General features: G+C 42.4%; 1 protein-coding gene across 2 annotated transcripts; it reads right to left on the bottom strand.

Moving 5' to 3' along the window:
- Positions 1–328: 328 nt before the first annotated feature.
- LOC139574489 (short transient receptor potential channel 3-like) lies at positions 329–47,566 on the bottom strand. Of its 2 annotated transcripts, XM_071399130.1 has the most exons (13): positions 47,142–47,564; positions 37,783–38,557; positions 37,199–37,249; positions 34,529–34,714; positions 21,545–21,709; positions 19,150–19,366; positions 16,954–17,187; positions 13,710–13,974; positions 12,351–12,546; positions 11,208–11,417; positions 5,928–6,011; positions 5,752–5,827; positions 329–5,423 (listed from the first exon to the last, which is right to left on the bottom strand). In XM_071399130.1, the coding sequence occupies exons 1-13, from the start codon at positions 47,294–47,296 to the stop codon at positions 5,275–5,277; spliced, it is 2,763 nt and encodes a 920-aa protein (XP_071255231.1). In that variant the 5' UTR covers positions 47,297–47,564; the 3' UTR covers positions 329–5,274. The 2 variants fall into 2 exon arrangements, with proteins under 2 accessions (XP_071255231.1, XP_071255232.1); XM_071399131.1 differs by lacking the exon at positions 37,199–37,249 and having other exon boundaries at positions 47,142–47,566.
- Positions 47,567–69,258: the final 21,692 nt, after the last annotated feature.

The following is a 69,258-nucleotide window of genomic DNA, read 5'->3' on the forward strand; positions in this document are numbered from 1 at the left end:
GTGATGCTGTACTACCAGGTATATACTCTATATAATGGCTTTGCTGCCTGATATCTTAGTATTACATTTACTCATGACAAAACATGATCGTAATACATGTATTATGTTGGATTTATATTACACAATGTTTATTTTCTCATAATAACTTGCATTATGTGCCCAAAGAGGAGGAGAGTGTATTTTCACTCCTAAGGTTGTCCTTTTATATAGTGCTAATGTTCCCGAGAATCTCTGGAGTACTTGTCTGGTCCCAAATCTGGGGTTTTACCTTGGTCTTACATTTACTCAAAACATGATTGTTATACAACAAAATCAATCCAACTCTGCATTTTTCCAAAGGCATTTTATATAGAAAACAGGTTAAAAATATGCATCACCATATAGTTTCTAGATCATCTCATTGTACAATTATGTAATTATAGCCATCAAAATAAAATCATATATATGGGTATATGAAAATACATAGCTTAAATGTGAAGAATATCCTACTGTAACAAAAAATTTGATGTAAGCTTGTCCCCAAGAAATAGTTGGTACATCTATCCAAAATTAGTGGAGAGGTCTCTGATAATATTACATATTGTGTTATGAGATATATTGTATGAGGTTTTCCATTGCTTATCTCAAGCCTTTTTTATAACAGCAGCTATCGATTTTCATATGTTTACAAACATTCGCTTTCAACTATTTCTGTTCTACTCAAAAATAAAATCATTAAAAAGAGAAAATTCCACCATGAATGAAATGTTACAGTTATTGAGCTAGAATAAACTTTATTTACAGTGTCTAAGAACATCCTATGGAAAGACTTCCTATGAAATACAATATATAATCAAATGCATGTTTCTGTTCCCTAGTATAATTACAATATAGATATCAGACGAAAGGAATGGTATATCCTGCATAGATCATTAAGGAAATCTAAAGCTGTTTATTATACCAATAAATGCTTAAGTGTAAACCAAATCTGGTCCCGAAGAGGCAATTTTCCACTTTCTATCCACAATTTCACATCAGGGCTACACAGAGAAAATAGGTTTACCCACACAAGCACCTCTATCAATGAGTTGGCAATGTATTGGACATAGCCTTGTATGGTGCATTTGGCATAAATGCAGTATGAGTCACTTAAAAGGAATGATGAGAACCACAAAAGTATGTGTTATATCATAGAATATAAGAATGTGTTATATAGAATTCATCACATTTGACCTGAGAGGAATGCTTAACCAAGTCCCATCTAGGATGGAATGACAACTGCTGTATATCATAACTCTTTGATAACGTTACATGATCTTTGATAATGTCAGATGGCTATTACATGATCTTTGATAATGTTAGATTTACTTAGTTCTTAACGATCTATTACAAATGCTTACATTGAGTTCAGGTACATTGTTGTACTTTTTTGAAAGGGTATGCTCTCATTACACACCTAAAACAGTACCTAGTAGGGATAGTATGCAATGACAACACTGTGGTTGTTGCCATAAGCATTTCTGAATCTTAATGTACAGCTTATGAAAGTGTTGCAGGCTTTATGTTATGTCCAATGCCTCCATCTTGGCACTCCCCCACCATTGTAACAAATATTTTGAAGGTATAGAAATGTATTTATTAATGTCTACATTTGTTTTTGCCACGTTTATTCTTAATGCATGCTTTCAAATTATATGTGAGCTAAAAAATAAATATACAAATAAAAATATATTTTTTTAAAGTTTTAAATATTACTGTCCCCACTACAACAAAACAAGACTTAAATACATGTAATTTTGTCCTTGAAACACTTATTTGAAATACTGTAGCATTCCATTCATTCCTATGGAGGACTGCTTCTACTGGGGAGTACCAATATGACTGAACGGTGGCTTCAAAGTCTCTTATCAGCAATCCAGAGTTTATATACTGTGTATTCGGAAAGTTTTCAGATCTCGACTTTTTCCTCATTTTGTTACGTTACAGCCTTATTCTAAAATGGATGAAACAGTTCCCCTCATCAATCTACACACAATAATGACAAAGCAAAAACATGTTTTTAGAAATCTGAGCAAAAAAAATGAAATATAACATTTACATAAGTATTCAGACCCTTTGTTGAAGCACCTTTGGCAGTGATTACAGCCTCATGTCTTGTTTGGTACGACGCTACAAGCTTGGCACACCTATATTTGGGGAGTTTCTCCCATTATCCTCTGGAGATCATCTCAAGCTCTGTCAGGTTGGATGGGGCGCGTCGCTGAACAGCCGTTTTCAGGTCTCTCGAGATGTTCGATCGGGTTCAAGTTCCGGCTCTGGCTGGGCCACTCAAGAACATTCAGAGACCTGTCCTGAAGCCACTCCTGCGTTGTTTTGGCTGTGTGCTTAGGGTCATTGTCATTGTCTGAGATCCTGAGCACTCTGGAGCAGGTTTTCATCAAGGATCTCTCTGTACTTTGCTCCATTCATCTTTCCTTCGATCCTGACTAGTCTCCCAGTCCCTGCTGCTGAAAAACATCCCCACAGCATGATGCTGCCACCACCATGCTTCACCATAGGGATGGTGCCAGGTTTCCTCCAGACGTGACACTTGGCAGTCAGGCCAAAGTGCTCAATCTTGGTTTCATCAGGCCAGAGAATCTTGTTTCTCATGGTCTGAGTCTTTAGGTGCCTTTTGGCAAACACCAAGCAGGCTGTCAGGTGCCTTTTACTGAGGAGTGGATTCCGTCTGGCCACTCTACCATTAAGGCCTGATTGGTGGAGTGCTGCAGAAATGGTTGTCCTTCTAGAAGGTTCTCCCATCTCCACAGAGGAACCCATCGAGTTCTTGGTCATGCCCTTCTCCCCCGATTGCTCAGTTTGGCCCGGGAGCCAGCTCTAGGAAGCGCCCTAGTGGTTCCAAACTTATTTACAGACTATTCCTTCGACCTTCAACCTTTTTGCTCTGACATGCACTGTCAACTGTGGGACCTTATATAGACAGGTGTGTGCCTTTCCAGATCATGACCAATCAATTGAATTTACCACAGGTGGACTCCAATCAAGTTGTAGAAACATACCATGAATGCTCAATGGAAACAGGATGCACCTGAGCTCAATGTCGAGTCTCATAGCAAAGGGTGTGAATACTTACAGTACCAGTCAAAAGTTTGGACACACCTACTTATTCCAGCATTTTTCTTTTGTTACTATTTTCTACATTGTAGAATTATGGTGAAGACATCAAAACTATCAAATAACACATATGCAATCATGTAGGTACCAAAAAATTGTTGACAGCTTTTATTTTGTTGACAATATTTTATATTTGAGATTCTTCAAAAGTAGCCACCCTTTGCCTTGATGACATCTTTGCACACTCTTGGCATTCTCTCAACCAGCTTCATGATGTAGTCACCTGGAATGCATTTCAATTAACAGATGTACCTTGTAAAAAGTTAATTTGTGGAAATTCTTTCTTAATGCATTTGAGCCAATCAGTTGTGTTGTGAAAAGATAGGGGTGGTATACAGAAGATAGCCCTATTTGGTAAAAGACCAAGTCCTTAGCAAGAACAGCTCAAATAAGCAAAGAGAAATGGCAGTCCATCATTACTTTAAGACATGAAGGTAAGTTAATGCGGAAACTTTAAAGAACTTTGAAAGTTCAAGTGCAGTCGCAAAAACCATCAAGCACTATGATGAAACTGGCTCTCACGAGGACCGCCAGGAAACGAAGACCCGGAGTTACCTCTGCTGCAGAGGACAAATTAATTAGAGTTAACTGCACCTCCGATTGCAGCCCAAATAAATGCTTCAGAGTTCAAGTAACAGACACATCTCAACAACTGGTTTGCGCTTAGTGGGACTATCATTTGTTTTTCAACAGGACAATGGCCCAACACACCTCCAGAATGTGTAAGGGCTATTTGACCAAGAAGGAGCGTGATGGAGTCCTGCATCAGATGACCTGGCCTCCACATTCACCCAACCTCAACCCATTAGAGATGGTTTGGGATGAGTTAAACTGCAGGGTGAAGGAAAAGCAGACAAGTGCTCAGCATATGGGAACTCCTTCAAGACTGTTGGAAAAGCATTCCAGGTGAAGCTGGTTGAGAGAATGCCAAGTGTACTTTGAAGAATCTCAAATATAAAATATTGTTTACAACATGATTCCATATGTGTTATTTCATAGTTTTGATGTCTTCACTATTGTTCTACAATGTAGAACATAGTCAAAATGAAGAAAAACCCTTGAATGAGCAAGTTTGTCCATACTTTTAACTGGTACTGTATGTAAAAATAAATATATATTTTATATGTATAGTTTTTTTGCAAAAATCAAAAAACCTGTTTTTACTTTGTCATTATGTGGTATTGTTTGTAGATTGACGGGTTTTGTCAAACGATTTCAGCAATTTTAGAATAAGGCTGTAACGTAAGAAAATTTGGAAAAAGTCAAGGGGTCTGAATACTTTACAAATGTCCTGTAGATCATTGGTTATCCCCCTGTACTGTTTACTGTATTCTGATGTACACTCTCCAGGACCACGGCTGGACACAACTTTAAAACACGCAATGTAAGAACCCCAAAATAGCACTAGAGCAACAAGAACAGTGTTTACGTAGAAAATAAAAGGTGCTTTGCAACTAGGTGGATTTCAAGAACAAACATAATAATGACATTAATCAATGACTGATTATCTTATGAGAGAATTTGAGGAAATATTGTCAAATAATCCTACTGTTTGGTTATAAATCTATAACGAGAGAAAGAAACATGAAACCAGTACTAAACAACCATTGTCTAAAGTATGTCTTATGAAAGAGATTATGCCACCATTTTTTTGACTTAAAAGATGTTAATAAGTAATGATATATAAATATTTATAACAGTAACACCATTTTTGTCTTAATGTAAAATAGTGGCTCTGGGGTAAAGTTTCATTTGGGTACAGATCTAGGATGAGCTTCCCTTCTCGCAATCCTAATCTTAACCATTAGTGGGGAAATGCTTAATCAGTCTAAGGGCAACTTCTCCGTACACCAAAATAGTGAGGCAACAATATTTTTTGCTGTTGCCTTTACTTGTGCTGTTCTTGTCTGTTAACCAACAGGTTTGCATGAAGTTAGTTTTAAGGGCTTGTAAGTAAGCATTTCACTGTAAGGTTGTATTCGGCGCATGTGACAAATACACTTTGATTTGATTTGCAAAGAGAAGACTTTTACAAAACAACCTGGCCAGGGGGTGCTGTGGAGTATGTGGAGAAATGCTGGGACGTTGGCTGCTTGGTTGTACTGTGAGGTGGCGGTGGGGTCACTCGTAGAAGCGTGTTGTAGGGCCTAGCTTCAGTTTCTCACTCAGTTTCTGGATAAGAAAGGACAGCTCCTCTGTAGCCCGAGACTTGTCTTCCAGGAGTTCGTACCGTAAACTGGAGATGTCCTGCTTGATTTCTTTCAGCTCACCTGCAAAGTAATATGTAGAGAAATAATGTAATTTCTGTTCAAGTGGTTTGTATTGAAGAATTCAGTTTAAGTGTTCTCAAATGCAATATTCACTGCATGACAATGTTGAACTGATCTACTCTCCATAATCTTTTTAAGTGCACAATACAGTTAGCACGGTTTATTTGGCTTCAAACGCCAATGAGAACCCTGTGGAATTTGACCAGTATGCAGACCTCTTCCTACCCCTGAGAATGGTTTATTATTGGCATTGTGTAACACTGCAACAGATTCTCAAAGACAATTTCAGATGAGGTACTTCAGAGTAAAAGTTAAGATGCAAGATTACCTTCATTGACCTCGTCATTTTCTTTGTCCACTTGTGCTTTCAACACGTAGCGTTTTATGAGTCTTTTCATGATTTGCTGCAACAAGAAAGGAAAATGTCAAATGTAGGCCTATATGCTATTATGTTAATGTGACATTTTGGTTAAACATGATATTTTAGACTGACGGAGAGGTCACCTGATAGCGAGTGGGTTGGTTCAGGATGCTGTTAAAACTGTGGGACTCTGCAATGCGCAGGTTGGACTGGGTGAAGAGATTGAGCTGCAAACACAGACATGCACAAACACATTTGGATATTTTATCTGCATACTCAATCAACCGTTATGAAAATAATGACCAATGATTAACGTGAGTCTTTTTGTTTGATCAACTTTATATTTAGTTTTGTCAATTTTATTTTTCAGATGGGGGGTTAGAGGTACAAAAACAATAAAATAAATGCATATAAAGAACCCCGACCCATTCAAACCATTCCCCACTCAAACCCCATCCACCCGCCTGCAACCTCACTAGCTTTCTAGCCAGCCACCCAGATACCTAGGTGCGGGCAGCCAGATAACTAGGTCCAATATATTTGTCAAGGCCTCAATTGTTCCTTGACTAGCACCATTCATTCTCGCTGTTGATAAATCTACTGCTATAACTTATAATAGTAACTGTATCCACTGATTAAATGAGAGAGAGTGAGGTTGCCATCTTAGAGTTTACATTTTTATTGCAGCAGTACCCGCAAAACACCAGTCTCAACGTCAACAGTGAAGAGGCGACTCTGGGATGCGGAACTTCTAGGCAGAGTTCCTCTGTCCAGTGTCTGTGTTCTTTTGCCCATCTTTATATTTTTATAGGCCAGTCTGAGATATGGCTTTTTCTTTGCAACTCTGCCTAGAAGGCCAGCATCCCGGAGTCACCTCCTCACTGTTGACGTTGAGACTGTTTTGGGGGTGCTATTGATTGAAGCTGCCAGTTGAGGACTTGTGAGGCGTCTGTCTCAAACTAGACACTCATGTACTTGTCCTTTTGCTCAGTTATGCAACGGGGCCTCCCACTCCTCTTTCTATTCTGGTTAGAGCCAGTTTGCGCTGTTCTGTGAAGGAAGTAGTACACAGCTTTGTATGAGATCTTCAGTTTCTAGGCAATTTCTCGCATGGAATAGCCTTCATTTCTCAGAAAAATAAGACTGACGAGTTTGAGAAGAAAGTACTTTGTTTCTGGCCATTTTGAGCCTGTAATCGAACCAACAAATGCTGATGCTCCAGATACTCAACTAGTCTAAAGAAGGCCAGTTTTATTGCTTCTTTAAATCAGAACAGTTTTCAGCTGTGCTATCATTGCAAAAGGGTTTTCTAATGATCAATTAGCCTTTTAAATGATAAACTTGGATTAGCTAACACAACGTGCCATTGGAACACAGGAGTGATGGTTGCTGATAATGGGCCTCTGTACGCCTATAGATATTCCATAAAAAATCTGCCGTTTCCAGCTACAATAGCCATTTATAACTTTAACATTGTCTACACTGTATTTCGGATCAATTGTATGTTATTTTAATGGACAATTTTTTTTATTTTCTTTTAAAAACATGTATGTTGTGGTAAAGTTATTTTAAAAAATCTAACACAGCGGTTGCATTAAGAACCAGTGTATCTTTAATTTGCCATACAACAAGTATTTTTATGTAAAGTTTATGATGAGTTCTTTGGTCAGATTAGGTGAGTGTCCAAAATATCTCCGGACATTCTGGGGAAATGTTGCTACATATTCACAATGTATAACCACGATTTGCAGCTCTAAATATGCACATTTTCGAACAAAACATAAATGTATTGTATAACATGATGTTATAAGACTGTCATCTGATGAAGTTGTCCAAAGGTTAGTGATTAATTTTATATCTATTGTGTTCTATATTGTGTTTTCACTGTAAAACACTTAAATCGGAAATATTGGCTGGATTCACAAGATGTTTATCTTTCATTTGCTGTACACCATGTATTTTTCATAAATGTTTTATGATGAGTATTTATGCATTTCACGTTGCTCTCTGTAATTATTCTGGCTGCTTTGGTGCTATTTTTGATGGTGGCTGCAATGTAAAACTATGATTTATACCTCAAATATGCACATTTTCAAACAAAACATAAATGTATTGTATAACGTGTTATAAGACTGTCATCTGAAGTTGTTTCTTGGTTAGTGACTAATTTTATCTCTATTTTGTCGGTTTTGTGAAAGCTACCTATGCGGTGGAAACATGGTGAAAATATGCGGTTGTGTGTTTGGCTATTGTGGTTAGCTAATAGAAATACATATTGTGTTTTCGCTGTAAAACATTAAAAAAATCGGAAATGATGGCTGGATTCACAAGATGTTTATCTTTCATTTGCTGTATTGGACTTGTGATTTCATGAAAATTATATTATATGATATCCCTGTCCCATTAGGCTAAGCTATGCTAGTCAGCTTTTTTGATGAGGAGGATCCCGGATCCGGGAGGGTGATGAAGTAGTTAAACAACGAACAAAACAATAAACCGACAGAAAACGTAACAGTCCCGTATAGTGAACACAAACACAGGAACAGGAACAATCACCCACAACCCACAATGACAAAACAGGCTACCTAAATATGGCTCCCAATCAGAGACAACGACTAACACCTGCCTCTGATTGAGAACCATATCAGGCCAAACACATAGAAACAGACAAACTAGACATACAACATAGAATGCCCACTCATATCACACCCTGACCAAACAAAACATACAACGCAAACTAGGGTCAGGGCGTGACAGTAACCCCCCCCCCCCCCCAAGGTGCGGACTCCGGCCGCAAAACCTAAACCTAAAACCTAGGGGAGGGTCTGGGTGGGCATCTGTCCGTGGTGGAGGACGTGGACCCCACTCCACCATAGTCATTACCCGCTTCAGTGGCCTCTTAATCTGACCCCTCAGTTTCATTGGGTTACGGTTATGACCTGGCTGCCAGTTCCATTTCCAAGGCCTGAGTGCTGGTCTTGCAAACAAGCACAACAAACAATTGGGGAGGAAAACTAGACATTTTGGACTGGGAACCCTAATAAAGGGCCCCACTGGACTGAGGAGCGCCTCTGGACTGAAGGGCGGCTCAGGCGCCTCTGGACTGAAGGGCGGCTCAGGCGCCTCTGGACTGAAGGGCGGCTCAGGCGCCTCTGGACTGAAGGGCGGCTCAGGCGCCTCCGGACTGAAGGGCGGCTCAGGACAGACGGGCGGCTCAGGACAGACGGGCGGCTCAGGACAGATGGGCGGCTCAGGCAGCGCTAGACAGGAGGGCGGCTCAGGCCTGCCGAGGTGCACTGTAGGCCTGGTGCGTGGTGCCGGAACTGGTGGTACCGGGCTGGGAACACGCACCTCAGGGTGAGTGCGGGGAGGAGGAACAGGGCATACTGGACCCTGGAGGCCCACTGTAGGTCTCGTGCGTGGTGCTGGAACTGGAGGCCTGGTGCGTGGAGGCACCAGATAGACCGGACCGTGGAGGCGCACTGCAGGTCTCGAGCACCGAGCCTGCCCAACCCTACCTGGCTGAATGCTCCCCGTAGCTATGCCAGTGCGGCGAGGTGGAATAGGCCGCACTGGGCTGTGCTGGCGAACCGGGGACACCATGCGTAGGGCTGGTGCCATGTACCCCGGCCCGAGGAGACGCACTGGAGACCAGATGCGTAGAGCCGGCTTCATGGCACCTGGCTCGATGCCCACTCTAGCCCAGCCGATACGAGGCGCTGCTATGTACCGCACCGGGCTATGCACACGTACTGGAGACACCATGCGCATCTCCGCATAACACGGTGCCTGCCCGGACCCTCTCTCTCCACGGTAAGCAAGGGAAGTTGGCTCAGGTCTCCTACCTGACTTAGCCACACACCCCGTGTGCCCCTCCCAAGAAATTGTTGGGGCTGCCTCTCTGGCTTCCAGCCGCGCTTTCGTGCTGCTTTCTCATACCACCGCCTCTCAGCTTTAGCTGCCTCCAGCTCTTCACGAGGGCGGCGATATTCTCCAGCCTGTGCCCAGGGTCCCTTGCCATCCAGAATCTCCTCCCCGGTCCAGGAGTCCTGCGATTTCGGCCGCTGCTGCTGCCCGTTACCACGCTGCTTGGTCCTTTGGTGGTGGGTGATTCTGTAACGCTCGTCTTCCTCCTCTTCTGAGGAGGAATAGTAGGAAGGATCGGAGGACCAATGCGCAGCGTGGTGAGTATTCATTTTAATAAGAATACTTAAACAACGAACAAAACAATAAACCGACAAACGAACGAAAACGTAACAGTCCCGTATAGTAAACACAGGAACAATCACCCATAACCCACAATGACAAAACAGGCTACCTAAATATGGCTCCCAATCAGAGACAACGACTAACACCTGCCTCTGATTGAGAACCATATCAGGCCAAACACATAGAAACAGACAAACTAGACATACAACATAGAATGCCCACTCATATTACACCCTGACCAAACAAAACATAGAAACATACAACGCAAACTATGGTCAGGGCGTGACAGTGACATCACAGCAGCAACATGTGTGACCTGTTGTCACAAGATAAGGGCAACCAGTGAAGAACAAACACCATTGTAAATACAACCCATATTTATGTTTATTTATTTTCCCTTTTGTACTTTAATTATTTGCACACCCTTACAACACAGTATACAGTATAGCTATAATACGACATTTGAAATGTCTCTTCCTTTTTTACCTTTGAGTGTAATGTTTACTGTTCATTTTTAAAATTGTTTATTTCACTTTCATTTATGATCTATTTCACGTGCTTTGGCAATGTAAATATGTTTCCAGGCCAATAGAGCCCATTGAATTGAGAGCTTGAGAAAGAGAGAGACCCCAGCCACATATGAATCTTGATACTATTATTGTGTGCCATGGGGGGCCTGCTGATTGAACAGATGATATCCTCCAAGGATTATATTAGAGACAGGCATCAAACCTAAAAGGGGATTTCAACACTCCATACATATAAATTGGATGTTATTATCTTTTATGTAGGGCTTGAATAATATTCCATGTTCTCTTACTAGACTAGTACTCCAGACTCCAATGCATACAAGAGCCTTCTCTTTAGGTGGATAGCGTTCATATTTATTTGCAATTTAAATATGGCGAGCCACAGGCATAATGCAAAAGCCATTGATCCTCTCCAGGGTCATTAAGAGGTGAGTGCAAATGATGACCATCCAGAGTCAGTACTGAGAAATCATGCAAGAATATACATTACATAATGTACAAATCATAACCCCCATAAACAGAGATCTCCGCATAAAATGTTGTGTCCAGCTGGAGCGAACTTGTGTATTTTTATAATCAAAACAATGCAGAGAGAGAGAGATGAATGAATGGACAAATGAATCAATAGATGATTTGATGAATGAATGAATCCATCCACCCATAAATACACCTATCTATCCATACCCTGGACTTCGAACTGTCCATTCCCAGCTCTACGTCCTTCTTCAGGCTTCGTCGTCGGCAATGCAGCATGCCAACTATCCACCTGATGAGGTGGTAGAAGGACTTGGGAGTTGGAACGATGCTGAAGGGAGGAGGCAGCGTCTTGCCGTTGTCAAAGTAGGACAGCCACAGTTTGGAGCGCGCAAACTTCCACTCCACATCCGCGTCATCCTGAGAGATAAGTAGAGTTATTTCATTCTCTGAGTAAACACCCCCTGGAAGTCGAGAGATTGACATAGTGAGACTAGCTCAGTAATTGTTACAAACACCATTATCCGAAACCTGTTTGAACTAATGATAACCTGTTCACTTCTGTCTCGCTCATGGGATGTTATGAATTTATTGTAATGTTTTTAAAATTGTATAACTGCCTTAATTTTGCCGGAGGCCAGAAAGAGTAGCTGCTGGCTGGGGATCCATAATAAATACAAATCCAAATACTTCATTTGCTGTTGGCCTAATCTATGAGAGACAACACTATTAGCCTAATACTGCCATCAAAAAGTAACAAGCTATTGTTGTCTCTGATAGGAAATTACAGCAGAGGCCTCATGTCACTTCTTGTATCTTGTGTTGCGGATTACCAAAGGAAATTCCCACAATACATAACATGGATCATCCCCAAATAATTGATTAAAGCAATAATACATGAGGGGGTGTGATTCATTGTGGCTTTAGCACGGCTGTACTGCGGTCATATGAGGCAAGTAGGAAATAGCAAAAAATATTCCCATAACACATAACAAGGATAATCTTGAAATGATTGATTTCAGAGCTATTCATAGCAGAGCCCCTGATGTTTCACAATTAGAGACAGCAGAGCATAGTTGCTTAGGGCATACTGTGCTACATACAGCATTATATAAAAACCACAGCAACAACAAACAGATTACCCCAAAATACACTATCCCTATAATTATAACCAAATGAAATGGCGGGGTGTACAGATGCCACTGATTCCTCCCCAGGGTGAAGTTTTCCCCTGGGTATAGATCTGGGATCTGCTTCCCGTTCCCCAATCCTAACCATTATTGGGGGAAATGGTAAACTGACCCAAGATCAGTGTCTAGGCTGGGGTAACTTCACCCCACACAAGTAACTCACCTCGATCTCTTGATAGGAGCTGTTGATCATGGCGATCAGCATGTTGAGCAACACCACCACCATGGTCACGTTGTAGATTCCGTAGAGCACGTAGCCAATGTTCTCAATGAACTTGTGGTTGTATTTGAGCACCACGGAGGACACCTCTGACAGCCCAAATATAGACCAGAACAGAGTCTTGAAGCTCTCCTCCACCCTGTGATGACAAGGAAGGAAGGGGATTGTCACAGGACAGGCTGATTAGGTGTAGCGGTTTCTAGTTTGTGGCTGTGCCCTAGTGAGACCACAAACTACATTTGGCTTAGGCCCAAAGTGACAGGCGATAACAGAGTGCTACTTTTAAAAAAGTGATGTGATTAAGAAGTCACTTCCTGTGTAGCCTAACTTCTAAGGGCAGACATGTAGCTATATGATGTATGAGGAATGAACCAAATATCTTAGCATGTCTTGCTTAATACTATCCTGGTATATAGTCTTCTGGTTGTCAAAGTGACTTTGAAGAAAATTAACAACAAGATTGAAGGATAGCTTCATGGGAATTGTTGCATTGAAATTATTATTTTTCTTTTCAGGTGATGTCACTGTATTTGATATTTTGTGTTATATGAATTCCACAGATGTCCTTGGTAAGGGCAAAAATGACCATTGGGACTCTTGGCAATGTTACATGAGTGTGTGTGTGTTCCATTTGTAAGTGTGTGATCCATTTATGCCATGCCAGCTTGGCTAATAAAATACAATATGGACACCGAGACAATTGAGGAAAACAATAAACCATAACAATGGAAAGGATTTCATTTTCTCACATTGGAAAGAGTAACCTTGGAGGGAATCCAGTCCAGTGTGAAATGAGTTCTTTTTTCTGAGCTGCCACAATTCCGTTTTGAGGCACTCTTAGAAAGGGAGACCAAGATGGGCCCTTTTCTACTTCATACTGCACTACACTGACTGAGTCGATTGACTGAATGAGCTGGCGCTTCTTGATTGGACTCAATAGAGGAAGAAAAGAGCTCTCAACATGAATGGAGAGCGCATTTGTCGATGTTTAAATGTTTTATGAAGGTTCATGGCAGTAGATAGGTTCTTACTTGATAAATGTGTATCAAACTTATTCTCTAGTCTCATATTTTAGGAGTGTATTCATTTCAGGGCCTTTGGGGACAAAACAGTAAGGTTGAATGTTTACAAAGCCTCCCTACTAACTGTGTACGAAGCAGTTCCTGTCACTGACTCCAGAGCTCATCAATTAACGTTCTCTTACACAAGTTGACCGAGACTGTCCCCATAAGTGTCTCCCCATACGTCTGTTCAAGTAAGTGTCCTCATAAAGTGTTCACAGTGTCTGCTATAATCACTCACGTGGTGAATGCCGGGTTGACCTTGGCACCCAAGTAGTAAGAATAGAGGATAAACATGCCAATCATGAACGCCAGGAAGACCATGATGAACAGGACCATGAACTTGAAGATGTCTTTGACAGTGCGGCCCAGGGAGATTTGGAGCGGTCCGAAGCTCTCGTTAGCCGGCAGGATGTAAGCGATGCGTGTGAAGCTCAGCACCACGGCGATGGCGTATAGTCCTTCTGAGATCAGCTGGGGGTCTGACGGCAGCCATTTGTCCCTCGCTACGTGGAGGAAGGGGTAACAGTCAGTTGTTTTCTTATCACTCATAGCAACTTGTACAATGTGTTTAATGCATGGCGCAATAGGATTGTTCGACACAATGGTTGGGTTAGACTTTGTCTTACAGACTCACTAGGTCGTTGCAGGCTTTGAAATAACACAGCAAATGGTAATTACATAATAATTCCCCTAAAATGTGTATTTTGTTTCTTTGGGATGCATCAACACAAGCACCAATAAATCTAATTTCTCAGTAAATATCAGGTCAAACTAAATGAAATAGGACTATAAAATAAAGCGCTTGTCACACCCTGATCTGTTTCACCTGTCTTGTGCTTGTCTCCACCCCCACCAGGTGTCTCCCATTTTCTCCCCTTGATCCCCTGTGTATTTATACCTGCGTTTTCTGTTTGTCTGTTGCCAGTTCGTCTTGTCAAGTTGTGCCAGCGTCTTTCTCCAGTTACGACCTGTTTTGCCTGTCCTGACCCTGCCAGCCGTCTACTTCTGCCAACTGCTACCAGGATTACAAACCCCTGCCTGTCCTCGACCTGCCTTTGCCTGCCCCTGAGACTTGAACCATCTGCCTCACGTTTCTGCATCTGGGTCTCATCCTGAGTCATGATAGTACAAACTGGCCATGACTGACCCACCAGACTCGGACCAGCTCTGCAACACTGTTTCCTCACAAGGAGTCACCATTGGAAGACACGAGGAGTTACTACATAACCTTATGGAAGGATTCCATAACGAAAACCTCCCAGACTCTCAGTAACCCCGCTCCCCGGGGTGCATCTCCCCTGCCTACCCTGGCTTCCCGAGAACCCCACTTACCTCCTCCAGAGCGCTACACTGGGGATGCTCCCTCATTTTCGAGCTGCAGCCCTCTTTGTTTCCGTCGGACCGTTCAAAGATAGCGTCTCTTATAACGCTGAGATAGCGTTTGCTTAAGTCTGGAGGATTTCGTGGCGGAAGTAAGGAAGGTGTTCGATTCTCTGTCAGGTAGAGAGGCGGCTTCGAAGCTACTTCAACTGTGTCAAGACTCCCGTAGTGTGGCAGACTACGCAGTAGCTGCCGAGAGCTGCCGAGAGTGCCTGGAACCCGGAATCCCTGTTCGACACGTTCCTTCATGGATTTTCAGAGGGAATTAAGGATGAGCTCGCAGCCCGGGAGCTGCCCTTGGACCTCGACAATCTCATAGCCTTGACCATAAGGACATTACATATCCACCTGTCCAGTAAAAAGCCCAGGCTCATCAGTAGGTATGAGTACGCCGGTGGGCCATACAGGGAGTCGCCCATCTCCTATTACTCATACTCCTCTCCATGCTATCCTGTTGTGGGGTGACCGGTCTAAATCTCTCCGGGTGCTCGTGGACTCTGGGGCCGACGAAAGCTTTATGGACACTACCCTGGTGTCGGAGCTGGGTATCTCCACACAACTTCTCTCCGTTCCCATGGACGCCAGAGCATTGGCAGTGTCACTCACAGTACGATTCCTATCAACCTTTGTCAGGGAATCACAGTGAGTCCATGCAGTTCCTGCTCATTGAATCTCCTCATGCACCCATGGTAGTGGGATTGTCATGGAAAGGGGGGAATAGTTTTTTTTTGGATAGGTTTTCCAAAGCCACCCATTTCATCCCCCTTTCCCAAGTTACCCTCAGCCAAGGAGACGGCCCAACTCATAGTACAGTACATCTTCCGAATTCATGGACTTCCCGTCAACATAGTCTCTGATCGTGGTCTTCGGTTCTCATCCTGATTCTGGAAAGCGATCAGCACCCTCATTGGGTCGTCGGCCAGCCTGTCCTCCGGGTTTCATCCTCAATCTAACGGCCATTCGGATTGTGCCAATCAGGACCTGGAGATGACTCTTTGGTGGCTGGTCTCGGCCAAACCCACCACCTGGAGCCAGCAATTAGTGTGGGTGGAGTACGCCCGGAACACCCTTCCCTGCTCGGCCACTGGTCTCTTGCCCTTCGAGTGCTCCATGGGTGATCAGCCCCCGCTCTTTCCTGAGCAAGAGGTCAACATACCCTCGGCCCAGATGTTCTTCTGCCGCTGTCCGCTTGCCTGGAATAGAGCCCGGTTCCCCGTACCCCGGCTCCCCGCTATCGTCTCGGGCAGAGGATATTGCTGTCTACACGGGATCTGCCTCTCCGGATTGAGTCCCGCAAACTTTCCCCGTTTCATCGGCCCTTTCCCAATCTCTAAAATCCTTGGCCCCTCTGTTGTTCGTCTTCTGTTGCCCTGCACCCCCCGTATCCATCCTACGTTTCATGTGTCCAAGATAAAACATGTGTCTCACTGTCCTTTGTCTTCTGTTTACGTGTTTTTTCCTCGTTCTGGTTTTTGTTCTAGTCTCCCCGGTTACGACCTGAGCCTGCCTGCCATCTACGTCTGCAGACTATTAACAGGATTACGAACCCCTGTCTGTCCTCAACCTGCCTTTTTCCTGCTCCTGTCTATTCAATAAATCTTTCAGACTTGCCTCATGTGTCTGCATATGGGTCTCATCTAGAGTCATGATAATGCTACTACTATTTGCATAGGCCGCTTATGCTCTCAATGTCAAATTAAAAACAGGCTTTTATGTGATTTTAAATGCCGCCCTTTTGTTGACCTTTTGTTTACCAGGTTGATAATGTTGCACTTAAAGTAATTCTGTACTGTACGTGTGTGTCACCATGCACCACTAGACAATTACAGCTTAGTATGAATGGTGATAGTCCTGCGTTAATTCTCAAATGATTCTTGAGATTAGTGTGCCTGCAGTGTTGCCTTAAGTATAATCATCGATAACACCTAACATTATAAAATCACAGTTTATATGTCTTGCAGGGCATGTGGTTAGGTATTATGAGTGTGTGGTGGTATTTGTAGATGTGTGGAAGATGCCTACTTGTCTTAACTGTATCATGGGTGTATTCATTCTGCATCCTGACATGAGGAACAAAATTGATACAGAAGCTCTTCTCTCACCGTAGGTGAAGTATTTGACCTCTGGGGGTAGGGTCACTAGGGAGAGATCGGTAGCGTGGATCTTTTCGTTGACGTACTGCTGGGCTCTGGTGGCCTGGAGGAAGGCGAAGAACCGGGCAGTGAAAGCGGCGATGAAGATTGAGAGCATGCCGAAGTCCAGAACGTTCCACAGCTGCTGGATGTACTCCCTTGGCCCCTCAGTCCACAGTTCCTTACACTCAGACCACATCATCCCTGTGGAAGGCAACAAAGATGTGGAATGTGTTCATTAGGCACCAAACAGATTAAAATGTTCTGAAACTGAGTGAAACATCCCTGCAGAGGAAACAGCAACAAGAGGACATGGGTTGTGTTTGTTAGTTACGAAACTAAAGGCAAAGAGGGACTTGTACAATAAGAAACACACATTTTTGTTTTCTGTCGCAAAACATTTTACTATGTCGTGCCATAATGAACATGACCATAGTGTCTTTGAATCGGCTGGCAATAGTGAAACTGAAGTGTGTTGATTCAGTAACCATCTAATGTCTACCTAATGAAACCACCTTCAGGGCCCGAAAATTGGTTAGTTTGTTTATTAAATCAACTGTCTGAATCTAGCTGTACCTTTGAAGCCATTTATTGAATCACTACAGATTAAAACCTCTAACATAGCTTTTAAAAATTAATTCAGAAGATGGAACATAGTTATAGTCTCTGCATCGATTCGTTAACTCAATCTGTCAAAGAGGGAGAGAAAAAAGATGAAATGTTCCCTCCTGAGACCATTGATCCTGCATTTAGATGATTGGTGAATGAAGGTCAGAGGACCTCTTGGGTCTTGTCAAAAGGCCGGTAGTGACTCATTATAATCGCTTCTTGGTTTCTGCCCTATCCGACCAAATGGGATGCATCTGCAATGGCGTCAAACTTGAACAGGCTCGATATGACGGTCGTGTTCATTAGGGCACGCAATGGAAACCAATTTTAAAACATTTGTAGCAGAAAACATTCCTCTCTCAGTTTATTTTGTTCCATTTGATTCCAGGGTTGGGTTCATTTGATGCCAAATGAACTCAACCCTGGAAACCTACCTATCCTGAGAACAGAATGGAGACTGCTGTGTAGAGGAGGGGAAGGAGAGGGTCCATTTGCAGATGTGTCACCGTAATTGGTATTTCAATCTTGCGGGAGCCGCAGCGGGACTGAAGACTGCTCCTCACTAAAATCTCATCTGATTTCCCCCTTCCCAGAGAGTTACCCTATTCTCTCTCTCTCACAAGTACGCACTGTCAACTGCTCGTTCAAGTTTAGGTTTAATGCTAAACATTAAGTAAAACTGACCAGTGAAGCTATGGAAATTTAACTTAAACCTTTCACTTTTCATTAAAAAAAACTAATTACTGTCTGTAACTCTACAATATACTGTACATCAGTGTTTTAAATGTGAAAAGCACAAAATAGTCTCCTGACTATTGTGCCATACAGCTGCTGTGTTTTAAATGCTGTGTTCTTCAGAGCACATTGAAAAGAGATTACTGTTCTAAATAGAGCACAATACACAAAACAAGATATGTTTCATTTCATGTGAATCTAACCAGGACAGTCCACTCAGTGACACTTGAATCTAACCAGGACAGTCCACTCAGTGACACTTAAATCTAACCAGGACAGTCCACTCAGTGACACTTGAATCTAACCAGGACAGTCCACTCAGTGACACTTGAATCTAACCAGGACAGTCCACTCAGTGACACTTGAATCTAACCAGGACAGTCCACTCAGTGACACTTGAATCTAACCAGGACAGTCCACTCAGTGACACTTGAATCTAACCAGGACAGTCCACTCAGTGACACTTGAATCTAACCAGGACAGTCCACTCAGTGACACTTGAATCTAACCAGGACAGTCCACTCAGTGACACTTGAATCTAACCAGGACAGTCCACTTAGTGACACTTGAATCTAACCAGGACAGTCCACTCAGTGACACTTGAATCTAACCAGGACAGTCCACTCAGTGACACTTGAATCTAACCAGGACAGTCCACTTAGTGACACTTGAATCTAACCAGGACAGTCCACTCAGTGACACTTGAATCTAAGCAGGACATGAAACATGACTCTGATGCATGTCCACACCTTTCCAAGCCCTTCTGGTGCCGTCAATCCTCCACAGTACCATAACATGTTAAACAAATAAATCCTCTCTCACCTGTGACCCAGACCATGATGAGGATCTCAGTCCAGCTGAATTCAGTGGTCTTGACCCGGTAGATCTGCATGGGGTGGTCAGTGACTGTCACGTTTGGCATGATGCTGATGCCCTCGAAGCGGTCCGATGCGTTGAACAACAGCAGGCACAGGAAGATGATGAAGGAGGCGGCATGGGCCACAAACTTCATAAAGGGGCTGCGCAAAGCATTGCCCAGCTACAGAAATAAGAAGGATCACATTTGCACCTCAGTCATTTAGCAGATGCTCTCATCCATAGTGACTTACAATCAGTGCATTCAACTTAGGTAGGTAAAACAACCACATCATAGCAAGTAAAACCTTCAGGTGAGATCGGTGGGATGCACAGGGAGAATTCAGTCAATAAGAAGTCTCTGGAGTAACTATGCTGCAACCACCTCAACCTATACTACAAATCAGGATAGTTAGCCAGCTAATTTGCCTACACATCCTAAAATAATGTATCTTTTTCTTTTAAAGATAAGCTTGAAATGGGCTTGGTCTAATTTTCTCAACAACAAAAAACACATATGTACGTTTAGCTTTCTTAATGAACCAGACAATCAACAGTTATTTCTGTTTGTTTATCAAAGTTATCTGGCTAACTCCTTGAACCTGCGTTGTAATATACCTGTCAGATGAAATTAGTTGGTTGAAAAGTATGGAGAAAACTATGCTACAGCCACCTCAACCTGCTTGAAATTAGTTTGTTGTTAAGTCTGGAGAAACTTCACAACAAACACAAATCAATTCAGTTTAGGTGGTCGAATCAATTGATTTAAACTTTTTGGTTTCGGTCATGATCTATACAACTGAAAAGCTACTACTAGTCCTAATCCTAACCAATCAATTGGCCAAGGCATTCCTGAAAAACAAATCGAAGTGTTCTCAAGGTGCCACCTCTAAATAAACATGATGCCAGCAATAGTAATGATGCCAACAACCCAAACTGGCATCGTGCCCGCACCACTAACCCATTAACATGCCCAGCTGTTGCTCTGCTTCTCTCCATTCCTCTTATAGCCCTCAATGATTAAAACACACATTGTTAGTCTTGGCTTTATGAGAGGGTAAACAACGTCCCTAAAGATAGAAAATGTAACACTTACATTTAATTGGAGCGTTGCGAGAGACTCTCGTTATACTACTGAAACTTAAGACTTATCCATAAATGTAGTGCAGGGTAAGTGAATATATAAACAAACAAGCACACTACACCCTATTTATTTACCCTCACACTCCTATACTATTTATTTACCTTCACACTCCTAGACTATTTATTTACCCTCACATTCCTAGACTTTTTATTTACCCTCACACCACTAGACTACTTACCCTTACACACCTAGACTTATTTACCCTCACACTCCTATACTTATTTACTTTAATCACAGGTGGCTGTAAATGTCTGTTTTACTTTTCAATGGGAAGTTTGGGTAATGGAACCATATATATGTAATTCTATGGGCTAGAAACAATACTCTTCATATACTCTGGTTTGAGTTGAGATAAATGAACGGAACACAATTGGTGAATTTTGTCCCAACACTGCCTCCGTATTTCACTTTGAACTCTACAGCCTGGTTATGCTCCAGTTGATCTACCTGAGAGGTTCTGAGTGGCAGGAATGATGGCAGTGGGTGGCCCTGCATGCCAGATTTCTATCTATACTCTCTTGGCAGACATTACATGTCACATTGCAAAACAATCATCAATTAATCAAATTAAATCAATCACATTTATTTTCTAAAGCCTTTTTATATCAGCAGTTGTCACAAAGTGCGATACAGATTCCCAGCCTAAAACCCCAAAGAGCACTGTGCAGAGGCACAGTGGCTGTGAAAAACTCCCTAGAAAGGAATGAACCTAGGAAGAAACCTAGAGTGGAACCAGGCTCCAAGGGGTGGCCAGTCCTCTTCTGGCTGTGTTGGGTAGAGATTATAGCGGGGAAACTGCCAGGTCCGTTTGCGATATTACAACAAAGACGTTACGTCAAACAACGAACACCTCTGACATCATTGCACATAATTTCACGCAAGATAGAACAGCAGAGTATGTACTGTGAGTTTTTTCTCCACGATGCTGGAGGCGCATTTTCTCAAAATAAAAACAATAACAAATCTGCCAATTTTGGATTCCAACTACAAGGCCAGATTGTTCTTCAAGACGTCCAAACGTTCAAAGATGACCAGCGGGGTCAAATAATAACCAGAGGGGTTAAAGAGGGTGCAACAGTTCAACATATCAGCGTGCACGTGCATACGAGCGTTTGTGCAGTTTTGTAAACAAACATACTCCATCAACATTTCTCTGACTACAACTACAAAGGGTAAGCGAAAGTCAGCGGGGTATGTCAGTGAACGTGGTACTCTTACCCGACTGCAAGGGGCAAACCAGTAACCCACAGCCAGCAGGGGCAGACCCAGGGCCACAGCCACCACCACCAGGCACTTCACAGCGATGGTCTGCTCCCTTAGGCCCGACAGGTTCTCATACCAGATCGTCAGCAGCTGCTGCTGGCAGTTGGGGTGTGCCACGAACTGTGGGGGAGAAGAGAGAAAACAGGAAATGAGATGTAATGTTTAAGTTAATGCAATCGGGAAGCAGCCTGGGGAAGCAGGGATGAGCTATATACTGTCTTTATAATAGAGATAATAAAATGGGAAAGCAGTCTAGGGAAGCAAAGAGGCTGAGTGGCAGACCTGGTTCATCCTCTACACTGCCACTCCGTTTAGTCTGGACAATGAGGATGAAAACCCAGTTCTGAATCTATTCTGTAGGCACCAGGTGGACACCAGATAAAAGGGGACTGCGGAGTGGAGGCACCAGTCATTGGTTGGTCATTTGCATTTTAAGTGGGCCTATAGTGTGTGTCTATGTGCGTGTGTGTGTGTAATCACATTAACAGGCTTGATCAAATCTGGGGAAATACATTACGCTCTCGTCAACGGTGGCTGCTGTGGGAAGATTTGGGTAGGTGGTGTTCCCTGTCTGAGTAATGGAAGTTTTCAATCAAAAGCTACTGAGCCATTAATGAACTGAACAGTTCTCTCTGTGGGTTTTCTTGACACCGTCTGCCAGCCCAGTCAATCCATAACCATTTTATAATAGCAAACGTTTGGTTATTTGCTTTGTAAAGGCCTAATACTACAAGATAAGAACATTAACCAGTGTCAAGGGGATGTAAAAAGTTTGAGTTGCCATGTTCATTCTAATATGGGAACAAACAGACATGCAATTCCAATTGAAGAAAGAAATCATGGACGGGAATGGTGGCCATTTCCTGTGATTTAAATGGGATTGACCCTCAAACTGTTGCTCCCAGGTACTTTGAGAATAACTTTGAGATACAGACTAAATTAATTATGGGTCAGAGAGAGGTGCATTGCCACCTGTAGCAAGAAACAAGCTCCATTCTCAAGTGTGCAATGTGTTCTGAATGGAACCCACTAGGTTAATGAATAACAAACATCTGTGCCTTTGGGTTTTTAATGTCATGGTTGTGCTACATCGGCTCCCCCTTTTTGCTACAAGGCTAGCAATGACTGAATTGGAAAATATGGCCAATTAATTATGCTGTTGAATGAGGAATCGAGGCAAAGCCAGAACGGCTATGAATAATGAGCAGTGAGTCTATTATTATCGATTCTTTGGAGAGGGCGAGCCGTGTGGCATTGGGATGATTTTTCAGTGTACAAAAAAATCATGGGACAAGAACGAGATGCAGAAGAGTTGAGGTGAACATTAACCTGCCAGTAACAGGATAAGGACATTTTAAAACACTTCATGTGAGAAAATCTGGGCAAAAATCAATAGGTAGAAACTCAATATCTGTCAGGGGTAGCAAGCTACAGTAGGTGTTCAAAAGCTCTAATGGTGGTTTGGGTCATCCTGAAAGATGTCACTTTGCCTTACAGTTTTTCAAAAGCTTTTAAAAGCTATTTATCATGATGGAATGGTATTTTATACAATTTTATACGGTGCCAACTAATGATTCAACTTGCTATGCAACTCCTTATGATTTAATTAATTTTATGCATTATCTAACCTTTCGAATGCCATTTTACAAGCTAACTGTAATGGCATGTGTTTTGTTTCAGTTGTCTGAAGTACCAACTAAAGATTCAACTTGCTGTACAACTCCGTTTTCAGTTAATCCTTTTATTTTTTTATGATTCATTTAAACTTGTGAGTCACACTGACATGCAAATCTGTTTTTCAAGCGCGCCCTGGGCAACAGGCAGCAACATAATCATACATACAAATAAACTATAATGACAATATAACAACCAGGGTTGGGGAGTAATAGATTACGTGTAATCAGTTACATGTAAGGGATTACAAAAAAAACAGTAAATGTAATCCGTTACGTTACCAGCAATAATATTGTAATCAGATTACAGATACTTTTGAAAAACTAGATGATTACTTCGAGGATTACTTTTAAATACAGAAAGGATGTTTAACACGTCTCTGTTTTCTCAATGACATTCAAATCAGCATTGAAAAAAGGCGCAAGTTTAAGGTGGTTCCACCTGAGCGAGTCTGACCACAAGTCAGAGACCAGTATGATGACACACCAAATGTGTTTGATGGATCGTGTGAAAAGAGCAGGAATAGGCTTTTGTAGGCTACAGTCCAAACTATGTCTTCCAATGTTGCAACTGCTGTCAGCATTCAAAGATTATCCAATTTGAATAAACGCTAAGGTTTACGATGACAGCAGTGTCTACAGCGATACGGATATCACTTATTATTGGTATCTACCATCGCGCATTGATGTGAAATACACTGCTGCTCTCTCACTTAGCTATTTGCGCCTTACGGATTGTGGTTGTTGTGGATGGCTGTTCACAGATCTTAATGTGTATTTGAACCCAATAATGGTTGAATTCAAGAAGTTTAAGCTGCCTATCAAACATTGTTTCTGAAACCAGTGGACAGCCAGTGAAAAATGCGCTCCTGCAACATCTAACTGACACATGCTCAAACTCGCACACTTCTGATAGACTTAAAGGGGCTATCTGTAGTTGCTACATCCATTTTTGGACTTATAAATTCTATATATTTATGTAAAGACATAATTTAACCGTATTATTATATGTAGTAGAAAGCGATAGGTTAGAAGAAGCCTACATAACCAACCCATAAAGTAAAATGGAACATCCATATATGGCCAGTTATGTACATTTTAACATTGATTTAACCTGCAATAGATGTCGTTCAATTGGTAACATACAATTTTGTCTTCTTCTAATGCCTCTTAAGGGGAAAGTAATCTAAAAGTAACTGAATTTAATCAGATTACGTTACTGAGTTTGGGTAATCCAAAAGTTACGTTATGGATTACAATTAGAAAGTAACCTACCCAAGCCTGACAACAACAACCATAAAACCGCAAGTCACAGTGATGACACCAAACACTCAGCATCATTAACATAGCAAGTGCACACAGAGCCGGAAGATATATTGACTTTAGTTAGCCATTTATATTCAACTATCTGAACTATTTGGAAAAGTTGCAATTAAAAAAATTTGGCACTGGTCTTTCCACTTTAACCAATTATATGCATTAACCCTAGATAACTATTTGTTTTGAAGCCACCGCGCAGCCATCTTGGTACTCCTACTCCAGTGTAAAAAAAATATTTTGGACGGTATAGAAATGCATTTATTAATGTCTACTTTTGTTTTCCATATATTCCTAAAATATATATATATTTAGAGAGTAATAATGTTACTGTAATACATACAATTTTGTCCTTGAAAGATTATATTGAAAGACTGTAGAATTCCATTAATTCCTATGGAGGACTGCGCTTTCTGAGGAGTACCAATATGGCTGACCGGTGGCTTCAAAGCCTTTCACTGGCCATTACATAGCATAAGCAAACCAGGGTTTATACACATCATTTGATTTTAAATGCGCCCACCAGAGGGCAATGCCGCCCCTATTTCGATGTCATTTTTGTTTAGGTTCCACCTCCGAAGAAAGATGCAGGCTACACATACATATTCACGAATTGGGGGAGGGAAATAATGTTGTAATGACTTCCACCTCGAGTGATCGAGAAACATCAACAAATAGGCAATTGACAGCTGTTAGTGTAGCTAGGTAGCATGCTAACCTTAGCTAGCCATCTTATTAACCTTATCTAGCTAGCTAACGTTATCTGTTGTTGCTGTCTTTTTTCAAACTACACTGTATTCAAAGGATTAGCCAGCTGGCTAAGCTGGTTCTACTGGAGTTGTCATTAGCATAATAGGGAAAACTTCACCACAGATGGAAATCTTTGACTTCACCACAGATGGAAACCAGTATCTTTGACTTCACCACAGACGGAAACCAGTGTCTTTGACTTCACCACAGACTGAAACCAGTATCTTTGACTTCACCATCTATTGTTATCTCCAAAGTTTTGGCATCTTCCATAAGAGACATGTGTTTTTCTACATTATAAGGGACATGTTGAAACTGGCAGGCTTCAGCTGCGGTACAGCAAAGCCAAGTCAGCCGTGCTCATGTTTCTCACAGGGGAAGTGAAATGATAAGCTACAATTACTTTGCTCATGATGCATGTCGCAAATGACATGTAACAACACCCTGAGTGCATCAGACACAAAACACCAACACAAATGTTACAACAGAACAGCAAAATTGATAAACAAGTTCCTTGAATGTTATTTTGCAGGTGCCTGTTCATTTAAGCTGATAGACGTGGTATATCCGACCATGTACCACGGGTTTGACAAAACATTTATTTGTACTGCTCTAATTACGTTGATAACCAGTTTATAAAATATCAATAAGGCACCTCGGGGTTTGTGGTATATGGCCAATATACAACCAATATACCATGGCTAAGGGCTGTATCCAGGGACTCCGCGTTGCGTTGTGCGAAGAACACCTCCTAGCTGTGGTATATTGGCCATATACCACACCCCCTCGTGCCTTATTGATATTTTATAAACTGGTTATCAACGTAATTAGAGCAGTAAAAATAAATGTTTTGTCAAACCCGTGGTACATGGTCGGATATACCACGTCTGTCAGCCAATCAGGATTCAGGGCTCAAACTATCCAGTTTATAATATAGGATAGACGCTGGCTGCACCAATCAAAGCAATGAAGCATGTAGTGAAGCATTCATGTTGGGGCGACGGGGGAGCATGGATGCAAAGTGCAATCACACAAATGTATATATTTATATATATATTATTTATTTCAATACAGACTAGCTAAAAAAAGTAGGTTGAATGTATAAATGATCCATGTTCAATTTCTGTAAAAAAAAAAGTAGAGGTGAAAAAAACATACGTTTGCACCCTCTATTTTCATTTGTTCCACGGCTCAGGCGGCCAAGTGTTGGCTACGGCGAAAAGCTGTTTGGTTCAGTTGAGACTCGCAAAGAGGAAGGACTTTGCAGGTGTTTCTGATTAATTAACAATGCCATGCTGGTGGGTGGTAACGTTAAAATAAAACCCAGCCCTGGAAAGAAACGTAGACTGAAAAGTATTAGCCGTCATATCATTGCCACAGAAAAAAGTCCCCACTTCAAGCCCAAATATATCATACTCAGTGGTGGAAAAAGTACCCAATTGTCATACTTCATTAAAAGTAAAAATACCTTAATTGAAAATGACTGAAGTAAAAGTGAAAGTCACCAGTAAAATTCTACTTGAGTAAATGTAAAAAAAAAAAAAAAGTTTTAAATATACTTAAGTATCAAAAGTAAATGTAATTGCTAAAATATACTTATGTATCAAAAGTAAAAGTATAAAAGTATATATCATTTCACATTCCTGTCACGCCTACTCCCACTCCCTCTCTCTGGCGCTCGACGTTGCCGGTCCACTGCACCCTATTCAGTAGATGACTGCGCGAGGAGGTCCAGATGCATTTGGCGTGCCGGGACAACAACCTTTCCTTAGACATGCTCATCGCGATGGCCATCCATCTGGACAACCTTCTTCGGGAGCGCCGGCACCTCACTCTCCTCGCCCTCCTCCTTTGTTCGTTTTGAGGCAGATCCTGAACCCATGGAGGTAGTTGCCACACACCTCTCCGTGGCAGAGCAGCGTCGCCGGAGACAGCTGGGGCTGTGTCCAGATTGCGGCCAGGAGGGGCACCAGCTTCAGCCGTGTCATTGGCCCGTGTTTTGGGACGTATATGTGGATATCCGCCAGTCTCTGGAGAGGGAACCCTCTCCTGCTACCTGCCCTCTTGAGCACATCTATGTCCCCACAGGGGTAAGAGACCGACTGTTGACCTGGGTGCACACATCCCTCACCGCTGGACACCCAGGTAACACCTGCACCATTATCTCTGCAAAGTACTGATGGTCCACCTTTGCGCAGGATGTCACCCGCTTTGTCAACTCCTGCTTCGTATGTGCCCAAACCAAATATCCCCGGGACACGCTCCAGCAGGGAAACACCTTCCCATGCCTCAGCGGCTTTGGTCCCATCTGTCCATAGATTTTTTGACTGATCTCCCTCCGTCTGATGGTTTCACCACTATTATGGTTGCTGTGGACAGATTCTCTAAATCCTACCATTTTATCCCTCTCTCTGGTCTCCCTACCCACCCTCCAGGTTGCTGAGGCACTCTTCCAGCAGGTCTTCAGGGCCTATGTAGGGCCTACTATGGCCTTCCAGAGGACATCATCTCCGACCATGGCCCCCAATTCACGTTGCGGTTATGAAGAGCTTTCTTGGAGAAGATGGGGGCCGTGGCCAGCCTCACATCCAGGTACCGGCCTCAGTCCAACGGGTAGGTGGAGAGGACCAACCAGAGGAAGGGGAGGTTCCTTAGGAGTCACTGCCAGGACTGGCAGGTGGAGTGGGCCTGGTTCCTTCCCTGGGCTGGGTACGCCCAGAACTCACTTTGTCACTCCTCCACTGGGTAGACTCCCTTCTAGTGCGTCCTGGGATATCAGCCGGCCCTGGCCTCGTGGACCCTGAGCCAGACCGAAGCCCCTGTGGTGGATGAGTGGTTCCGGCGCGCAGAGGAAGTTAGGAACACTGCCCACGTGAGGCTAAAGCATGCCGTCCGCCGCCAGAAGGAGCAGGTGGACCATCACCGAAGTGAGGCTCCAGTGTTCCATCATGGTGATCGCGTTTGGTTCTCCACCAGGAACTTCCCGCTCCGCCTGCCTTGCCAGAAGCTGTAGGTCCAAAGGGCGCTGTTGTGTCCTGGACCCCAACATCCTGGACCCCAACATCGTCCGGGATTTCCATCTCCGCCATCCGGACCTCTACTCGCCCTTGGGGCCGTACTCCTGGCCAGCATCGTCCTGCGGCTGGAGCCTTTGCGTTGGTGGGGGGGACTGTCACGCCTACTCCCACTCCCGCTCCCTCTCTCCAGCGCTCGGTGTCGGCGGTCTACTAACCACCAGTCCAGGCACCATCATTACGCACACCTGCTCCACATCATTACGCACACCTGGACTTTATTATCACCTTGATTACGCTCCCTTTATTTAGCCCTCAGTAGCCTCAGTTATCAGGCAGTATTGGTTTTGTTCACGTTCAGTATATTTCTCTTGTTTTGTTTATCTGCCTTGTTCATGTTTATTAAACTCACCTTCTGCACCTGCTTCCTGATACGTTACAATTCATTATATTACACTGACTAGATGGCAAGATTTTCTTGTTATTTAAATTTACGGATAGCCAGGGCACACTGCAACACTGACACAATTTACAAACAAAGCATTTGTGTTTAGTGAGTCCGCCAGATTAGAGTTAGTAGAGATGACCAGGGATGTTCTCTTGACAAGTGTGTGAATTGGTCAAAAAGAATTATGCTGCTAAGCATTTGAAATGTTCCGAGTCCTTTTGGGTGTCAGGGAAAATGAATGGAGTAAAAATAACATTATTTTCTATAGGAATGTAGTGGAGTAAAAGTAAATTACAGATACCCCCACCTCCCTGACCAAGACCCTTCTCCCCCGATTGTCCGGGCGGCCAGTTCTAGGAAGAGTCTTGGTTGTTTCCAAACTTCTTCCAGTTAAGAATGATGGAGGCCACTGTGTTCTTGGGGACCTTCAATGCTGCAGAAATGTTTTGGTAACTTTCCCCAGATCTGTGCCTCGACGCAATCCTGTCTCGGAGCTTTACGGACAATTCCTTCAACATCATGGCTTGGTTTTTGCTCTGACATGCACTGTCAATTGTGGGACCTTATATAGACAGGTTTGTGCTTTTCCAAATCTTGTCCAATCAATTGAATTTACCACAGGTGGACTCCAATTAAGTTGTAGAAACATCAAGTATGATCAATGGAAACAGGATGCACCTGAGCTCAATTTCGACTCTCATAGCAAAAGGTATGAATACTTATGTACATTTCTGTTTTTATTTTCAATAAATCTGCAAAAATCTCTAAAAAGGTGTTTTGCTTTGTCATTATGGGGTATTGTGTGTAGACTGCTCAGGATTATTTTTTTTAAAATCCATTTTAGAATAAGGCTGTAACAAAATGTGGAAAAAGTCAACGTTCTTAATACTTCCCGAAGGCACTGTAAATACTATACACCACTGATCATACTTTGACTAAAACAATAACTTATTGACTTCAATTGTTGTGCACCCTCATGGGTAAGCTCTGTGCATCGTCTTTAAGTTGCAAAACAGTGAATTTCCGCTTATGGGCTTTTAACAAAAGGAGCAAATGGTCATTTGGTAAATAAATAGACTGACTAGTCAAAAAACAGCTTCACCTTAACATCAGTAAGGAGGTGATTGTGGACTATAGGAGAAAGAGAGGAGAGCAAGCCCCCATCCACATCGACGGGGTTGTTGTGGAGCGGGTCGAGAGCTTCAAGTTAATTTGCGACTACATCACTAAGGACTTAACATGGTCCACACACCCTTCCCTCTCAAGAAGCTGAAAACATTTTGCTGGACAAAATAGATCTTTATGTGTTCAGTCAATCAGGGCATTCTATCTGTGTTCATGGCACAGCTAGGTCACATCTTGGGGATGTCAATCATGGCATTCTATCTGTGATCCTGGCACAGCTAGGTCACATCCCGGGGAGGTCAATCATGGTATTCTACCTATGGTCATGGCACAGCTAGGTCACATCCTGGGAGGTCAATCATGGCATCCTATCTGTGGTCATGGCACAGCTAAGTCACATTCTGGGGAGCTGGATCCAGATGACTCAATGTTCCTGAGGGGAAACGCGGCACACACAATCAGGATTCCCCTCCATGTGTTACCCCTTAGAGTGTGAAGAGCGCCAGCTCCAGTTTGCATCTCTGCTGCAGATTAGGAAAATGTAATTTGGGGGCTTGTGAAATAGCAAAGCACTCCCTCAGGCTGGATCCATTGACAATAGGGAGAGAGGATGTTGCTTGCAAATGTATTTCTCAAGTGGCAGCCTGAGGCTGAGATACACTGTAAATGCACTACACTGCTTATGGGATTTGGCACTACCTCAAATGCCTCCTTATCATTCTGATATGGTGTTAAGAATTCCACCTGGTTGCTTAAAGAGATTCTCTGGTACTTTTGTATGCTTTTTAGCCAGTAGTTCTTAAAGTAGCATACTATGTCACATACACTATGTACACAAAGTATGTAGACACCCCTTCAAATTAGTGGATTCGGCTATTTCAGCCACACCCGTTGCTGTCATGTATATAAAATCGAGCACACAGCCATCCAATATCCACAGACAAACATTGGCAGTAGAATGGCCTTACTGGAGAGCTCAATAACTTTCAATGTGGCACCGTCATAGGTTGCCACCATTCCAACAAGTCAGTTCATCAAATGTATGCTCTGCTAGAGCTGCCCTGGTCAACTGTAAGTGCTGTTATTGTTAAGTGGAAACGTCTAGGAGCAACAACGGCTCAGTCGCGAAGTTGTAGGCCACACAAACTCACAGAATGGGACCCGTCAAGTGCTGATGTGTGTGCCCCGTAAACATCCTCTGTCCTCAGTTGAAACACTCACTACCAAGTTCCAAACTGCCTCTGGAAGCAACGTCAACACAAAAAGTGTGCGTCGGGAGCTTCATGAAATGGGTTTCCATTGCCGAGCAGCTGCACACAAGTCTAGGACCAACATGCGCAATGCCAAGGATCGGCTAGAGTGGTGTAAAGCTCACCACCATTGGACTCTAGAGCAGTGGAAACGCATTCTCTAGAGTGATGAATCATGCTTCACCAACTAGCAGTCCAACGGACAAATCTGGGTTTGGCGGATCCCGGGAAAACCCTACCTGCCCCAATGCATAGTGCCTGTAAAGTTAATGTTAAAGTTAAGTTAACTGTAAAGTTAATGGTCTGGGGCTGTTTTTCATGGTTCGGGAAAGGCCCCTTAGTTCCAGTAAAGAGAAATATTAACGCTCCAGCATAGAATGACATTTTAGACGATTCTGTGCTTCCAACTTTGTGGCAACAGTTGGGAAAGGCCCTTTCCTGTTTCAGCATGACAATGACCCTTGCACAAAGCGAGGTCCATACAGAAATGGTTTGTTGAGATCGGTGTGGAAGAACTTGACTGGCCTGCAGAGAGCCCTGACCTCGACCCCATCGAACACCTTTGGGATGAATTGGGATGAATTGTAACGCCGACTGTGAGCCAGTCCTAATCACCCAACATCAGTGCTCGACCTCGCTAATGCTGGTGGCTGAATAGATGCAAGTCCCCACAGCAATGTTCCAACATCTAGTGGAAAGCCTTCCCAGAAGAATGGAGGCTGTTCTAGCAGCAAAGGGGGGACCACCTCCATAGTAATGCCCATGATTTTGGAATGAGATGTTCGACGAGCAGGTGTCTACATACTTTTGGTCATGTAGAGTATGTGCAGATATGTGCACCACGTGATTGCGCTCACTCGCTCCGCTGTGTGTGCATCTTGCTAGCTGTCACTCAAATGGCAAGGGCTGAAGCTCATTGGCTAGAACTCAAATTGCTACGGGGCTGGCCCACGTGGGGGGAAATGTAGGGAAAATGGCTTAGCACAGCTTCCAGAAAAATAGTCACTTTTAAACTAGGGATTTTGTGGCTAATTTAGGGAAGACATTAATTCTGCTCATATATTATGCATGTATGAACTACACATTGACACATCCAGCTCAAAGTGTGAGGTTTAAAAATACTTAGTAGTCGCCAAAGTTCTGGAGCAAGTCTTTAATAAATGGTGTTTTCTTGGCCAGGGCCCTTATGTACCAGGCCTTTCAGAGTAGGAGTGCTGATTCACGGTCAGTTTTGAATAAGATTACATGGTGTAACGATGACGCTGTGAGTCGAGAAGCAGGTGCAACGTTTAATAAATCAACAAACATGAAACGAGACAGCGTAGCATGAACACAGGAATGATACCGACTGAGGAATGAACGTAAGGGAGGGACAGATAAAGGGGAGGTAGTAATGATGACGGTAATGGAGTGCAGGTGTGAATCATAATGATCTGCAGGTGCGCGTAATGATGGATGCCAGGTGTACGTAATGATGAATCCCAGGACCGGTGGTTACTACTCCGGCAACGTCAATGTCGGAGGGGAGGAGCAGGAGTAGACACATGGACAGGGGGGCCTGATCCTAGATCAGCACTCTTACTCTGAGACACTTGAACCATATGGCCCTAGGTGGAGGAGGAGACCATCCTTTACCATGGTGGAGGAGGAGACAACGTCCTTTACCATGGTGGAGGAGGAGACAACGTCCTTTACCATGGTGGAGGAGAAGACCATCCTTTACCATGGTGGAGGAGGAGACCATCCTTTACCATGGTGGAGGAGGAGACCATCCTTTACCATGGTGGAGGAGGAGACAACGTCCTTTAACATGGTGGAGGAGTCAACATCCTTTATCAAGGTGGAGGAGACAACATCCTTTACCATGGTGGAAGAGGAGACAACATCCTTTACCATGGTGGAGGAGGAGACAACGTCCTTTAACATGGTGTAGGAGACAACATCCTTTATCAAGGTGGAGGAGACAACATCCTTTACCATGGTGGAAGAGGAGACAACATCCTTTACCATGGTGGAGGAGGAGACAACATCCTTTACCATGGAAGAGGAGACAACATCCTTTACCATTGTGGCCACGGCTGCTAATTAATCAATCACGTTAATGTCGGTTTCAATTCCATCATGCATTTATACCTCAATGAACCTCACACATTATGGCAAGAAGAAGGCCTTAGTGAGGTATTAGTTATTGTCAAAATCTAATCTTTTAAAATTGCAGTGTATGATGGCCCCTTTATGCAGGGAGTGCAGCACTTTTATCCATGCCATTTAACTGTCAGCTTGATTAACATCACATCACCGGACGACCTTGAGCGCAGGAAATCCCACAGAGTAGGCAAAGCTCACCCAGTCCTATGATTAATAATACTGTACTAAGAAGTTTGCTGGCTGCCTCCAATTCAGGGTAATTTTGCTGCACTAAAAAGCTGACTGACTAACTGACTGGCTGGCTGGCACATAACATACATGTGACTGGCTCAGCTGGCTGGCATATAACCTACACGTGATTGGCTGGCTGGCTGACTGGCACGTAACATACATGTGACTGGCTTGGCTGGCTGGCTGGTTGGCACATAATATACATGTGATTGGCTGGGTGGCTGGCTGGCATATAACACACATGTGACTGGCTGGCTGGCTAACTGGCACATACCATACATGTGACACTGGATTAACTTGTAACTATAATCATATACATTCAATACGTTGATTTTGACTTGGTTGACATATTGCTGTGTTACTTGTAGACACTCTGAACAGGAAGGTTATGTTTAGTCATTAGTTGAACTTTGAGGTACAGCACAGTGGTTTCCACTACAACATAAAGTCGTTCTGGCAAAAAAACTAAAGCAAGCAGCAGTGAATCAATGAAAATGTCTGACTGTTGCAAAAGGTGTAGTGCCAAAATGTTGATGCTAAATGGATGGATACTGTAGATAGTGTCACAAAAGAAGCCCTGTTGAGTTGGAAGGGGTGATCGCAGGTGAATACTGTAGGCAGGGCCAGTGAAGACGGGTAGAAGAGGTATGGATGCAGGTCTGGTACACAGGCAAGTAGCAATGGAGGCACTTTGATGTAAAGTGGCGTGTCCTGGGAATCATTTTGAATGAACTACAGTATATTCTAAATTCTAGAAATAACTTACAAGCTAGAAAATGAGGTGTGATGTGAGTCCAACCAAGTGGTTACTTTTTGTTTGCTTCACTTCTACAGGACAGCCTGGATATGTTCAGCATTCAACCAATAAGAGATCACCAGTCAGAGAGAGTTTACATGGGAAGAGTTAATGCCTGTTGAAGTATTGAGAAGTCAACTACAGGTCTAGGCCTGAGGATAGATAAAGGAAACTGTTAGCTACTTACCTTTTTCACCTCGTACTTGATGGCCAGTTTGACCCTGCTCAGGAGAGAGCGAAGGCCCTGCCCCGACTCCTTCTCAGCAGTAACATCTCCATTCAAAATGGCTTCCACTTCCTCTGTGTCCCGACAGAGGTCCAGCACTCCCACTACAAAGTCCTTACACTGCATAGACAGCTTGCGATAGTCATTCTGGACAGAGAGAAAAACAGGTTAGAGTCAAGTCAGCTACTGGAGACAGGGAAAGGCAAACTCGTTGGCTTAAATCTCAATTACAAAGGTAACGTGACACGAACAGAATATAAACTCAGTGATATTTTTTCAGCAAACATTATGTTATAGAAGATATACAGTAATAGTGAAACAAAATACTTATGTTTCTCTGAAAACACTTTTAGCATTTCTGAATAAGTAATGGGTCCACTAGTGGTGACCCAATGGGGATATCTGTGTGTAATGATCTCGACATTAGCTGAACTCAAGAAAGGTTTGTATATCCACATGACATACAATTGTATTATTAAGTAAAAAATCGGAAATACATTTACATCTTAATACTGTGCAGGATAATAAAATGAATAATAAGGATTACAATAGCTCGGAAATGAATCTCCAAAAAATAAAACGTTCATAGAAATGTGGTGTTAATGTTACAATGTGAAATGTATTTTAACCCAAGCCCTATTTTCACAGGATTACTGTCACTATAGGAGGAGGTAAGGTAATGGAATTGTTATCTGAGTGCATCCGCAATTTTATTCTCGTGGAAGCAGTTATATTGGTAATTTCAGCATTCCTTAAATAGGCCTACATAATACTAGTCTAGTCCTTTGCGAAAAGACATCTCAGTGTTTTGATAAAATGACCGTGCTTGCCAGGTGACAAGATTGACTGTATTCAGCACAGTATTATAAAAGTATTTAATATCATTTTCTCCCTATTTATAGAAAGTATACAGTCGATATTGACGATACTGGCCTCAGTATTACTTGGTATCATATTTAAGCTGTTAATTGAACTTCTGGTCAACCATCCCTAGCTTAGATCACTCTACTTGTTGGAAAGAAATCCAACATTAATGTAATATATACTTTGTCTACAAGGGAGGAAGGGTCCATGCATGTTTCATTGGTATAATTCAAATATCAAGAAGAAGCAGTTTTGCAAATTAGGGGACACAAATGATACGTTTACACAAATGATACATAAACAGTTATACATATTGACAATGCATTTGAAATGCATGCAGTCTCATGATGAAACAGTAGTCTGAAACTTCTCTTGGTACAGCTGACTTTGTCCTTATAGCACACTGCCAAGCTGTAGCCTGTCCCTTTTACCTATGGTCATACTTACATATTGAATAACTCCAGAGTCACCACTTTTACTCACATTGTTGTTTAAACCTTGCTCTAAGAACACAATTAAAGACGCATTAAGCTAAAGGCTTATCTTTTGCTTTTAAATGTGCTGTTTGTCCTTATACTGAGAGTATTTAGTCTGGATTTAATTTCCAAGGAACAACTAGACTTTGCTCACCATGCATCTGTCACTTTGTTCATGTCTAGTGCTTTATTCTTTCTAATTGTGATGGATTGTCATAAACCATCTGTTCAAAGATACTTTTAAATACTGTGTTTGACAAGCCCAAACCCTACATTTTCAGTCACTCATAACTGAACATTGTGATCCAACTCTCAAGTGAAGCATTGCACCGTGTGAGCAATTTACTGCCTTTCATTCACTAGAACATGTTCCGATATACTTCTATCATCTCACTGCATCTCTCAGAGGGAGGCAAAAGGACAACTCAGAGAACAGATTGAAGAAAACAGGTATAAGGACAAAACACAATAAGCCCTGTATGAGGGCCCATATTGAGAGCTATGTGATGTGTTCTCTACGGAAATAGCTTTTCAGTTTCTTCTGCGTTAAATGTTGTATCAGACAAACCTGAAAATCCCAATAGGGGAAAGTTTTGATTTATGAGACAGGGTCAAACAAGCGTCCTCTTCTAAAATGTTCATTTACAAACACATTCAGTGTAGCTTGTTGCATCATACCAAGCTCGAAATGGTTGTTAATGTGTCATATGTTTAACAGCATGAAACACTCTAGTAAATGTGGGTAACTTAATAACAAGCTTTTGTGGCAATATAGTTCAGTGAACTCATCTTTACAATCAATTCAAATGAGACAAATAATCTATTCTTAAAGGAGAGGGCAGGTTTGTTTTTTGAAACACCACTGGTTTCCCTCTCCTCCATTAACAGCTCTGGAATTCACATCTGTCACAATGTTTATCTGCAGGCTGTGGCTAAACTGCAACTGTAGTCCCAAGTGGCGCAGCGGTCTAAGGCACTGCATTTCAGTACAAGAGCTGTCACTACAATCCCTGGTTTGAATCCAGGCTGTATCACAGCCGGCTGTGATTGGGAGTCCCATAGGGCGGTGCACAATTGGCCCAGCGTCGTCAAGGTTTGACCGGGGTAGGTCACTTATGTAAATAAGAATTTGTTCTTAACTGACTTGCCTGGTTAAATAAAAAAATATAATAATGCACAATCTGACAGTCAGCCAGATATGCTAAAAGACAGATTACCCTTGAAGTAACAGCAAGTAATTAGCCAGTGTTTTAATCAATCTCAATGAATTTATGTAGTTAAACATATTTACCAGGGAGAAGCAATTGTGCTGCGTGGTCTCTTTTTTATGGCTCTTTTTATCCTGGTGGCGACATCAGCATAACACACATACAGGTTGAAGATTCATTACATTACACAACATCGGTTTTAAATAAAAACATGAGGCTGAAATTAATGGAGTTGTTAATTAAGCAGAATCAACACATCGCTATTGTATACGACTTTACCTGATAACAATCCTCAATTTAGTTAGTACTATTCCATGTCAGAATTCCAAAGCATTCAAAACGATCAAATATTACACCTTCAAACTAAATGCAGAAAAACAAAGAGGATTACAGCTTCAAGCTAAATAAAGAAAGACAAACATGGTTAAGCCTTCAAGCTAAATAAAGAAAAACAAACATGGTTACACCTTCAAACTAAATGCAGAAAAAACAACAGTCAGCAAGCAGTTAGCTTCTGAGTAGGAGAAGGTTAGCAAAATTCTGTGAAATTTTCCCAAATTCCTAGGATTTCTGTAAAACCTAAGAATTCAGAAATAGATTTCTGAAAAACCTACGCATTTGGGAAAGTTTCAGAAAGTTTGCAACCCTGAGTGCAGTAGTGTCCTACCTTGAACTCCTTCTCGATGTTGGCCAACTTGGTCAGTTCGTTGCTGAGCTCCAACGCGGTGAGCACTGGGTCCTCGCTAGACAGTGACAGGTAAGCCGGGCTGGCCAGGCCCCGGTAGGCATTGATGCGTGAGCGTGAGTGGCTGAAAGCGTCTTTGCCCTGTTTCTCGGCACATTCTACACACTTGCAGAAGTAGTCGTGCGGCCGCTCGATGCGCGCGCCCTTCAGCAGCAGCATGTGCACCACCTCGTACTTCTGGCAGTGCGCAGACAGAATGATGGGGGTGATGTCGGGCGAGAAGCGCGTGCCATCCTCATCGTACGAGTAGAAGTCGTCGTCCTGCAGCTCGCACGGACTCCGTGTCAGTCGCTCGCTAGCCTGGAAGGATGGATGGGCCAAGATGGTTTCCACTATCCTGACATAGCCTTTTGAGATAGCCAGGAGCAGGGCGTCACCGATGCGCGCCAGGTTATCCCTCCGCAGGAGCAGTTCCGTCACCTCCAGGTGCTCGTTGCCCACCGCCAGCTGCAATGCATTCTGGCCCATGTAGTCCACGCAGTTGACATTGAGCGTGGTAGAGTCCTCCAGCATCTTGCGGACCACAGGGATGTTGCCATACTCTGCCGCATCCAGAAAGCGCTCTTCCTCGGCGGTCATGCTGGTGGTGCGGTCGTTGAACATGAAGGCCGGCCCGCGCATCTGCGGTCGACGACCCTTCTCCCGCGCCGCTGTCATCCGCCGGTGGGCGGGGAGCTCAAGTTCCGCCGCCGCTTTCCTTGCAGAGATGGAGAAAACGACATCATGGTTACTTCCTCTGTGAAGAGCTCTGACTTTTGCAAACATACTGACCACCAAGTTGTATTGACTACCAGCTATAAAGAACATTACCCATCCAGGATAATAAAGATGACCTACTCTACCAGTCAAAACCAGTCAACTATAAATGGACTCAACTTCCATTGTAGGCCTGTTTTACAAAGTCTACAAAACCACCCTTCACCATTCAAAGAGACTAGTGCTATAAGATCAGAGATTGCAAAGCATGCTTGCATTTTGAATTATGTTGCGTTCTGGCATAAGGGCTTATCTAGGGCATCATGTTTGGTGTCTGCACCGTTTGTTGTTCCTTGACCCATAGCCACGTCATCCCACCACCCCATGCCATCCCTACGTTCACAACAGAGTGGAGAGTGGCAGCAGTGTATTCATTAGAGCCCAGCACCAAGCCACCCCAGCAGTCTCAGTGAAAAGTGCAGTGACAGAGTGCCCCACAGACTGTGGAAGAAATCCTTCTGGCGTTAATAGCATTTTAATGAAACACAACAGATGCCTGGGTGATACAACTACAGGTTGCACTAACATATCAGGGGTTTCTGTGCCAGGTTTCAAACCAAGCAACTGCTCCTGCCAGAGATGAGAGCCATAGTCATAAAGCACATGTTGGAATACTTGTTTTTGATAGTGGATTAATAATACCCAGGGTATTTGGGAAGTATTTGACAACAATTGGTAATTGAGTAATAGTAGTTGGTCCAAAAAATTGGAATGAACTTGACATTTATTATTTAACCAGCCCACCTCAACTGACCAAATAATGCTTGATATGAAAATACACATTTATCAAATTTAATTAATAGACAATTCCACTGATTCAATTCGGTTCCATTCCCTCTCCCTTTATAGCCGACCAATTCAACTCAAGTCCAGTTTTGATTAAAAACATCAAACCCAATTTCAAGTCAATTACAGCTGCTATTACTACTTCTCTATAGATAAGAGCACTGTCATTCCACTGTCCTTGGTTGACAGATGGGTAATGCTAGTCAGTTTGGCACACAAGGTAGGCTCCCTATCTCCCCCTCTCCATACCTCTACTGAAGGAATAATACTGAAACTCATTTCCACCATTTCCCCTCTAAACACAGAAAGGAAATGTCAAACATTGTATAAACTATTTAATCTTCATCAGCATCCTCCTCAAGCAGGGCATCTTATTTGAGTGTGGTCTCCACAAGAGACCTGTTACACTTTTATTTTATTTTCCTTGAAGAAGTGTGTCACCTGAAGGTAAAGTATGTCACCTTAAAGTTAGTGTGTCACCTTAATTAAGGTAAAGTATGTCACCTTAAAGTTAGTGTTTCACCTTAATTAAGGTAAAGTATGTCACCTTAAAGTTAGTGTTTCACCTTAATTAAGGTAAAGTATGTCACCTTAAAGTTAGTGCGTCACCTTAAAGTAAAGTCTGTAATCTTAAAGTTGATTAACGTGCAATGAGATATGACATATACCTGCATTATTCAGTGGTCTGTTATGAATGTTCTAAGGAAGGAAGTAGAAGGAAATACAAACAATAGACTGACCAGGTGAATCCAGGTGAAAGCTATGATTCCTTATTGATGACACTTGTTAAATACACTTCAATCAGTATAGATGAAGGGGAGGAGACAGGTTAAATAAGGATTTTTAAGCCTTGAGACAATTGAGACATGGATTGTGTGTGTGCGATTCAGAGGGTTAAATAGGCAAAACAAAATATTTTTGTGCCTTTGAACGGGGTATGGTAGGTGTCCGGCGCACCGGTTTGTGTCAAGAACTGCACAGCTGCTGGGTTTTTCACGCTCAACAGTTTCCCGTGTGTATCAAGAATGGTCCACCACCCAAAGGATATCCAGCCAAATTGATACAACTGTGGGAAACATTGGAGTCAACATGGCACAGCATCTCTGTGGAACGCTTTCGACACCTAGTAGAGTCCATGCCCCGATGAATTGAGGCTTTTCTGAGGGTAAGGGGGGGGGGGGGGGAGGGGCATGCTACTTTGCAGTATGCCACGTTTAGTCCCTCAACACCCATTGTTTTGCTGTGGGTAAGTAAATAAAGTCAAACTGTGGGTTTGCTGACACGCAGGAGCTTGTCCGGCTTGATAATTATCCATGAAAGGAAGTTAATTTGTAATTTGGGTGACTATCCGTTATAATCAAACCAGTATCAAATTAAGTTAGAGAAAAAATAAATGAAGTGCCAGCATACTGTACAATACATGAGCAAACAAAGCGTAAATCAATAGAGAGAAACAAGTGATGGGAATTCAGTTAACCCTGCATTGGTGACCTTTGTCAATAGCCTGAAAAAGCAATCAGTGCAATGCCTCGCTTCCCATATCAAACCACACAGGCTCATTTGTTCATATTTGTTTGATGAGTAATGCCAGGCAAGGAAAATTCATCAAAGGAGAAACATTTTTATTTGAATAAATTAAAGAGAAAACTGGACTCAGCTTATGAAATAGGCTACCAATGAGAATGTACTGTGAACAAAAATGTATTCCTTGGTTAACTTTTCTATTCCAAAAATAAAATAAAACGGGTTAATTAAATAACATCACTTAGGGACATCATTCGGAGCAACATTTCTCCTCCCATAATGGTCCTTGAGATTTGCCCTTGAGCAGGAAATTCATTTTACAGGCATGAACAGCTGAAGACCCTTAGGACTTGCTACCCCAATGACTTGCTGGCAGGCTTGAGGGGACACCGCATCCTCCATATATAGCCAAATGTTTCAGACACCCAGGGGATCACCTAGAATTAAAATTACTATTTCCCCTTTGCCTCGATAGAACAACGGCTGCCAGAAATTGATTGGGTTAATAGGCTAACTTAGCATCTTAATTAGAGTAAGAATAGGGTTAGATTTCCACTCTGACATTAGATTTCTTCCACATTGCAGAATATTGGAGAATCATGCATTCAAATAATGCCCTGCGATAGACAAGCAGCGTATCCAGGGGTTGTACTTGGGCGGCAGGTAGCCTAGCGGTTAGAGTGTTGGGTCAGTAACCAGAAGGTTGCTAGTTTGAATCCCAGAAGAATCTGTCACTTCTGCCCTTGAGCAAGGCACTTAACCCTAATTGCTCCGAGTCACCGTCAATAATGTCTGATCACCTGGCTGTGACCCAACTCTCCACGGGTGTCTCCTGGGAAGTGGGATATGCAAAAAACACATTTTCATTTCACACCTCACACTTGTACAGATTACCCACTTGTACATGCAGTGAAACAGGACAAATATAGGCACCCCTATTTGTCTTGTACATCAAGCTGCCTCACGCTACAGAAACAGGAGAAACAGGAGCCAGAACGGCCCATAGGGCAGAAGCCTAGGACAAGGCTTACTTACGCATTCAAATATTATAATAAAGTTATTTACTCCAAAGGGACATCTCTTAAATTTGAATACATTTCTGGAGAATACAACATTAAGGAGAATTGTGTTAAAATTGTACACATAATTACCCTTATGGCTAACTCTTATAAGCATTACCCTTATGGCTAATGCTTATAAACATTACCCGTATGGCTAACTCTTATAAACATTAGCCCTATGGCTAATTATTATAGACATTCCCCTTATGGCTAACTATTATAGACATTACCCTTATGGCTAACTCTTATAGACATTACCCTTATGGCTAAATCTTATAGATATTCCCCTTATGGCTCATTCTTATAGATATTCCCCTTATGGCTCATTCTTATAGACATTACCCTAGCAATGTACTGTATTCATGTAGCACACCAGACTTTAGGTTAACAAAATAGAGGAGGAGAATAATCTAGTAATAGACAGGACATAATAGTGTGGAATGCATTCCCAGTGTATCCATTTGAGGCAGAGGCAAAGTGGCAGCAAAAATTGACTTGAGGGTGTATGTCCAAAAGTCCTATGCAAATAGGGTCCATATTGGGTCCTAATGGTGGTTATTGGCCCATTAGCAATAATGGTGGTGCAATTGTAGACACATGTTCACAACCCTTGACCCGAAATTTGGCAGGCATGCAAGGGGTAAGGCAGACAGTAGCTCAACCAAGAGGTATATGCCAGTTTGGTCTGATGGTAGTGCTATAATGCAAGCAAACACATTCCCCTTTATCCTACTCCAAGCTGTAGTATGGGTCTGGGGAAGTACTGACCAGCTCTATTTATCACAAGCTAGCGAGAAGCCAGTCAGATGCTATCTAAATGAAATCCATTTTCTCAACACAAAGACTCCTGGCCTGCCTGGTTAGCTGCACAAAATATAGTTTCCAAAATGAATTTCAAGCCCAAACTGGAAAAAATAATGCTTAAAAAGCCCAATTCAGCCATTGTTATTCAATATCAAATCCTTTCTGGGTAATAATTAAGTACCTTACTGTAATAGTTCCATTAAAACTGAATTTGGACTGCAATGGGCCTTAAATAAAATGTCTAATTATCAATAGCCCCTGAGCACCAGTCAATACTGTTCACTCCTCATTTAGCTAGTTACTGAGAACTGCTCAATGTTTAATGTCCTCAGAAAGGAAAGAAGCTAGACACCGAACCTCTTATCCGATTCACTACTTCAAAACATGCCACCGTCTCCATAGAAAGTAACGACTAGACAACGTTACAATCAAATGTGCTGGAACCTACGCACTTTATCTTCTCAGATACACATGCTAGATTAGAGAGGCCACACAAAACAACCATGAACGGACAGGAACCCCTTTTATCCTGGTTGAATCAATAGACTCTCCCAATGTGGAATTGGAACCTTGGTCTAATGATGGATGATACTTTTAACTCTGTCCAACCAAAGCCTCTTCCTCCCAAACTCTCCGCCCACTCATCCCAGGGCAACACGTTCCCATTCAGCAGGTTAATGACAGGCTATACAAAACAACCACATCTGTGGGCTGTGACTGTGAGTAACCTAAGCTGTTAGGAACAGCACTGTGGGGACAATACAAAAACTTCTTCTCCTTCTCATAACCATTCTATACTATAGATGGGCCTGTACACACAAAGAGTCTCAGAGTAGGTGTGCTGATCTACTGTAGGATCAGCGTTGCCATTTAGATCTTAATGAATAAGATGATATGGATGGACAGGGAGGACTTCATCCTAGATACAGCACTCATACTCTGAGATGCGTTGTGAATACAGGCATTGATCTTTATAAGCCATGCATACTCCTCCTCAGCAATATTTATCCTTCTTGCCCTTCCCCGAGCTGACAAGGTAAAAATCTGTCGTTCTGCCCCTGAGCAAGGCAGTTAACCCACTGTTCCCCGGGCGCCGAAGACGTGGATGTCGATTAAGGGAGCCTCTATGTCTCCCTTTTCCCCTTCACTGTCCTATCTGATTAATAAAACCACAAAAAATACAAAATTCCCACTTATATTAATAGAAACACCATTATGTACCATAGCTGAGCCTCACTCATCCACCACCATACATCATCCTTTTCATTCACCACCACACATCATCCTCCTCATCCACCACCATGCATCCTCCTCCTCATCCACCACCATACATCATCCTCCTCCTCATCCACCACCATGCATCATCCTCATCCACCACCATACATCATCCTCATCCACCACCTTAGCCCTAACTGTGGCTGCAGACATTTTTCATGACTTTCTGGAGTTCCCCCACACTCGGTTACAGGCTGCACTCTAGGTGAACAGTTGTTGACCATCAAATCAGAAGCAAACTGCCAGAGCGGGCAGTCACACAGTCAAAAGGTAAAAGTCAGGATTCTACCCATTCCGCTTCTGATACTGCCAAGACGACAGGATGGCGGGCCATTTCAACTGATCCAGGACAGTAAGAGAAAGCACCATCCAACAACATGAAAATGTCCTGGCTCCTGCTGGTACAGCAGCTCAAACAGAACAAGCGATCTAGTACATTTGAACCCGAGACGTACACTTACAGGAAAGAGGAAGAGCATCATACACCATGTTACTTTTGTCAAGTTAGGGATTTGGCCACAGCCGGTGAAGACACTGACTGGGCAGAGCCGGACACACTGCCTTAGAAAGTGTCTGGACCCGAAAAAAGCCATTGAGTCACAGCTTCAGCCCCTGATAATTATACAATACAAAAGCTTCAATTACTATGAAGTACTGTTGTCCAAGCCAGAATGGTCCATAGAGCAGGAGCCTGTCTCCCGATTCTGTAGTGTGAGGCAGCTTAATGTACAAGACATGTACACCCCCTGGACAGGACAAAAGTCTATTGCAGGGCTTTATGATTGTACTCATTACTATTGTATGCCTGCCATACACTATTTCCATGCCACTCCAGAGGATGTTGGAACAGGTAAAACAGGTACAAGTGTCATAATAACAATTAACAGTGCAGAGGATATTGTGATAATCTGCAATTGGACTTCGAGTGACATTCGGTCACATGATCAGGACTCATGGAACTCATTTCGCTCACGTCTGTTAATTACATTCATTAGCAAATCACTGATGTGATTGTCTGACATGCCTTCAAAAGAAAGAGTATGACAGGTCAGAATTTTGACAATTTTGTCAGTAAAGGGCACTGGAACAAACTACCAAAACAATTTGGTTTGACAATACAGTTGCGTTGCACCGTAATTAGAACCCCAATCCAATGTGTAAAAACATTTGCAGTAGGACATGGTCTTCAGGTTTTGTTTTTGTCTTTCTTAAAGAACATACGATAAAGGTAGCTCTTAGAAGGGCAATAGGACGAATCAGAGGATGAATTTCACTGCCTGGAGGAATTCATGACCTTTACTTCCTGGGTGGTCAAGGTGGAACAAGACTTTCTTATGCTCTGTCAGTGGGAATCTTTTGCTGAAAATACTGTGCCTCTCCAACTATTCTACACATGCAAGGCACTACTGAGTTGCCATAATGGGTGGACCACTAAAACGATCCCATGGACTGAAGAAATATATATCTATTCTACTCATTCGAATTCTATGGAGTCTCCATAGCCTGAGTGCCAGTCTGTTTGCGCTATCATGCACATTCATTGTCACTCATTATCATACAAACATGTTTGCTTTGACAATGAGCAATGGAGTTGGAAAAAGCACAAACAAATCTGGGACCAGTCCAGGGTCTCTACACCTAGGGAGAAAATCACTTGTTGGCAAGGCATACCATTGGCAAGGCATAAAATGGCATTGGTATTTTAAATGCAAGATATCCACTTTTCTCATATTCACAAACTCAACATACACCTAAGGAATATCTAAGTAAATATTAAAATGGCATCACACAAGACCTGAGCTATTACTTTACCCAACACAGCAGGGATGTGGGACTGCCTACTGTTTGACAGGTTAATTTGAAAGTATTTCGACTGACTTTTCAAATGTTAAATATACATCTCAGCTTCGTCTGACAATGTTATTCCATAGTTAGGATGATGTTAAACACTGCACTACTTACCATAAGCCCTGTGCTACATTTAATGTATTAGCCCAAAGCAAGTATCACCAGGATAAGATAGTATAAAGCAGAGCAATCACCCATATTAGCCCACTTTATGTCACCATGTGTGACACATGATAACATGTTAATTAATGGGTACCATATGGAGAACCTCTGAAGACTGGAGTGGATTTATACACACAGCAGAGTGTATTAGATTGACATCCTGTCTAGATGATCATCTCTGATGTATGGCCATAACAAAATAGAGTAGAGAGCTAGTGCCTGCAAATGAGCGATGCCTGCAAATGAGCGAAACATTGATATCATCAATGTTGACAATAGATAGATGAGGCCTAAGAAATCATGCTGTCTCAGAGTCATTGTACCTTCTCAAATGTGATCTGTGTGTGTGGAATGGATTAAGTAAATGGGTATTCTTAAGTAAATGGGATTTGAAAACAGGAAAGGCACATAATACAACCTGAATCATGCGAGTTATGTAGTAGCCTGCATATGAACATGAGATTAATTAGAATGTCTGCTGTTTCAGCATTTTTACATCGCTGAGTGAGTCTCAACATGATACAAAAAGTAGGAGACATGTAGGCTACCTGTAGGTTTATGCATTATCCATGCTGAACAGCAGCATCATGGTCTCTTTTCTGTACTCTCTCTCTCTCTCTATGACCACTGACTGAATTATCCACAAGGTGGCGCAAGTATTGTCACAAACACTGCCAATGTCCAAAGATGCAGCTAAATTTTATATGAATAAAATTCTAATTTTGGTATGGCCCAAAACAACATCATTGCACTAGGCTACCAGTTGAAGGCTTCGTATTGGATGACTTTATATGACATATCAGTGCAACAGATATGAATAAACTTAATTTTCCAAAAATACATGAGAAATTAGGATTATTAATCGGACCAAAGGCAGAAAGAAAACAGTCCATTTAAAGTAGCATGTGTGTTAAAATAATGATTCATTCAATATCAACAGTTTTATGGAAAGTTTTTAAACCACACAAATATTCAGTAGCATATCTAAATTCACCTGCCCACTTTATTTAGCCTCCAATGAGTTCTACAGCCTAAGTGGCGCCGATAATAGGTTTGTCTACTCACATATTATATGCATAATATCCAGACGAATCCCGAATTGTTTGGACGGATTTTAGGTAATGTACATCCACACAGCCGTTTTCCTCTTTCCAACACTGTTCATCCTCCTCTTCGGAGAACGATACTCTCTCGTGATACTTTCTGCCCTTCGTTGACATATGGCCAGTAGTCACTCTTTCTGCACACTCTTTCTGCTGTCTCCTTTTTTGCGGCAAAGCTTCGAAGTCAGCACGTCTGTTTGGGTTTAGGAATGGAGCCGGACGCACGCTTGCGTTCTCCGCAGGAAGCCTACCGTTGGCTATTTCCCCGGGCCGGTGTACAACAGTGGGCTAGTTTGCATAAGTGAACTGAAAGGGATGTTGTAGTGGCCCGCCCATTCCCGTCAAATGAAAGCTTATCAAGAACTGTCTTCATAATTACCACTGCCACCACCACCACTAGACTACATAAGAGAGGAAGTGCTTGCCTTGAGGAAATCACCGAAACCTTGGAACTGAAGGATGTTTGCTTGCTTTCCATTATTGCTTTATTTGGATAATAAACCACAGAGCCAGCTGAGTGAATACTAGTGCAGCACTCTTACAGCGATCTTATCTGCTTGAATAACTTCTAGAGTGGTTTGAATTGCTTATGAAAGTATGAATGCATTTAAACCTATTAGGCTATTGCTAGCTACGTACTGTATGATGGCCAAGATGTGCTACAACACATCACAATGTCCATGCAGTTGTGAATACAGAATTCTTAAAAATGAGGTGACACCATATATCCCCCAAGGTACCGTTACATGAATTAACCATTTGGCATACTGTACATGAAATATGCACAAAGTAAACACTAGATGTAAGACCCAATTACTGGCCACTTTTGTATCTCTCTCTCAACCAGCCCCAACCTGTACTCACAATGATCTCAAGTGTGTGTGTATGTGTGCTTGTGTGTGTATAGGAGAAGTTTTTATGTGAATATCAGACCATAACTTTACACCAACGGTATACATTGACTGTACAAAACATTAGAAACACACAGAAACTGTTGAGCGTGAAAAACCCAGCAGCGTTGCAGTTCTTAACTCAAACCGGTGTGCCTGGCACCTACTACCATACCCCGTTCAAAGGCACTTAAATCTTTTGTCTTGCCCATTCACCCTCTGAACGGCACACCTACACAATCCATGTCTCAATTGTCTCAAGGCCTAAAAATCCTTCTTTAACTAGTCTCCTCCCCTTCATCTACACTGATTGAAGTGGATTTAACAAGTGACATCAATAAGGGATCATAGCTTTCACCTGGATTCACCTGGTCAGTCTATGTCATGGAAAGAGCAGGTGTTTCTAATGTTATGTATACCCAGTGTATATTAAACAATTAAGGGTGAAAGAAAAGTTTTTATATGGCACTGTAAAACTGAACATGACAGGGATGTGTGAAATTATTGGGTTAAATGACAGTGCCGGTCTGTTCAGATCCGGGTACAGCCCCAATAAATGTCAGATTGGCCCATTTCAGCACCATGTACAGCTCTGTTCACCACATTTGACCATTTCAGAACCCTGGACAGCTCTGCTCACCACATTGGGAAACATAAACTTTTCCAGTTTTGCAGCATAGTGCAGATGGTATCACTGCTAAAAGATGTCGGGGATTCAAATCAATGTACTGGGTTTGAATTAATATGCAACCGCATGCCCCATTGATATACCAATGCCATGTAATCAGTTGGAGAGCTCCAACTCCCAGATCAACCTCTATGTTGTGTCTTCTGATGAGGACAAAGAACTCAACGGGGCACCGGAGGAATCCAGGGAGTTGCATGGCAGGAATAGGAAGATCGACATCCTGTCCTCCCTGGCAGAGAGGATTTTTATTTTATTTTATTTTATTTTATATCAACTTTATTTAACCAGGTAGGCCAGTTGAGAACAAGTTCTCATTTACAACTGCGACCTGGCCAAGATAAAGCAAAGCAGTGCAACAAAAATAACAACACAGAGTTATACAATGATTTAGGGTATTCCTGGCATCTCGTACATTAGCAGACTCACTGTGGGCACACATTTGGCACAATGCCAAGTTGGCATTCTCATTCAAATCTTTCAACCCATGCTGCCAACTGGATTGAAGTTTGTGGACAATATGAATGGACGTATCAGATGGTGCTTTGGGTACCGGAAGACTGGAGACTAGCTATAGGTTCAGACAGATGATGATGTTATACTGCAGTTTGTGGAAAGCATTTTCTGTCTACCCTCAGCTTTCATTTCCTGTGGGGCGGCTGGTAAAAATGCACCAGCAATAATTATCTATCAATGATATGTGCTATAGTAGCCTAAATCAAAATATCACTTCTCACATGTACAGTCATGTATGCTCCTTAGGTCCCCAGTGTGTGTGATAACTCAAGGTTTGTTCAGACCATGTGAATACTAGAAAACTGATGTTGCCAACCAACCAATTACCAGGCTGTCCTTTGGGTTTTAGTTACCATTAACATGATTAGCACATATCCCTCTGTGCTCACTCTAGCAATAGGGGCTGTTAGCCAATACACAGAGAGACCGCCTGCAGCATAACCAGACCTCTATTGAGTGATGACCTGAGGCAATTGAATGGTACAGCTACTCCATCAATACCCATCGCTGTGTGTGGCCCACATGGCACAAGAAGCTCTGTGCATCTGTGCTTGAAGTGCGGAAAATATCTCGGTCAGAAAGAACGATCTGTATTTGGGGCTCCACAACGTGGTGGGAGTGCTTGGTCTTCAACCATTGAAGACTCGTGCTCGATATGACAGAGTTGGTGGAGTTTTGATGGCCTCAAAAGAAGTTCTCATGGAGAACAGGTGAACTGTAGAGACTGGTGCAAAGCAGGAGCCAAATTTGTAGCAGAAAGTTCAAAGGTGGCGAGTGATGTCAAAATGAGCTTGAATGAGACTGACAAATCCTAAATCAAGTGTCAACTCCCTCCGTTCAGATGAGTCACCATTGGCTTGATGAGAGTTTATACTGCCAGTGTGACGCACCGGGTGTCTAACCCTGGTCTCCTTTATACCATAAGACTATGTTAGCCGGCTGAGCTAAAGCCTAAATATTAGTTTGGTTAGCTAATGCAAGTCTTCAGGTCTCAAGCAAGGTCAATCATCAAACAAGCCTGGTTCACTGAAGAAGAAGAAAAACAAGAAGAAGAATACTGTCCATTATCTTGCAGAGAAGGCTAATTTGTATTTTGGCTCACAACCACCTCTGTTACACAGACAGGCGATGTGATTGGTTGATACAACTTGATCATTTCCAAATCATTATCCAATCTATGGCATGGCCCAGGCAGATTCACGAAAGCCATCTGCTTGCACCAGGCAGCTTCAAACAGGTTAGGACAGCTCGTAATAAGGTCTTCCTTATGGTTTATTGAAAGGACTAAAGGTCTTAAGAAGTTTTAGGCATAACTTTTATTCTTACCCATAAAAGTAGGAATACATTTTCTCAGCGCTCAGCACTTTCCTACTCTGAGATGTGTTACACATACGGGACTGGAGAGAGTGAGGCGTGACCTGACTGTAGCTGGAATTAGATTTCTCCAGTTGTCTTGTAGCTAGCTGAGTTTTAAAAAAAATGGCCATTGGTGAAAACCTATTGGCTGCATGTGGTTTTGACCTCCAGATAACTTCTAGGTACACCAATCTTATTTGTAATTATGTTTGGGAGATGGAGACAGATAATTGGATTATTCATCTGAAAAGCTGTTATGATATACACTACCGTTCAAAAGTTTGGGGTCACTTAGAAATGTCCTTGTTTTTGAAAGAAAAGGACATTTTTTGTCCATTACAATAATATCAAATTGATCAGATATACAGTGTAGACATTGTTAATGTTGTAAATGACTATTGTAGCTGGAAATGGCTGATTTTCAATGGAATATCTACATAGGCGTACAGAGGCCCATTATCAGCAACCATCACTCCTGTGTTCCAATGGCACGTTGTGTTAGCTAATCCAAGTTTATCATTTTAAAAGGCTAATTGATCATTAGAAAACCCCTTTGCAATGATGTTAGCACAGCTGAAAACTGTTGTTCTGATTAAAGAAGCAATAAAACTGGCCTTTTTTTTTTGCTTTTCTTTCAAAAACAAGGACATTTCTAAGTGACCCCAAACTTTTGAATGGTAGTGTATGTACCAAATTAGTACATTGGGAAATGTGTTGCATGCCGAATATAGTATTGGCCTAAATTGGGGTGGCAGGTAGCCTAGTGGTCAGAGCATTGGATTCGTAACCGGAAGGTTGCAAGATCAAATTCCTGAGCTGACAAGGTAAAAATATGGCGTTCTGCCCCTGAACAAGTAAGTTAACCTACTGTTCCTAGGCTGTCATTGAAAATAAGAATTTGTTCTTAACTGACTTGCCTAGTAAAATTAAAATTAAAATTGCTATCACGTTGGGGAAAAAGGCAATCAATTGACCTTGTTCAGGGCTGTCTAAATATCTAACATGATCATTAAGGAAGCAATAGACACAGAAAACCATGGAAATCATATTTTAGCAATATAAGCATTTAGCATTATAGCATTCAATTTATATCAGTACATTTAATAGCATTTATTTGTATTCTTATGATCCCGACAGGCTTTGACAGTGTTAGAAGAAGACAGCAGCTGTGAGCTCAAGAGATAAATTTAGGTCATGCTGACAGTATTGTACACTTGGGTGTCTGAGTGTCTATACCGTTTTATTAACCAGATCTGTCACTCTTCAAGTGGTCGGTCATTCTCCCTTGGGAAAGAGGTCTTCTGACCTCAGTGGGACTACCTACTGTAGTTAAAGGGGCAGTTGCTACATCATTTTTTTGACTTACAAATTAATTATATGTACCCATTGTTTCCCAAAGAATGCACTTAGTTCAACTGTCATAAACCATCATAAACCAAAATATAAGCTTGTTTAACTCAAATGTTTGTAAGTTTAAACAAGCACTATAGCCTCAAAACATGGTTAAAACAAATGTTGATATCATGAATGGTCAGTCCTTGCATCCATATCTCTTTCTATGAATTTGAAAGTGGTTACATTTCTCCAGCCCCATCCCTCACCTTTTACCGAAACTGGGGTGGGATTGGCTTTGATATTGTTTCAACCGCTGATTGCCGCTTTAAGTAAAAATGACTCTTCCAAGGACAAAAAGAGAAGTAGACATTAGAAAGACAAAGATTTTAACAACCTAGAGTAGATTGACAGATAGAGATATTTCTGTTGTTGTTACATGGGCTGCGTCTCATTCCACTGCATCCGCTTATGTCGGCCTTCCGCATCTGAGGTGGAAAGAGGCAGAGCTACAGGGCTGTTTGTTAGACCAGGAGAAATCCCTAAAATTGGTCTTCTCACGAAAACGTCTGTAGCATCCGAATGGTTTAGCCTACAAACCCATAAGCCCCACGGGACTTGTCTGAAGTCGGTACCGTCAATGTGCCAACTTCTGTCTGTAGCATCCGAACCGTTTGGGATACAAACTAATATGACCCCACTATGGAAAGGGGAGACTCTCACGAAGCCTAGTCAATGTGTTGAGTGTGGTATAACGGCTGAACAGGTTGTGAGAAATGGGTGGTATTATAAACTGGTAAAATCTTACAGCATTGACTTTCACGGTCTTACTCCCCCCCCCCCCCCGACAGGCTTGAAATTTAAAGCCTGTCGCCGTACAGTGAGTTATGAGAACCATTTATGTTTTCTGTGAACGGAGAGAGTGAAAAATGGGTGTAACTATTAACTGGAACATGTTTATGGTATTGACTTCTCAAGGTCCCCCCCCCCCATATTGCCTAATCTCTAGGTCCAATAACTATGCCCATGGCATTTGTTACTGTCAGAAAGTGTCAGTGTAACTGCTTGTGGGCATTTTACATTGTCCACACAGACACAGACGAACGCACTCTCACACACATACACTACTCCCCCATAGGGCTCTGGTCAAAATTAGTGCACTATAAAGGGGAAAGGGGTGCCATTTGGTACGCAGGCAGAGCCTCAGACCGCAGCTGTAGATTATACCACGTGGGCTGTGTTATTCATGTAAATAGGTTAATTAATGGCTTGGCCTCTGTCTGTTGCAGTCCTGTCTTCTAAGGGTCTGGGAGCAATACTCTCTGCTTAGTGCTTATATTATACTATGATAGCAAGGTGGTCAGCGAAGCAACACATTGGCTCTGACGTGACTAAGCTTAACACCATGGTCAATTCCTTTTTTGAATTTGGTCATTTTCAGGAAGTGAATTGATATTGTCTTCACAGAGCATAATGGGCTATTGTCAATTCAGGAAGTGAATTTCGATTGGAATTGGCTCCACCCTGCTATACACCATGACGTTGGTTATCTACCGATATGACTAGCATTTAGCCCAGTCGATTATATAGTATTTGTGTTACTGAGCTACACTCTATGGTTACTATAGATAGTTTGTGGTGAGTTTAGAAATACAATTCTGTAATAAAGCTTTTTCCAAATTAAACCAACACCCTCCAATTTAACCATTCTCATATTTGTAATGCAATTTTGTCCTGCTACAGTAAAATAAAAGCTTATTCCAAATTAAAGCAACACCCCCACTTCTCTGTCATGGTTCAAACCAGTGACAGTTGGTTCAGGTTGTTTCAACCACATTCATCTCTATACTACGCCTGTGGGTCCAGCCAGCCTTACAGTTTCCCGCGCTGCTGAGCTCGGGACAGACACAGCTGTAGGCTATTTCCATCAAGTATTTCAGCCCTTTTTCATTTTCCTGACTTTTCAACTTACAAAAATTGCCAATTTGTCAGCAAGACACATCAATTAAGTCAGGCGACAAGAATGTAGGCCTAATGACAATCGCCAAATGTTTTTTAACAGATGTCTCTTTTCCTTCATCAACTGTCAGGTGCACAGTGCACTGTCTGGATGCTGGAATTATTTGAGTGGACAAAACTACTTTTGACTGGTTGTGTTCATGCCACATTAAAAGGTCATACATGTTTACCATTAAAATACATGACTTTACTATTAGGCCCATAAAACAAAGTAGGCCCATAAAAAATAGGAAGTCCTGTGAAAAAAATAGAGACCCCCTGAATGTCATGGTAAAATTCTGGGGGTAGTGATGAGAGCACAGGGATGGAGAGTTAATCATCATGCATAGTCCATGCACAGAACAGAACAGAACAGAGATATCCAGCTAACCAGTTCTGGAGACACACACACAAGACCTCATACACACACACACATAACCAGCTAACTCTTTCTGGACACACACAAATAGGTTCTCCAGACTTCCATTTGCCTGGGTAATTGTACTTTTACTTTCAGATAATGATATTCCTGGGTCTAGTTCCATACTGTATGTTCTCTGATTGGTTAGAGTGTGTGTTGTCAAGTTTGATAAGTCGGATCCCTCTATCTGGCTGAATCAGAGCTGATAGTTAGAGAGGGAGATGGGCAGTCTCAGATGTTTGAAGCCCTGTATATTTGAAAGTGCATGTGTGTGTGTTTGTGTGTGTGGCTACCTCATTACTGATGCAAAGACACCCAGTCACAGATTTAATAAGCCTGAAAGCTAAGGGGTGGTTCTGACAAAAATCTCAATTAAATTATGCAAATTGTCCAACGCAAGACCTTTGATATCATAACGTAGTAATACCATTAACATGTTAAGTTCTTGAGAGGAGGGAATTCTACCATTGCATGCAGGTAACTGCCAAATTAAAGGAAACACCAACATAAATTGTCTTAATAGGGCATTGGGCCACCACAAGCCAGAACAGCTTTAATGCACCTTGGCATAGATTCTACAAGTGTCTGGAACTCTATTGGAGGGATGTGACACCATTCTTCCATGAGAAATTCCATTTTGTTGATGGTGGTGGCAAACGGCGTATCAGGTGCCGCTCCAGAATATCCCATTAGTGTTCAAATGGTTTGAAATCTGGTGGCAGACAGCCATAGCATTTGGTTTACATATTTTTCATGCTCATCAAACCATTAAATGACCACTGTGGATGGGGGTATTGTCATCCTATGTGGGAAAAGCCATGGTAGCTAAAATAATGGCCAAAATAATGGCCTGCCCAGCATTTTTATGCATGATCCTAAGCATGATGGGATGTTTAGGAACCACACTTGTGTGGAAGCATCTGCTTTCAATATACTTTGTATCCCTAATTTACTAAAGTGTTTCCTTTATTTTGGCAGTTACATGTACATGCACTTATCTAGTCCATCATGTATGATGCATGTACTGACAACATGTTGCTTATGCTGCCTAAAGGCTAGCTAAAAGGATTGCAAACTCCACGATTGGTTTATATGAAGAAATCTAAATCTGACAGAATAACCTTCATTCAGCCACTGTATATCAGACATCGACCCTTGAAGGTACAATCTGTGATATTAACAGCTATTTTTTGTCATTTAAAAATAATGATGTATTGATTCTTGAGGAAAATCACTTCTACAATGCTTCATTAGCTTAATGCTACTGTCTTATCTACAGTACATCATAACCAAAACTATAGAATAAAGATGTTTCACACCAGTATTAGTAAACAACGTCTTCGTAATCAAACTATGTATAGATAGCTTCAACATACAGGTACAAAACATTAAGAACATCTCCCTAATATTGAGTTGCACCCCCCATTTTTCCCTCAGAACCGCCTCAATTCGTCGGGGCATGGACTCTACAAGGTGTCGAAAGCTTTCCACAGGGATGCTGGCCCATGTTGAATCCAATGTTTCCCACAGTTTTCAAGTTGGCTGGATGTCTTGATACACATGGGAAACTGTTGAGTGTGAAAAACCCTGTAGTGTTGCAGTTCTTGACACAAACCGGTGCACCTACTACCATACCCTGTTCAAAGGCACTTAAATATTATGTCTTTCCCATTCACCCTCCGTGGCACACACACACAATCCATGTCTCAATTTGCTCAAGGCTTAAAAATTATTCTTTAGCCTCTCTCCTACCCTTCATCTACACTGATTGAAGTGGATTTAACATCAATAAGGGATAATAGCTTTCACCTGGTCAGTATATGTCATGGAAAGAGCAGGTGTTCCTACTATTTTGTACACTCAGTGTATGTAATCAAACCATGTGTTACTTTACTATACAGTTTCTCCATCTATGATTGAAGAGTGGTAACAATTCTCCTGCACCATCCTTTAGCTTTATAGCAAACCGTGTGACGGGGCTACCATTTAGCTGAAAAACGAATTAAGGATTGTGGCATTAAGGTCCCCGGTCTGAAATGAACCAATCAAGCTGCAAGGTTAAATTATCTGGCCCCCTCTAGTGGGCTCATTCAGTAATGGTGGAATCTTAAACCCAGTAGTGTGTACAGTTAAATTAAACTTTTCAACGTTATTTATAGTAGTGTACAGTGTTTGACAGTGTGTGTCTGTCAGTGAGGAGAGAGTGAACGTTCTGGTTCTCCTTTGATGGCCGTATGTTTGACAGAGTACCCCCACAAGTAGCCTTGGTAGAAACAAGGAGCCCCTACATAGCCTTGGTAGAAACAAGGAGCCCCCACATAGCCTTGGTAGAAACAAGGAGCCCCCACATAGCCTTGGTAGAAACAAGGAGCCCCCACATTGCCTTGGTAGATACAAGGAGCCCCCACATAGCCTTGGTAGAAACAAGGAGCCCCCACATAGCCTTGGTAGAAACAAGGAGCCCCCACATAGCCTTGGTAGAAACAAGGAGCCCTCACATAGCCTTGGTAGAAACAAGGAGCCCCCACATAGCCTTGGTAGAAACAAGGAGCCCCCACATAGCCTTGGTAGAAACAAGGAGCCCCCACATAGCCTTGGTAGAAACAAGGAATCCCCACATAGCCTTGGTAGAAACAAGGAGCCCCCACATTGCCTTGGTAGAAACAAGGAGCCCCCACATAGCCTTGGTAGAAACAAGGAGCCCCCACATAGCCTTGGTAGACACAAGGAGCCCCCACATAGCCTTGGTAGAAACAAGGAGCCCCCACATAGCCTTGGTAGAAACAAGGAGCCCCTACATAGCCTTTGTAGAAACAAGGAGCCCCTACATAGCCTTTGTAGAAACAAGGAGCCCCTACATAGCCTTGGTAGAAACAAGGAGCCCCTACATAGCCTTGGTAGAAACAAGGAGCCCCTACATAGCCTTGGTAAAAACAAGGAGCCCCTACATAGCCTTGGTAGAAACAAGGAGCCCCCACATAGCCTTGGTAGAAACAAGGAGCCCCCACATAGCCTTGGTAGAAACAAGGGATCCCCTACATAGCCTTGGTAGAGACAAGGAGCCCCCACATTGCCTTGGTAGAAACAAGGAGCCCCCACATTGCCTTGGTAGAAACAAGGAGCCCCTACGTAGCCTTGGTAGAAACAAGGAGCCCCCACATAGCCTTGGTAGAAACAAGGAGCCCCCACATAGCCTTGGTAGAAACAAGGAGCCCCCACATAGCCTTGGTAGAAACAAGGAGCCCCCACATAGCCTTGGTAGAAACAAGGAGCCCCTACATAGCCTTGGTAGAAACAAGGAGCCCCCACATAGCCTTGGTAGAAACAAGGAGCCCCCACATAGCCTTGGTAGAAACAAGGAGCCCCCACATAGCCTTGGTAGAAACAAGAGGTTTAGAGGTGCCATTCATGACAACAACACAAAATAGCTTTGTATGAACTTGACTTTGCATGTATGGATAATGGTCTGGAGTCAAAGCTACCATGACTAGTGCACCTCTCTTATGAGGTATCATATAGTTTTCCTGTCAAAAGGAAGTCTCACCAAAGCCCTTTGTTGGTAGACAACACCACCACGATAATGATACATTAATTCAAGTACAGGGAGAGTTAGTAGAAACTGCCAAGGATGTAGTGGGGCTTTAAAAACTAACTTTTTTCAGTATTCCCAACCCAGTGAGTATAAGGCTTATTAGGGGTTGCTGTACACAGTTATGTAAGAACAGTTTGGGAATCACTGCTAGGCCCCTATAGCTGAGTCAAAAGTGCTGAATTGTGATTGTCGACCTGTGGAGAGCTTGTGGGCTATGTGCCTGACTGGCTGCCTCGTGGCTTGACGGTCTTATCGCACATCAGCCCTGGCAGCCCCGGCTGGTTGGGTGTACAATCAGTCTTGGCTCTTTGTCAGCCATGACAGACGCTACTCTGATGCAGATAGATGCAGGAGAGGAGAGGAAAGCAGCAGAGCAGCACTTACTACAGAGCAAGGTGGAGGAGACAGACATCTTTCTCAAGGACTGGGGTGGCAGATAAGGCTTATTATTTTTATATTGCTTTGTCTATATGAGGTGTTCAGCCAACTACAATTTAGGATTGTATTTAATGATCTATACAACCTACAGTTCTCTACACTTCCAGAGTAAAATAGAAAATATAAATATATAAATATTCACAAAATGAATACAAACAAAAATATCTTTATTGTTTAAAGATGGAATCTGCAGTAGGGGGATAACAGCACCACTAGCCACCTCACCATCATTGTTATAGTTTTTGCTGCTGAGCAAATATACATTTGGGTGTATACATTTATACAAATATAAATTTGCTCAGTTAGTACAAGTCAATTAGTAAGTCACTCAATAACTTGAATGGACACCACATACAATAATAATGGTTCATAAGATTTCTAAATAAATACTTCTGTCGCTGTGTGGCCCTTCAATAAACATTCCTATTCTGAGTCTGAGCCTGCCAGGCTAGAACCAGCACTGTAAGTGGGTTTATGTTTCAAAGCTGTCAAACTGACCTTTAAATCAACATTTTGCTGTGTTCTTTAGGGATAGCAACAGCAGAGCACTGAATCACCTGCCCCAAGAAACAAGTCTGTTGTGCTGTGCTAATAAGAACATGTGAAGCTAGAGGTTCCTTCTTTGTGGCTTTAACATAAATGCTGCGAGGACATACACTATTAATGGTCTTACACTAATAATTCAATATTTCATGATATTTCAGGCAGCGCTAGTGTTGTCCCACATGAAACAGAACTTTGTCCAGACCATAACTGGAAAATCAAAAGCTATCTAGCTAGCTAAAATCTAATTGGTTGAAGAATCGTTCTGACTTCAAAAGCATTTGAACACAGGGCCGTGAAAAGAGGGGCATGTGCTCAAACTGAAAAAGGATATTTCAGGCAGCGCTAGTATTGTCCCACATGAAACATTTGTCTGGACCATAATTGGAAATTCCTCCTAGAATTATATAAACCAAACAAAGAAACAAAAGGAGAACAGCTAGTTAATCTACATCTGCCCCACATCTCTAACGGTTTGTTCCTCACTGTCTATGACTCATGCATTTTCAAATCTGTAACAGCATCCCAAATGGCACTGTAACGGGTTTCATCCTCTTCGTCTGGCGAGGAGTAGCAAGGATCGGACCAATACGCAGCGTGGTAAGTGTCCATATTGATCTTTTTAATAAATCAAACAGACCACTAAACGAAATAACAAAAGTACAAACAAACCCAAACCAGTCCCGTATGGTGAAAACACAGGATACAACCACCCACAAAACACAAAGGAAAACAGGCTACCTAAATATGGCTCCCAATCAGAGACAACGACTGACACCTGCCTCTGATTGAGAACCATACTAGGCCAAAAGCATAGAAACAGACAACCTAGACATACAACATAGAATGCCCACTCACATCACACCCTGACCAAACAAAACATACAAACATACAAAGCAATCTATGGTCAGGGCGTGACAGGCACCCTATTCCCTATATAGTGTATTACTTTTGACCAGAGCCCTATGGGTTCTGTACAGTGTACAACATTGTGTATAGCATTGCATACATAGGCTGCTGCTAATCTCAAGATAGTAATGCACAGTGGCAGAGTTCAGGCAGTGGCCTGAATGCAAAGTGGATTGTTTGGTTAGGACATAAATAATATACAATTTATATTCCCACAAAGCTTTGGAACGTTTCGCGACACACAAAGCTGTTGCCTTGTCCTATTGTCCTATGGTGCATTGAAATGCTCCTCGTAAGTAGGAAATACAAGGTTCCGACTAAATAACCATCAGATTTGGAGATGATACCACAGTTTCTGAATTGTGACGTTTCATCATTGACCTTTCACCTTTTCAAGCAAAAGATGATTAAGCAAAATCAATGTTGACATTGTCAAATGTATCAATGCAGATAATGTAGCTAGTTTGGCCATATTGTCAATGTTGAACAAGCTCGCTAACTTTATTATTAGCAAGCAACATTTTAGCTATCTAGCTAGCTAAAATCTAATTGGTTGAAGAATCGTTCTGACTTCAAAAGCACTTTGAACACAGTTCCGCGCACAGACTTTTTGAGGGACAGGCGCTCAAACTGAAAAAGGGACTGCCCCCCACCCCCTCACCCCCCAACTCTCAAAAGAAAAGGCAACTTTAGAAACTGGAAGGGCAAAGGGGCATGTGTTCTGCACAGGTAGAGCCTTATCTGTGCACGTGCCTGCTTGAACACAATCATGTTGGACGACTTCATTACTGAAACATTTCCCAGTTCTGATGAGCAAGTGAAGGCAGCATAGTTTGAGATAATTCTCTGTAAACTGAATTGAGTCAGGTACAGGACTCCTCTGTCGCTCACAAGATAACTGTACATGCCAAAATTATGGTTAGTTTAGATAGCTATATTGCTATATGCCAGAGGTATATAACGCCATAAATATTCTTTGATGGTCCTCAAACACACACTACCGTTCTGATTTTTTATTCATCCTGCCAAAGAAAAGGTTATTTTAATGAAGGCCAGTTCAATTACTGTGGAAATCCTCTAGACACCATTCTGCTAGGGAATGGCTAAAATGAATTAAATGTACAGTACATGTCCAGAGTCCGAGCCGGTAATATGATAGGTTGATAGGTAAGGTCAATATGATAGGTTGATAGGTAAGGTCAATATGATAGGTTGATTGTAAAGTTGGCTTCCAACTCACACTCTCAAACACATAGATCCTCTGAATGCAGCTCACTTTCCAGCTCACACTCTCAAACACATAGATCCCCTGAACGCAGCTCACTCTCCAGATCCCAATCACCTGAATTATGATCACCTGTTCGCACACCTGTATGTCATTTACACACACTATTTAGTTCAGTTCTTTCCACCCCATCATTGTGCGGTATTGTTTATTTTGATACATTAGTTGGAGTGCTGGTTATGTCCATATTAGTCCTCCTGTGTATCATGGTTTTTGGCCATCCTCACTAACGATGCTTTTTTGCCTATTCCATGCCTGTACTTTTGCTTATCAGATTTCCTGTCATCAACCACTTGCCTGATCTCCCAGACTACATTATTAGCCTTTTCCCAGCCTGTACTGTTACATTTTTGGAGTCCCTGTGTATGATCTTCTGCCATGTCCCTGAACCCAGCTACCTGCCTCCTCCTGTGGTCCTTTACTAATAAACACCTGCTGTGTCCTGCACTTGAAACCAGCACACTGTTTCCCATTGTACTCATTATATTGATAGGTAAAGTCAAGGTGGAGGCTCATTTGGTGGAGCTCTAGAATCATCATGCTCATTAGAAGGATCACATCGATGAATACTAGTTTCCATTGCTTTAATGTGTCATCCTCTAGGGAGCTATGCACTTTTAAATAGTTAACTGTACAAATTGTTAACCCAAAAATCAATCAAAAAAACATTGTACTTATACAGTACAGTATATCACCCAAACTACTGGAACCTAATTGGCAGTCATGTTTAGATTTGAAATGAGAATGTTAAAGAGTGTTGCGCATTGCTTCGAGACAACATGTTGGTTAGTTTGTTTGTAGTGGCTCAAAACATTTAGCAATCTGAAAGAGTCCATCATGATGAAGTAGATATAACCATTAGCATAAATTATCATGCCGTCAGTGTGGGCTAAAGGGAAGCTGTTGTACTGGCGTGCCCTCGATAAAAGCTCTCAACCTGTCTTGCCTTAGTGAAATCCACCAATATGCCGAGTCAGCTCAACAGCATGTAGTCTCCTTCATGGAACCTCTAAGATTGAATTAGGAAGCATAATTAACATTAGCAACACCTTTCACTTTATAAGTCCCCAGTAAGGAAAGCTGTTTTTCTAATGAGCTTGAGTGAGTAGCTCTTGCCATACTCTGGGAGAAAGATAGCCCAGGTAAATGCGTTATCGACTACCTCTTGAGGAGGCCATTTTGGAGAGTGAGTCGTTTGTTTACTGTACGCTGAATTGTGCTCATATCAACTGGAGAGAAAACTCTGTGGTATGTTCGCTGCTGTTTGGTGAGCGAGGCAGGGTGAAGACCTGGGTTCAAATACTTTTTGAAATCTTTCAACTGCATTGAGAGTTTGCTCCGGCCTGCCTGGAGTGCCAGATTGGCGGGTTTGAGGTTGTGGGACTATTGTATTGGTCCATTAAGACAAGCTAGCTCAATTAATCACAGATAATGTACTTCAAATGTGCATTTAAAAAAAATGGTATTTGAAACCAGGTCTGGCAGTGTGTGACCTGAAACTGTGTGTGGCGAATATCTCTCAAAATTCCTGAAACAGCACACTAAACACCAGAGGTATCAAACTCATTCCATGGAGAGCCTAGTGTCTGCAAGTTTTTGGTTCTTCATAGACAACCAGGTGTGGGGAGTTGTAAAGTGTTGGTCCCATGTTTCATGAGGTGAAATAAAAGATCCGGTAAACAAATTTGTGCACACAATTTGAGAGAAATAAGCTTTTTGTGTGCATGGACAATTTGGGGGATATTTTATTTCAGTATGGTTTGGGTTGGCAAAATATTGTGAAAAGGGTTCAACAAAGATGCCGCCATGCATATTCTCAGGTCTCTGGAGAATGACCAATATCTATGATCAAAATCGGGAGCAGATATCATTGCATGCAGAGGTCACCAGACTGTGTGCGGCTCAGCTTATACTACCTTCTTTAGCGTAAAGCACCTTCTGTAAACAAAATGTGTACAGTACAATGGATGAGTGACCTCTGAACTGAACTGGTGGATTACTGTGGAGAACTGTGAAGGGTTTATCAATGAAGTTGGGAGTTTGTAAAGCATGCGCCGGGGCTCTGTCTCGAAACACAAAACCCTGGATCACAGTCCGGGTCTCACTCCAGTGAATGAGGTGAATGCAGTATCCGCGGGAGAATACTGATGTTCGTTTCTCAGCTTTAAAGCAGCTTTGTGCTAGCTTCTTGTTCCTGGTCTCATCAAAAGGCTGGCTACAAAGGTAATTATTAATGCTATCCTTACCTAGCAACACAGGAGTCTGCGAGGGAAAAGAGCCACTGTACAGTAGTCTAGTGGACTACTGTGAGGAAACACTGGCAGTAAAGGGTGATAATGATGAAGGTATCCCAAAGGGATGATATCTTGTTTTTCTTTTAATTGAACAGACACAGTGGAGAGTGACAAGAAAGGAGAAGTGTACATCTGCGTTGCGGTGGCTGGTGGGGACAGATCTGGCAGACAGGTGTGCTAGAGGCACCAGGCCAGCCCAGACCAGCCCAGACCATCCCAGACCAGCCCAGGCCACCAAAAGGACCATAGTTGCCAATCAAATGTATTTGGTGTGGTGTTTTCAGTTCTTTAAAACAGGCAGCTGGTGTCTGTTTATACCATAGTTAAGTACACTAAATCAAGAAAAACTGTTTTCACTTGTTATCTCAGAGCCTAGGATTTTGAGTGAACTAAGGAAGTTTTGTTCACCGATCGACAAAATCTACTCTTAGCTTATGCAGAAGATATCTTGTTTGGGTCTGTGCGTTTCAAAAGGTTGGATCTGGTTGGATCTGGTTCTCTAGAGGTTGGTTCTGGTTTTCTAGAGGTTGGGTCTGGTTCTCTAAAGGTTGGGTCTAGTTCTCTAAAGGTTGGGTCTGGTTCTCTAAAGGTTGGGTCTGGTTCTCTAGAGGTTGGGTCTGGTTCTGTAGAGGTTGGGTCTGGTTCTCTAGAGGTTGGGTCTGGTTCTCTAAAGGTTGGGTCTGGTTTTCTAAAAGTTGGGTCTGGTTGTCTAAAGGTTGGGTCTGGTTCTCTAGAGGTTGGGCCTGGTTCTCTAAAGGTTGGGTCTGGTTCTCTAAAGGTTGGGTCTGGTTCTCTAGAGGTTGGGTCTGGTTCTCTAAAGGTTGGGTCTGGTTCTCTAGAGGTTGGGTCTGGTTCTCTAAAGGTTGGGTCTGGTTCTCTAAAGGTTGGGTCTGGTTCTCTAGAGGTTGGGTCTGGTTCTCTAAAGGTTGGGTCTGGTTCTCTAGAGGTTGGGTCTGGTTCTCTAGAGGTTGGGTCGTTCACAACATCTCTTCATTTCGTAAACACCAGCATACAACTGGGAAAATCCACTTGAACGCCCCTCCAACTGGTAATTACTAGTGGGAAACTCCTCTATCATCCTGAGCTCCTTGTTTCCCACTTTCTCCTCTCTGATGTCGTTTGTCAACAAAAAGACAGCAAGCATGGTGGCATCTTCAGCAGTTGTTGTTTATAGTAAGAAGTAAATCCAAATTGTTGATCCAAAATGTCATCTGTTCATCTTCCTTTTGATTTAGAAAGTGAAAGCAGATCTGGATATACCTTTAATGGGCAAAAAATAACAAGACAATCATAAGCCTTCTAATAACCTCCATGTTGGATGGTATTTCCCAGTTGAATGTACCCAATTAGTTTTAACGACTTCACAACTGGTAATTTTCACCTTCCCACTTGGTTATAAACGCAGCATATATCTCTGTCCATTGATCCCTAAATAAGTGTATTATGAACTTAGTTAACTAGTGAGATGTAGTGACATGCTACAAATGATTTGCTGCCGTTGGCAATCATTACTTTTCTGTGTGTCCACCCTTCACTGATACAATCTGACAATCCTTTACAGATGCAATCCATTACTATAATGCCTATCTCTGAAACTTAAGAGAACTGGCGTTCAAAAGAATGTGAATGTTGAGGTTTTGAGAGAAATGTGAAGAGAGCAAGAGTGTAGCGGTCTGACACTGTTGCAAAAGTACTTTGACAAAGGAGCTTGCTCCGAAACGTGTCAGCAATAAACACCAATGATGATTAAGCTACCGTCCTGAACCTTCTTTTACTTAAGGTGAAATAGATGTTGAGAGTTTCTACACATTTAGTCATAGTCAGGCGGCCAGGAAGCAGGAAGGAGTAAAAGGGAGGGGAGATGTTGACCAGGAAGCAGGGTGGGGTAGGAGGGAGGGGAGCTGTTGATCATAATATCATTCAGCTTCTGTCATCGCCACCGGAAAACGCCCAGAGGCCACAGGAGACACAAGCTGCGATGGCACACAGAGACGTTCTGTCTGTAACTCGCAATTCACTTACCAGCCACCATCCTGCCTTGAATTACCTTGGTAACTTTAGACTGCTGCCTATTCATAGGTTGCACTTCCGTCACTCGGTCGCGTCATGCCATTGTTATGAATGTTCTCAAGCCGCCCTCTATCGGCGGCGCCATAGTGGTGCCCTAAAGTGGTGATAAGCCCAATCATTCTGGACAGAAGATAACTACTGTTTCACCTAAATTATACTATTGTGCCTGGAAATACGATGACATTGCTAAAGTAGTCAAATATATAGTAGGAAACAACTTTGCCAGCATTCCCACAAGCCCTTCTACGAGACACCTAATAATGTCGTCAAATTTATTTTAGACAGATGGCAATGTTGTCATTAGCTAGCAAAGTTTGTCAAAGATAGCTAGCAATGCTAACATTAGCTAGCTAAAATCCTGTGGTCTCCCCTTAATCTTAGCTAGCTAGCTAACGATATTCTGCATCTAAAGTCAATCCTTTCAAACAAAGAATAGATCTTGATTGAACGTGTTGGATGAAAATATACATTTTCTACCTCCACAATGCCAGTTAGATTTTATGTGATAGTGCTTGGGTTGGTCTTAAAACAGACTTGGGAGCATCCCCCTACCATCTATGTAAAGTGTCTTGATTTAAAATGTATCTTCAGAGGATGCTCTTATAAACCTGTAGCTACCTCTAAGCTCTGTGAATCTATACTTGGTGATACTATCACAATACCTCCTTGTTCACCTGTCCATTTTTATCTGTTTTTCCTGACCCATTGTTTTGCCAGGGAATCAAAGCAGTCTGGCTTCAATAAAATCCCCCTCACTCTCTTCTGATCTTCAGAAGCTGCCGGCGTCATACTTCAAAGCCAAAACAGACGCAGAAGTGCTGGCCATAATCATATTAGCATAGCATGTGATACAAGACAGACATTGTGGATGAAATGTTTGTTTTGTCTCGGAGGTGGGGGTTCTTATTCAGAGAAGGGCCAAAACGACTCCAAATCTTCCAAATCATGAAGATGATAGGTCAAAACATGAGCCAAGAGAAAGAAATCATAAGAATATACAAAAACACGAGCATATCTCTTGCTTAAAGACTTTTATCAAGGCATCACCCTGTTGCTTGGTTTTGGCTAATAACTTAGACATGTTGTTCTTCAAAGAGTCTAATGCTGCAGGATAGAAAGATCTGGTGCTGCTGTATGTTTACATGTAATATCTTCAAATTACTTTAAATTATGCCCATCGCTCCTGAGGAAGCATAAGCCACTGACGACGACTCTCCAACCAACGCATTCTGTTATGGGTAATCTTCTCAAGCTCGTTCCAGCCCCATGCTGCTTTTCTCAGTATTTTTCTTAGTATCTCCCATCTCTACCTTCACATGTGTATGGTAAATCTATATATTGTATCAGAAGGTTAGATTAATATAATTTTATAGATGTTACGTTCCTAGACTTGATAAGACTTTTGGAACTACCAGAGAAATCATTACTATTTTGTCAAAGGAAGACTACAACCACCAACTCTGCCATGGGAGGTAAGCTATGACATTAAACTCAAAGGCACAGTTGGAAATATGCAGATAAGGCATCAACAGGACTATCACGTTTCAGGTAAGACCCAAATGCAGACTGTGTCGAAGTAACAATGTTTATTACAGCCACAGGGGCAGGCAAAGGACAGATCAAGGACAGATCATCATTTATTACGTTTGCAATCGCAACAAATAATCTGCTCAGACCCCAACCAAGGAGCATCAAAAGTTGTGCTATAAATTCTCAGACAACACAAAAATTCCTTGATGCCCTTCCAGACTCCTTCTGCCTACCCAAGGACGTCAGAGGACAAAAATCAGTTAACCACCTAACTGAGGAACTCAATTTAACCTTGCGCAATACCCTAGATGCAGTTGCACCCCTAAAAACGAAAAACATTTGTCATAAGAAACTAGCTCCCTGGTATACAGAAAATACCCGAGCTTTGAAGCAAGCTTCCAGGAAATTGGAACGGAAATGGCGCCACACCAAACTGGAAGTCTTCCGACTAGCTTGGAAAGACAGTACCGTGCAGTACCGAAGAGCCCTCACTGCTGCTCGATCATCCTACTTTTCCAACTTAATCGAGGAAAATAAGAACAATCCAAAATTTCTTTTTGATACTGTTGCGAAACTAACTAAAAAGCAGCATTCCCCAAGAGAGGATGGCTTTCACTTCAGCAGTAATAAATTCATGAACTTCTTTGAGGAAAAGATCATGACCATTAGAAAGCAAATTACGGACTCCTCTTTGAATCTGCGTATTCCTCCAGGGCTTAGCTGTCCTGGATCTGCACAGCTCTGCGAGGGCCTGGGATCGGGAGAGACACTTAAGTGTTTTAGTACTATATCTCTTGACACAATGATGAAAATAATCATGGCCTCTAAACCTTCAAGCTGCATACTGGATCCTATTCCTACTAAACTGCTGAAGGAGCTGCTTCCTGTGCTTGGCCCTCCTATGTTGAACATAATAAACAGCTCTCTATCCACCGGATGTGTACCAAACTCACTAAAAGTGGCAGTGATAAAGCCTCTCTTGAAAAAGCCAAACCTTGACCCGGAAAATATAAAAAAACTATCGGCCTATATCGAATCTTCCATTCCTCTCAAAGATTTTAGAAAAAGCTGTTGCGCAGCAACTCACTGCCTATCTGAAGACAAATAATGTATACGAAATGCTTCAGTCTGGTTTTAGACCCCATCATAGCACTGAGACTGCACTTGTGAAGGTGGTAAATGACCTTTTAATGGCGTCAGACCGAGGCTCTGCATCTGTCCTCGTGCTACTAGACCTTAGTGCTGCCTTTGACACCATCGATCACCACATTCTTTTGGAGAGACTGGAAACCCAAATTGGTCTACACGGACAAGTTCTGGCCTGGTTTAGATCTTACCTGTCGGAAAGATATCAGTTTGTCTCTGTGAATGGTCTGTCCTCTGACAAATCAACTGTACATTTCGGTGTTCCTCAAGGTTCCGTTTTAGGACCACTATTGTTTTCACTATATATTTTACCTCTTGGGGATGTTATTCGAAAACATAATGTTAACTTTCACTGCTATGCGGATGACACACAGCTGTACATTTCAATGAAACATGGTGAAGCCCCAAAATTGCCCTCGCTAGAAGCCTGTGTTTCAGACATAAGGAAGTGGATGGCTGAAAACTTTCTACTTTTAAACTCGGACAAAACAGAGATGCTTGTTCTAGGTCCCAAGAAACAAAGAGATCTTCTGTTAAATCTGACAATTCATCTTGATGGTTGTAAAGTCGTCTCAAATAAAACTGTGAAGGACCTCGGCGTTACTCTTGACCCTGATCTCTCTTTTGACGAACATATCAAGACTGTTTCAAGGACAGCTTTTTTCCATCTACGTAACATTGCAAAAATCAGAAATTTTCTGTCCAAAAATGATGCAGAAAAATTAATCCATGCATTTGTTACTTCTAGGTTAGGCTACTGCAATGCTCTACTTTCCGGCTACCCGGATAAAGCACTAAATAAACTTCAGTTAGTGCTAAATACGGCTGCTAGAATCCTGACTAGAACCAAGAAATTTGATCATATTACTCCAGTGCTAGCTTCCCTACACTGGCTTCCTGTTAAGGCAAGGGCTGATTTCAAGGTTTTACTGTTAACCTATAAAGCGTTACATGGGCTTGCTCCTACCTATCTTTCCGAGTTGGTCCTGCCGTACATACCAATACGTACGCTACGGTCACAAGACGCAGGCCTCCTAATTGTCCCTAGAATTTCTAAGCAAACAGCGGGAGGCA

This window comes from Salvelinus alpinus, chromosome 4 (assembly GCF_045679555.1).
Source record: "Salvelinus alpinus chromosome 4, SLU_Salpinus.1, whole genome shotgun sequence".
Lineage (NCBI taxonomy): Eukaryota > Metazoa > Chordata > Actinopteri > Salmoniformes > Salmonidae > Salvelinus > Salvelinus alpinus.

What these genes read in the sequence shown, in the direction of transcription:
- LOC139574489 (XM_071399130.1), bottom strand. Translation starts at nt 47,296, where the DNA reads ATGTCAACGAAGGGCAGAAAGTATCACGAGAGAGTATCGTTCTCCGAA. An exon ending in GGATATTATGCATATAATAT is followed by an intron (nt 38,558 to 47,141) that starts GTGAGTAGACAA and finishes CATCTCTGCAAG; the next exon opens with GAAAGCGGCGGCGGAACTTG. An exon ending in ACATCGAGAAGGAGTTCAAG is followed by an intron (nt 37,250 to 37,782) that starts GTAGGACACTAC and finishes TGTCGCCACCAG; the next exon opens with GATAAAAAGAGCCATAAAAA.